General features: G+C 41.0%; 1 protein-coding gene across 1 annotated transcript; it reads left to right on the top strand.

Annotated features, from left to right (window-relative positions):
- The first annotated feature begins 15,918 nt into the window (after nt 1-15,918).
- LOC104277325 (disrupted in schizophrenia 1 protein-like) lies at nt 15,919-43,572 on the top strand. The gene is made up of 5 exons (XM_009873929.1): nt 15,919-15,959; nt 16,239-16,482; nt 22,675-22,719; nt 34,582-34,699; nt 42,753-43,572. Exons 1-5 carry the CDS (start codon nt 15,919-15,921, stop codon nt 42,899-42,901), a joined length of 597 nt encoding a protein of 198 aa, XP_009872231.1. The 3' UTR covers nt 42,902-43,572.
- Nucleotides 43,573-71,044: the final 27,472 nt, after the last annotated feature.

Here is a 71,044-nt window from a genome sequence, read left to right as displayed (position 1 = left end):
GAAAGAGTGCTAGAAAGCCATAAGAGCGGAAAATTTGGGTTGGGATTTTGTGCTTAAATGCTGTCTCCTAAGTCAATACTTAAATAAAAATCACCAGTTATCTTACAAAGTGCTGTGCAAAAAATAGGAATTAGGTTACACTGCTGAAACGTGCAGCAAAAGGCTTTAGTTCCTTAAGCTCAGTCTTACTCTTGGAGACACTGTGATGCTATTCTTGCAGTAGCAGAGGGAAATAAGCCATTTTATTCAAAAAACAAAATGGTCTTTTTTTTCGCTTTTATTTCTACTGATTGTGGGGATTTTTACAATCTATATTTCTTTATACTGAAGGGAACTAAGATTAAATTAATGTTGCAACTCGACTTAATAAGATTTAGCATGAAATAACAATACTTCTATTTTTCAAGTGTCCATCTGCTAGATTTCCATAGAAACGTATTTAGAATACATTGCCCTTGTGAAAATTATTAGAAACTGATAATCTGTGAAAGTTTGCACTCTTAAACAGATGGAGTAAATGTGGCAGAATTGTTAGAAGAGAGTGTCATCTGAAGATTTCTATTTTATATGCTGTGACTGATGTGAGATTTGCCCTAAGGACTGGGTTTTTTTGGCATACCAAATATTTCCTGAGTGGCATTGCATGTTAAAGTATAAATTAAGCGTGAACCATAGCCTGAGCAATTAATGATAGATATGATATTCAATGAAGCAGCATCTCACAAATGGAAAATACATTGTGAGGGAGAAAGAGGCCGAGAGCAAATGAAATGTCAGCAGAAACCAAAGATCTTGGGGCCATTGTTCAACCTTCTGCACACACTCGGAGTATAAGAGCTAGGCCTGTCACAGAGAATTGAACCCTGAGGCGGCAGAAACCCCAGAAGGAGCTGCCTTCATTGCTAATTGAACAATTAGACGTTTAAACATTTCTCAAGACTGTAATGATTTTCTGCAGCAAGGTGTGGTCCTTGCGTTCAACTGCAGCTTTTTAGCGTCCTGCACCCACCCAGAGCCCTGTCTGAAGTTCGACACTGTGCTGTTGAAGAGCAGCCTGTGGTATCCAAACCTACAAGTACAAGCTTGCAAATAATGAGCATTTTAATTACAAAGCCCCTCTGTGCCTGTTTACAGGCTATCGTTTTCTGTAAAGGGTAAGATTTCATCTTGGGCTGTTAATGTGTTGTGTAGAAAGCCTGATGTCAGCTAGAGACCTGCTGAATAAGACTTTCCAGAAGGTTTCCCTATGGGATGCACTGTAGCACAGGCATGCTTGGGGGTGCCAGATGGCCTGCAGTAATTTTGTGTAACCTGTGACCCCCATCAGTTGCACTGAGGACTGTTTCAGTTGCTGGTAGTATCTTAGGAGTGCACAGATAGGACAGAAATACCATGTTTGCCAACCTCCCCCCAAGACTATGTGTTTTCTACTGCGCTTCCAAGAGAGCACATGGCTCCATCGTTGCTGGATAATGATCTGATCTTATTTTGCTTACCAGCAGTTCTGCTGCGGGAGTGTTAAATGCAGGTTAGACAAAATAGTAGATCCTTCTGGTGACTCATTTAGTCCCTTTCTTCTTCCCAGCTGGTCGAAGTCATACACAGCTGTGAGAACATTAGCTCTGAAATTGTGAGCAGCAGACACTTTATATGCAGCGATGCATTCCTTTATATCTCATGGCCCACACGGTGATGGCTTCTAAATCCCTTATCATAACTGCCTCAGGCTGGAAACAATTTTTTTGTGCCAGCCGATGTAAAGATGACATTTCTTGAGCTGAGGGAATTTAATGTGATTGTACTGTTCTCCAGGCCTCAAAAGATTATGCTGTGACTTCCATTCATCACAAAAACAGGGCTTTTCAGTGGCATTTTCCAATTCCCAGATAGGAATCATGAAATTATTTTGGGGGAATAATATTGTTGAAGAATAACTAGTGACAATTACACAAAGGTGTTTTATTAAGCTATTTTCTGTGTTATTCTGCAAGAATGGGGAAACAAATATGTCTGCTAGTAAGATGTTATATTACAGTGCCTGTGCTTTGCCATTGTTGAATGATGCAGTGTCTGGTAACTTTGCAAATATACGTAAAACCTTTCTTCTCTAATTGGCTCTCTTGCTGTTTGCCTTGGCTCTTTCTGTCCCGCAATGTTTGTTTTCATGCTAATGGTGGCTTTTTCCAACTCCTGAATGCATAGTACAGGAAACGTAGTGCGGTATTAGCCTGATCTAAGGTGTGCTTATCTGCACGGCTCCTTGTTTACCAAGATGTGAAGGGTGACGTGTGTGATTAGGACAACTTGCATTCACTGAAGCAGTAGAAGCTGAGCCTGAGGTGTCTTTTACCTGAGTGTATACATCTGTGATTTTTTTCTTTTCTTTTTTTTTTTTTAAAGGATTTCAATCGCTTGACTAGTTCAGAACAAATGTGGCTGCACCCTGGTTGCCTAGACTGCTGGCACACACATGCATTCTGCATCAGAAACTTGTGGTTTTCTAATGCAGGCCGTTTTTAATGCATTTGAACATGTCATCTTCACTGAGCTTCATTCCGTCAGACAAGATGTCCAATGTCCTGAGGCTCTCATGCCGTGAGAGTACAAGTCAGGATTAATTGCCACCACATTGCATTCCCGTTTACATGAAAATGAACAGTCTTAGAACAGCTATTTCCTTGCCTTATTCATTCTGGTAGCTTACATACTCAAATCTCCTTTATAATATACTAAGTTTTAGAAATGTTTTTGGGAGCAGAGCTGGGTATGAATGCTCCACATAGCATGATAGATAATTTTTCAAGGTATCTTAGGCTGTGTGACCACAGTGCAGGTTCTCATTAAATGTTCTTATTGTCTCCACAGTCACTTGCAATATATTTGATGTCTGCAATGTCCTGAAAGTACAGAATCTTGGAAGCTCGTAGTAAATTTAAATAATCTCCCAGTAAATTTGATGGTATTGCTTCATGGGAATTAATTAGCCTAGATTAAATGGGTTTGGATGAGAGTCTTTGCTGTTCCTTTTGTTTCTGGATGTGGAAAATGTAACTAATGCCCACAGAAGGTGGAAATGGAAATCATCACTCTGGAAGTGCAGCGCATTAGAGTTTGCAACCATATCGCTACAGCATAGTGTGCATTTCATCTGCTGGGTGATCTGGTGCCACGTGGAGATCCTTTGACAGACAAGCTCCTGTCTTGTGCCAGGATGCCACTCTTGGTTCCCAACCTGCAACTTGTGTCTTTTAGCACTGGCAGACTGATGAGGATTAGGGCTGGGCTGGCCACTAAACGAATGGCAGATGTTCTCTACCCCTGGAAAAGGGAAAAGGGAAATGAGGCAGAGAGACTTATGGATTGGAAAAGAAAATTAAAACAACTTTAATGAAACAATAATAGAGAAAACAAGGAAATAATAAAAATAAAGAATGATATACAAATACATACAAATCCTATATCAATCCTGACTCCCCCCTGCTCTGACAGGAATCCCCACTGATGCTGCAGAGCAGGCAGCACTGAGGCAACCCCAGGCTCAGCGGCAGAGGGGAGCCCAGGTATAGGAGCTGGATTCAGGAACTCAGGGTCGGGACCAAAGGCAGATGTCATTGCAGAAGAAAGAGAGGCCTAAACCTCTGTGATCCCTTAGTTTTATACTGAATATGACATGGATGTAATGGAATACTCTTGTTGGTCACCTGCCCTGTCCATTTCTCACCTGAGGTGCAACCTTTTACTTCCTTGTGACCCTTTTACTTCCCAACACCCCCAGCATGGCACACAAGAGCCAGCAATGGCCTTAGAAATAAGTTTAAGAGCCTTTCTACCAAACCTGGGTAGTAACTAGAAATATCAGATGTTATCACTGCTAGTAGCAGGCACTGTCTGCAAAAACATGTTGTTGACTTCAGAAATTGCAGCTTCTTAGAAGAGACTGAGCTGAGAAGTAAAAGTCACTGAACAGAATTGGCTCTGTTTAGCTCAAACCAGGACACAGATCTAATATTCATGCTCAGCTACAGATGAAATGCATGTTGCACATTACGTGAACAGTAAAAATGGAGGATGGCAAAGAATGCAATCTGCTTCTTCCACCAAGTTAGAAAATATGTTCAAAACCCCTGACAGCCCAGCCTTCCCCCCTATTGCTTCTGTATGTGACCTCCATGAGATAGAAGATAATTGCCTTGATGGAATCACACCATGTATTTTGGGGCAGTAGCAAGGACCTTCCTGAATCTGCAGTGTTAAAATGAATGCTTGCTGCAATGGGAGGAGGACTGTGTTAGAACTCCTCAGGGACCATCTCCTGGCTGAAGGTGTGGAGGGAATCTTTTGTAGAAAGGGAGGGATGTGATGTGGGGTCTTTTAGGTCCAGCAGTTGTCTGGGGGAAGGGGACATAAAAGATTGAACTTGGTGATCTTGAAGGTCTCTTCAAACCGAAACTGTTCTATGATTCTATAATACAAAATTTACTTTTACTCTTTAAGTCCTAGTAGAGAGTTATTATCGCACCAATGTATATTTAACATGTATTGTGCCCTCAATATTTTTTAATGACTACTTGACTTTCTGTGTGAGGTAAAAAGTAGTGAAGAAGGGCACAAGAATTACAAGCTTAACAATTGTTGTTGTCTGTCTTTCCTTTTTTTGGCATTTCACCTGCACAGGGATTCTGGGTCACAAATATTGATTTATTTTTTTCCTTTTTAATTAGAAAGTGGGGGAACTATGGCACATGGCTAGGCAGTTTTAGGAGAAGCAGGGGAAGGTTCTATTCTTTTTAAATCTAACCTCAGCATTGAAACTAGACCTTTTTAGATTATTTTTTTTTAAAAAAATTAAGGACGTTGGTATCTCTTAAAGCTTTAGAAAAAGCAAAGCACGTGGTCACACAGTCTTTAGTAACTCTCTGTCCATATTAATTCAGGTTTCATCTAGGCTAGGGCTTTTTCAAAGTTACTGAATTACCATCAGTGGTTAGTGTGTAGCATTGGCAAAGACAAGGTGACAGGGGATTTTGCGGCTCATTCATGAAAAAGCCTCCCCCTCATTCCCTCCAGGCTCTTTGTCTTCCATTCATTTTATACTTAGCATAGCAAAAATCATCAGAGGCCAAAGCTGGGTCTCTCCTTCTAAAAACAGGAAGTATTGCCCTTGCTTAAAAAGAAAATGTGCTACAAGTTCACAGCTTCTATAGCTCATTTGTAATTGTGTATTTTGTTAGGATCTTTTCTTACCCTATATGCCTTTTTATAATGCTGCATTGTTCTGGCGCTGGTCAGTCATGCTTGCAAAGCTAGAGTTCAACACTTTGCTGAAACTCATTAATGTCATGGTAGTCCTCTGCTGCAAACTCTTGCCTCGTCAAGAATTAGTAATTCTGCATCACTTTGCAGCTTCAGTGTGTTGAGTTTTCCCTATTTTGCAGCAGCAGCAATGTTTTCCTTATTTTCTTTTTTCAGTCACTTGTGTTCATCTCTTTCTATTTGACTGAATTACATGAATTTTATTAAGAGTTTGGGATTCATATTCATCAATTATTTTTCGTTTGTTTCTTAATCAGTGATACTTGTGAATGCAGAGAGGATCCCTTTTTGTGAATGGTGAATGACTGACATCAGTCATACTCGCTTCCTCTTTCCCGAGAGTAGGTTATGTGGCTTTTTGACCTCCAAGCCTATACAATTTTTCTTGTAGATATGTATGCTAATGAGTATTTGCATTAATGAAGAGAAGGTTGATACAATGATCTTTGGTGATTTGCTTTTAATAGTTGTCCGTTTCCTATGGAAAATGCTTTGTCTGTGAGAGATTTCTGTCTCACAGCTCTGTTGTGCTTCAGAGTGTTCAGCCACTGACCTCATCCTGGGATTTTCAGAGGATATTTGAAGATAAGATCCAAGACTGTCAACATGAGGATGCATTTACAGTGTGCTATAACTGCTGAGGAGTTACCTTTGGATACTCTGTCAAACTGAAGAACAATAGTTTCATCATCTCATCCAGATAACGGAGAGAATGTGCAAGAGGAGGTGCTAGCGTTATTTGCAGATCCTCTGTAAGAGCTTCGTGTCAGGTGAGAGGCACTCTAGAAACAAGGGACTGAGTTTGAGAAGTTGAGAGAAAGAGATCAACTTAAGCAGAGGACTAGTTCCAGTAATTTTGTAGGACTTTTCAGAATCTTTTATTTTTACTGAGGAAAAAAGTGAGTGCATCATAGTTGTAAACTCTTCCAAGTATTTCTTCTTGTCCGTCGGCATCACCTATGCCTTGCCTGGCTCTGCCCTGCTGTTGTCTTCTCTGTGAGCTGATTTTATGCAAACCTCAGCCAGTCTTAGTTGTGGAGCTATGACTATTCAAGGGGAAGAAGGGATGCACAAAGCTATTTGATACCGCTATGTCCATGGCATTAAGCTTTTGCTCTCTTACCAGGTCCCTTGGTGACTGCGTGTAGGTGAATAAACATAGTGAGAAAGGCCGGATCCCACCTGAACCTGGAAAAAAAATTGTTCAGAGGTGAATATGTATTTTCAGCAGCAGTGCAGGGTTCATTGTAGCTAACAGGGTCCAGCCAGGGAGCATCTGTAGACCCTGTCCTCTCTCTCGCTCTGGTTGAGCCAGAACAGGATTTGATTCCTGACCTTATTTGACCCTGCAGCTTTAGCAGGTCGTATCACGCTCTCAGATGTTTCAGAGGAATTCCGTAAGCAAGTGGCTATTGACATCAGTATTTGGCCAACGCTCTCATTTTTCCAGGTGTGTCTTCCTGGTTACAAACGTTGAATTTCAAGGTACATTCTCACATAATGACAATATATCATCTCTCCCAATTTTATCTCTTCTAAAAGGGCATTTCTTTGTTCTGTTATTTTTAACCATTATGTATGCTGAATTCCTGCTCAGTCAGTAGTACACAGGATGATTCACGTTCCCAGATTCACTTGACACTGAAAGTCTAAATCTGTTATCTTTTCAGAGATGGGACTATTTTATAAACTGTTGAATTTATGTCAGAGAATAGAGATGAATAAAAATAAAATAATTGAAAATTCCTTCTCTATGCTCCTTAACACTTGTGGTCAGAAACTGTAATAAACAATAAGAGATCAGGCTCATTATTCTAATTGCTTTGCAGTAAGAATACATTCTTCTCTTGGTATAAATAGCCATTGCTGCTATTGCAGCAGTGCGGTTTTGTGGCAGCTGAGAATGTGGCCTCAATGCAAATGCTGTGCTTTCTTCCTGTGGCATACTTTTGGAAACAAATGTGTTTTCTTGGATTAGAACTGCTTATGACTTTGAAAGCTGCTAAATTGCTTCAGTAGAAGTGGCTAGGAGTTCAGTTCTTTGTGGGATTCAGTCTCATGAAAGCATTTAAGCTTGTGCAGAAGCTCATCTGTTTGAATAGAGCTTAGATGAATACATGGATCCTGAGATGCACACTTACCAAAATCCAGGGCCTAATTGATGCCTCTCCTTTGCATCTGATTTGGGATCAAATATTAAATAGTGCAGAAAAAAATCTCATTCCAGCAATTCTCATCCAGTCAAAAAAAAAAACCCAAACCAGTGCAACTGTTTAGTCACATCATGGGGCTTTGATGTTACTGCAGGAGCCAAAGGCAAGGAGGATGCAGGCTGAGTTATCAGAGTTGGTACCAAACTTGAAGGTGCTCTATTATATTATGAATGAGGTGAATGATAAACTAGGGTTGAGAATGTGGGTTTACGTGGACTGCTTAATAAGAAGAATTCCCTGGTAGCTTTCTCCTCATCTATCAAAGTTAAGTATTTTGCTCTTGGAATAGATTATTTGTAATAGATGTTTCAGTGGAGGTAGGGGCAGAGGACCATTACTCTATTGCTTTTTTAAAAGAGAAATAAATAGCCCTGAAAACAGGTAGTAAATTTTTACATTATAGATCAGGTAATATAGTAAAAATAAACTGTACAGTAAAAGTATGGATAAAATTGAGCAGTAAATTCTTGCTACAAGGTGCCTTCCTTGCTCACTTGTAAATTACTTTATTTCCTGCATTCAACACGTCGCTCCCATTCCTGCATCCACCTTGAATCAAAGGGAGAACCATCAGTTGCAGCAGTCTATCTTTTTGTATTTCCAGTGGAGATAATTGAAGTATAACACAGTGACATTGAATATTGATAGAAAGATGACAGACTGTGATTAAACTTTTGTGCTGGGTAAAATAAATGGCTGTAGAATTGAAGAGAAAATGACAAAAATATTATTTGATATCATGTGGTATCTTGTTTTTTAATAACACTAATCAAATGCCCGTTATTGGTTTTAAGCACTTTCCTTTCAGGAAAGAAAAGCGAACATGAAATATATATATTTCACATAAAATACAAGGTTGTAGTTCTGTCCTTAAGATGCTGATATCAGTTTTTTCCTCTTGGCAAGGGCAAGATGTCATTATTCTTAGCAGATCGTTTTTAGGTTTCGGTCTACATTTGTCCTGGTTTGAGCTAAACAGAGCCAATTCTCTTCAGTGACTTTTACTTCTCAGCTCAGTCTCTTCTAAGAGGCTGCACTTTCTGCAGTCAACAGTGTGTTTTTGCAGAGAGTGTCTGCTACCAGAAGTGATAACACCTGGTGTTTATAGTTACTGCCAGGGACTGGTACGCAGAAAGGCTCAATCCAGGACAAGATTCTAATCCTTCAGTATCCTGGATGCTGTAGGCAATGTTTTACAGAGTGGAAGAATTTGTGGATAATAAGAGTAGCTGATAGGCTTAATTTTAAAAAACATTTGACAGAAAATACTGTCACATATTTATGGGTTTGCGTTTCCTGAGAATCACTGTGAGGGGCCGTGTATGTTTACATGACTGTTATTTCTTGTTTGTTGTTATCAGCCTCTTTCTCTGAAAAATTGTGAATGTTTGAAAAAAATATTTTATGAAGTCGGTTCAAGTCAATATCACCTGAAAGGTCTGAGTCTAAATTTCTTAGGAATCTTAGAATCCATCCGTAATCACAGAATGTTAGGGGTTGGAAGGGACCTCAAAAGACCATCTAGTTCAACCCCCATTGCCAAAGCAGGATCACCTAGAGTAGATCACACAGGAATGCGTCCAGACGGGTGTTTATCCATTTTTTTCTTAATTATACAATTTATAGAATTGGTGATGTAACCTCTTTATGCATATGTACAAAATGCCCCAAACTGATTTAAACTATTAGTTTGTGAATGTAATGACTCTTCATGTGAGAAATATTTTGATGCATTACATATAAATTATATTTTCTTTGGTGGGGAGAGAGAGGAGTTTGTGGGAGAGCATACAACTTAGACTAATATATGACTTTAACATACAGTTATTGCTGTAGAACATAATCCTTTATTAAATCACAGTCTGTGAAACTAAAGAGAAAAATGAAATTCTAGAAGATTAGATACGCTGGTCTGACTTGCACTTGGTTCTGAGCAGTGGTTTGATTCCAACCCCCCATCCTAATGCATGGTTTGTTTTGTTTTCTGCACTAAATGCTCTATACTCAATAATGTACCTCAGCAGCTGATCAAAATCGTTCAGCTACAAATCCAAAGTAGGAAACTGCCTACACTCACAGCTCCCCTGCGTTTACCCAGCTTTGACAATTTGATCTGCGCATTTGAAAACTGCCTCTCATTTTGCAGAACTGTAAAATATATAATAGTTATATGGTACATTGATCTTGCTTCAGCATCACTACCATTATGTTGAAGGAAAGGATTTATACAAGTTCAAAAGGCTTATTTCCGTCACATAAGTGCTTCTTCACATCCATCCATCCATCTTCACATACTATGAAGTCCTTCACACAAGGATGAATCGTAATACACATAAACAATGTATAATTTTGATGTTCTGAGATAGTTAATTCTATAGACCAGCATATACTTATTCTGTGTATGATCTTGCGTAGGATCTTCATCCAAAGTCACTACCTGGAACTACCACAAGTAATAAAATGGCAGTGTTACCTGCTAGGTAGCAGAGTGGCTGGGAGGAGGATGCCATAGCCATCACACTGGGGGCTCGGCTGGTCTGGACATTCTGCTTACCTGTTTCCTCAAATCTGTCTTTTTCTGCACATTTACCTCTGCTCCTGGGATGCTGTAGAAAGCAGAGCCACTGCTATCACCCATTTTTCCAGCTGCGTGAAAATAGCATCAACATCTCTGTACTGCACTGTCATATCCTGTCTGGGTGTGCTGGATGACTTTTGGATAGGACTGTTGTGCAGATGACTTGTCTGTGGCTCATAAGGTTTGAGTATTAGACTAGGCAGCCCAGAGCAAAATTTTTATGTGTTGAAGATGTAGGAGTCTAGAAGTTTGATGGGGATTGTGAGGATGGCTTTTCTTGGGCTCCTGTGAGTCTGGTCTAGAATAACGGTCAAACACCACATTTGAAGAGGGTCAGCTACTTGTTGTTTTCTATTGTTTGTTTTATAAGGGAGAAGGCAGGGTGAGAGAAGGAAATTGCTTGATCCAGAGAAAAGTATTGCAAGCTTCAGACTTTGCCTAGGAGGTCTAGGAAGTCTCCAAGGTAGGTGTTAGAGCAGGTTGTCATCTGACAGGGGAGTGTGGAGTCTCCTGATATTTTGGGAGTGGGTCTTGTTTTTATATGGAGAAGTGCAATACTAGAGCTGAACAGCAAATGAGTGTTGTCAGTGAGCTTTAAAATAAGGGATTGGGAGGAATGTCTCCTGCACTAGGGGACAACCACATGATCGGAACAATAGGAAGTTGATTCGTGACATTTTTGGCTCCTGAGGAGATTGGAGAGAAGAGGCACAATGCAAGGAATTGAGTTGTGAAATTGAGGTTGTATGAAGGATTTTGTAGGATTAGGGAGTCTTACAAGAGGAATATAAAACAATGCTTTTAATTTCAGATGTTTAGAAAAGGTAGCTTTCTAGTGTGCAGGTCAAGGAAAAAAAGTTTTGTTGTTTGAGTGGAGTGTAGGTTTTCTTTGTCCCTTTCCCTGCACCTTCTTTCTTTCCTCTTTTATGTTCATCAGCTGAGAGCTGACATCTGATGAGCTCTTGCTGTACCTTCTCCTTTGTCAGTCTGTGGTTGCACACACCAATCAGATGGGGGAACAGGGTTATGTGCCTCCCTGTCCTTAGAGCCTCATGTGACCCATCGTAGACTTGGTTTGTTCAACAGATTTGTTGGAGGCATCTTAAAATACAACAGCTAAGGTTAAAGATCAAGAGCTAATCAGGCTGGGAACCCTTTTTATTTTTTTTTTTTTATGAAGGAGAGGAGTCAAACATGTTCCTGAGGTAGTAAATACTTGTTAAATCTAAGAAGGGCTATTAATGTATGACTCTGAATTGATATGATAAACCACATCAGAGGGGTGGATTTCTGCTAATGTTAAAGCAATATTGTTGCCTGCCTTGCTTTTATAAATATATTTTCCTTTACTTGCCTCCTTTGTTCACTGCATGGCTATTGCCTTAAGAAAGAGCAACAATCATAACTAAATGTAGAGTAAGAGTAGCTAGTTCCTTCCCTGTGGTGCAAAATATAAATAGAAGCCAGTGACCAAAATAAAGAGTAACTTTCCCCAGTTTATACAATAGATCAACAAAGAGTGGGGATATAGACCAAAGTCTTTTAATTTATGTTGCCTTTTTCTGCAAGCCTCAAAAATTTCCAATAATTTTAATTGTTATAATGAAAATCCCTATTGTTCCTGCTAGACTATTTTTGTTGCATTTCGTTTGCTTTCTTGTCCAAGAAAACTGCCCTTAGGGTCAATGAATACAGTGCTAACATATGTGTGAGCTACTAGGAAAAGGTAAGCCCACACTTCCCTGAATCTGCACCTTAATGTGGCTCACCTATTAGAAAGAAGTTGTTTAGATTATTTCTTCTTAGTGATGGTTAATATCCCTTCATAAGTTAGCTTTTGGTTATGCAGTTTCTAAATAAATGTCTCGCTATGTAGCCTTTTAATGTCAGTCTCACTCTCTTGGTTTTCAAGATGTGGATTCTTACAGGGATTTCGCTTAAAATAAGCAACATCTTCTATCAATATAGTGTTGACCTCAGGGTGTTATGAACCACTTTTAACAATTCACTCAGAAGGGGCATTCATGAAAACAAAAGATGATGAGATTTACAAGTGGTTAAATCTGCCCATATTGATTCTGATTTGCTTTTGAGGAGATTTTGGGGGACTTTGTGTTGTTGTTTTGTGTTTTGGTTGTTGGATTTTTTTTTAAATAGGGTTTAATATAAAATTTTTTGGCTATTTTTACATGGGCATGTTTTCATTTAGAGTATAACATTCAGGAACTGAATGTGCCTTTTCCATGTATGCAGAGCCCTCAATAGGAAGGCTATGTTCTTGTAGTTTCAGTTAGCACTATAAATAGCTTTAGAACAATGTTGTGCTGAGAGACACTTAGAGAGCTCCCATTGATATCTCTGGGAATCTTGTGAAAAGGCACAGGAGTGATGTTCTTTGGACATAAAGGAAGAGAGAGAGAGAATCCTTGCTGGATATGACTGTCAATATGAATTTCATCCAACTTTACATGTGAATTGAAGATATCCTCTAGTTTCCTTGTACCTTCTGGTCTCTAGCATTGTTTTCTGGAAAACTACTTGGGACTTGCTAAAGGCACCTACAATTGCAATTTCAGTTGTCACTTTATGGAGAGAACTCAAGGATAAACCTCTCTGTTCTGCCTTGATTTCCTCCTGTCCATAAACAGCTCTGTTTCTCTGAGAGCCCTTCTGCCATCATCAACTTGATCTAATCCTGTTGCTCTAGCTATCTTGGCCATTTTTCAAGTCAACTCAAAGTCTGCTCCAGTAGATTCTTTCTGCATGATATCCTTGAGATAAGACCTGTCCTAAATATCTGTCCAGTTAAAAAAAATTACTGGAGTTATCTTACACTCCCTTCAACATCCATTTCCCTGGCCGTGACTTGACAAAAACAGTTTTGCCCCACTCTTATCCATGCAAAGTGCTGTTACCACTACAATGCCTGGATTTTGATTTTGGTTTTAATTCTGTGTTTCTGATCATTTCACTCTGTTTACTTTTCTCTGTTGGTCACTTCAGACATAACTACTAGCCTTCAGTGTCAGTGTTGCTCACAGTCTTTCACCCCACCTATTCAGGGTTTTTTTTGGCGTTTTTTTTTTTTTTTAACATCAAAGGATTCACTTCCATCTACAGATGTTAAACCACATTGTTATCAATCATCACTTACCTGTTACGCTTTTATACTAACATCTTATGCCTTTCTTACGTGATTTCTTTATGGAGGGATGGAGATCTTAGATATCCACTGACCTGTTTCACTGGCATCCTGCAAGTTCTTAAAATGCTCATTCATTGTGATACTTCAGTGTGCTTGACAGTGATTAGACTAGTTACTGATATAGCTAGTGAAACTGTTGTAACTAACATGCTGTGTTTAGTCCATTGTTGTCTCAGTGTCTCTTTGAACATCCTCGCCTGTATCCTAGCTCATGAAGCTTGTTTTAAACTTTAAAGACTTTCTGAGGAAAGGTCCATCATTGAAATTTGTTTGGTGGTTGTACAAATCCTGGCACTTTGGACTCATGAGCACTCTGGCACATGGAAGTTCATGGTCAGTAGGTGATTAAGGTATGCTTTGTTGTTGCTGGGTCTGTATAAATGGTTGATGGATAGAGATTTGTTGTGGATTCCAGCAGATTGTTTCTAGCACCTACATTGAACTTGCCATATATGCCACTTTGATAGTAATGTAGATCATAGATCACAGAATGGCATAGGCTGGAAGGGACCTGGCATATAAAACCTACCGGTTGGTACGTCATAAAATATTTTTAAGTCTAGGAGTAATGTAAAATCTGATCCAATCTGTCATTCTGAAAAGTTGCATACCTGAAAAAACTCACTGTGCTCACTACAGACTTCCACGTACTTCTGGTTTCATGGAGACTGCAAATGTACTTTTAGTATGGCTTGAACATGAGTAAACCAAACTCTGAAATTCAATTGAGCTTGATTTTTACACTTAATGTAAAAGCTAAACATTTTTTGCATGCTAGGCACAACCTAATTTTTAATAGTTATTTGATATATGTTTCTGTGTCAGGTATTTGCAGGTTTCAAGTAATTTTTATTCAAAAAGTGTGTTTCAGAAATGCTTCTAGGCACTGAATTTCAAAATACAGACTGATTCAGAGTCCAAGGGATTAGGTATGTTCAGAATATTAGAGTATGTGCATTCACTGATTTCATTTAAAAAATTTAATGTAACACCTTAGTATCTTAGTTCAAGATGTATGAGTGTTACTGATAGAAAGATAAGACAAAGACATCCTTAAATCAAGCTATTAGTGGCATGTTCAGTAATTGCTAATTACTAAAATGGATGTAAAACATAGATGCAGTTAAAAGCATGTTGACCAGTGAGCTGAGTCATGGCCAATAACAGCAGACCAGGCACTGTTATGCTGTACTTTTATATAAGCTATTCATCTTCTCTTCTGTGAATACTGCATACATCACTATCTCTGCCCTAGTTTTGTCTCTAGAGCTCTTCATTAAATTGAATAGCCAAAACAAGCTATCCACTGGAAATTATGATTTAGGTCTCTAGTGTGTTTTTGCAGCCTTTAATAGTAAGCTATATGTAGCTGCAGAAGAACTTTTTCAAAAAGCAAGTAAATAGGCTTATGCATGTTTGCAAGGAAGTGTTTTGACTGTAACCATGATAATGTGACTGACAAGTAGAGAAACAATGGGAGATATTTTATTTTTCTGTCGTGGTAAGTGAAATGCTATCTGGATGGAACACAGAAGTGTAATCCAGTGAAGGCTTTTTCTCTTTCTAATAAGTGATACTCTGAACTCCTTGGGGGAGGCTTGTGGAACTCATGCTGCATTCTGCCTTCAATAAGCATATATATACTGACTCTAAACACAGATCAAATAACTAGGCTTCTGGAGCTTGATTTTCCTCTCAGTCTTAAAATATTGCTCTGTGAATTTTACAGCTTTGCATCTTGTAGAGTTTATAGAGTTAAAAACATACCATTGTTAGATTAATGAATTCATTGTGAGCAGTGCAGCTCCTTTATCCTTTGTTTAAAATGAAAGATAAGCTCGTATTTAATTTAGTCAGAAAAGTTAAAACCAAATAGTTATTTTCCTTCTTTATAGTCACTTATAATTGCTTGCAGTTGTACAGTAAATGATAGAATTTGAAAAGCACTGTGAAAAAAATATTGTGGTTATTAGATATTAGTATTCAAATCTGTCTTGAAGTCTGTATTGCCATGGGAATAGGTGCTTCTGAGTCCCATTCCTGGCTCTGCCACTCAACTGCTGTATTTTAGCAGGCAACCTAATCTTCTGGTTCCTTAGAGACCACATGTATTAAATAGAGATTTGACCAAGCAGTGTGATGTTAATATTCAGTGTCTTGTTCTGAAAAACTATCTATGCCTAGAATTCCCATTTACTTCAGATAAAAATAATTATTAGACAGATCTCAGGAACAGTATTTGTAATGTACATGGACATCTCTGGGAGGTGATCAATAAATAAAAAGTATGAAGAAGTTTGGTATTTTGAATTTCCTAATACTTTTGCTTTTTCTCTGGTGAGATAACAAAGTATAAAAAAAACAAAGCACATTGTGAGACAGCAGTCAAAAGTAAAAAACTGAAGGAAGAGTGTTATGTTTTAATCTGATTCACCAGAGTTGAAGCAAACACATTCCAGTGTAACAAGACATGTAGTGTAGCTATTTTCCAAAAATTAGAGCTGATTTAATGCAGCAAATGGTGTGATTGTTCGTACATGATCTTTTACATTAAATTCAGGAAAACTGTGCGATCGCTTTTGGGATGAGAGGCCTGCATAGCCGATAGCATGACGGAGACTCTGAGTGTGATCACAAGACCCTTGGACAGGTGCCTGGTCAGGAACAGGTCACAGGTAGCCAGTGTACGCTGTACAATTGAAAGCAACATCTTAAGACAACGGGGGGTTTTATGGTATCAGCTTTGCAATAGGGCCGTAATTCTAGTGCTTTGCAGTTTGAAATAGCTTGTGTTGCCTCTGTGGAAGTATTTGAGCTGCTGTTATTTTTTTCAATGTTTCTAATAATAAGCAGTCACCCCAAAAGTTACTTGAAATAGCAACTATTCTCTCTGAACTGCAATTTTATTTTCTTTTGGCTTTTATTTCAGCTGTGGGAGCCAGCTGCTCCAAAGAGTGTGGGAAGCTGACTTGGAGGCCTGTCAGCTGTTGATCCGAGGGTTTCAACTGAAAGAATCCAGTTGCTGTGCCTTTGAAGAGGAGGAGAACCAAATGGATGAGATGGAGATGACTGCTGATGGCCCATCTGATTCCGAAAAAAGAAAAGAAGGTCACTTTTCAAAGGATGCGGAGTGGAGTACTGTCCCCTGCCCCAAACACAGTGAGCTAAAAGAGGTATCTGAAATACTCTACAGCTGCATTTCAAGTGATACTGATGGTTTTCCTTTTGAAAGGAGAGTTCAGTCTGGGTGATGGGTCAGCAGCGCAGGTTAACTATGAACTTCACATCTGGCCTGCAATCTGGGACATAAATAAAATAGCTTATTAGCTTCTCGACCCTTTTTCCTTTTGCCATCAGTCTTTTCAAAATGTGAAAATTATTCAGGCAGTAAATACAGAATGTACATCAGGATTTAAAGGAAAAATGATTAAGTATTTCAGACAAAGTATCAGCTGTTCCTCATCTTGCTGATGAATTTGATTCTGAGTTGCTTTTGCTGTCTTGTTAGCCTGGATCTGAAGTGGGGAGAGAGTAAGTTTTCCTCCTCTAGTGAAATGGTCAAAGGCTTCTTAGCTCAGATGCTGGTAGGCTTCCAGCATCCAACAAATATTAAAAGGAGGGGAAAAAATCATGAGGCTTTAGAGGTTCTAAAAGGGACTTAAAATTTATTTTAAGTTTTCATGTTCTGCTGTAGAATGACATCCTTGCTTGAAAAACATACAGCTACCTAATAATCTTTTAACTGCGCTGACAGGGTAAATAAGCTGTTATCACTCAATGTCACTGAAACAAGCTTCATCACTCACAGCACAATTGTGACAAAAAGACCCTCCAACAGGAGTTGTCAGGTTTATTACCTTGGAATGTGGTTGACAAAAATTAAAAGTGTGCTTAATTGCACTCAATGTTAAGAGCCATTGAACTGTGCGTTAGATTGAAAGCTGATGCCTAGTTTTGCATTTATACTGGCTGAGACTTAGCAGAAAGCAGGCCTTTACTTTACTGTAAAATCTCATGTTAGTAAAATTCTGTTTTTAAATTGGATACTTAAGTTGGTATTTTAAATAGTACTTGCAGCCTTTTTCCTAGGGAAAAATGTTTATGGACTGGCTCCACATAGAGAGCATTTTTACTGGTCAGCTGTCACTTTGATTTTTTTTTTTTCTCCTCTTATTTTATTCCTCATGAGTCTGCTGAAGTAATATGAGGAGTTCTGTTGGTTATGGAAAGCTGTGCTCCCCTTTCAAAAGTGCAGCTGAGAAGGTCCCAAGGCTTTGGTTTTTTGTGACTGTTTCTGTAACACTCTTGAGATTTGTGCTGTAGATGATCACCTATTTCACACCTGCAAGTTCAGATAATTTCCGTGCAAATCAACATTGCTGTCCTATATAATGGCATCTAGGCAGCTGAAGTGAGGTGACTTCTGGTTCTGGAGAGATGTGCAGGGCTCGAGAGGGACAGGTTCCCCATATGTTTAATGGAAGAGGACAAGCATATTTGCAGTGCTTCTGTGAAGATCCTCCTTTTGAACTTGCTTTTTGATTATTTCCTCTTCCTTGCTATCAACCATAGAGGCAACTTAGGGAAACTACCTCCCTAACTTCAGCTCTTCATGTGAGTTCTTAAACTTTGTGGTATAAATGCCTTTGCCTGGGATCTAGCCTATCCTGTCCTGGTATCATGAATAAACTCAATTTTGAGAATGTGCCAAAACCTGATGATGTGAAAATATAAATGTGAAAATGCCCAACAATGAAGGACCTGTGGGGATATTCTTTAATCTATTCCTACAGCTCTCCTAGAAAAGGGAAAAAAAAAAGTTTTGTTAGTATAAGAATGTTCATTGATCTTCCAGCTTTTAGGAGGAGTTGAGCAACACAACTGTGTTTTATCACAGCTTTCCAGACTAACCTTCCTCTGCTTCAGTGCTGCCTGCAGCTTTGACCGTTGAGGCAAAGTTACACATCAGTGATGACTTCAGCTCATTGCAACCACAAAAAAAAACAACAAATAGGCTGTATTCTGGTTCTGTAATTAGGGTTGGACCACTTGCTTTTATGCTTACAGGAACTGGGTTTTTTTCTTCATTGTGGAGTGTAGAAGTTTTACCCAAATGAGTACACGTTACATAGTAAAGCTGGTAGCATCTCAGTAGGAGTGACATGCAGGATCTAAACTTTTAGAGAAGAGCTGTAGCGTAACGTTCCCTAACATCTCCTAGTAGTTTATCACAAAGCAGGGTATAAAACCAAACAGAAAATCTGACACATTGCTTACAAATCATGCTAACTTGCAGGTTTGAACATGCTGAAGTGCAAGAGAGAACATGTCTTGATTTGTAAGTGGACTTAGTTGAAAGATAAGCCACTTCATTAGCATTTAAGTGCTCTGTTATATGATACCGTGTATTTTAATGTTAAAAAAAGTGTGTGCCCAAAGACTTTTAGTTTTCAGCATAGCCATTCACATGACTTTCGTGTAAAAATTTACTGTTGTCCGCCAGTAATGAACCTTTTTATAGCCATTTATTAGCAAGTGGGAATACCTAATAGAAAAGCATATATTTGTCAAAATATTTAGTTTGGTATTATTTAACAAGGCTGTGGTGTCACTATGAGAGGAGTACCTTGATGCAGTTGCCGTGTTTCAGGAATGACTACTGTCTTCAACTCCCCATTGGGGAGTTTCTAGAGAGAGCTGTTAGTCACTGAAATAGATAAAGAGTGGTGGTCTTTTTACTGAGAGGTTACTGAATTACTTGCTTCAAAACAGGATAGCAAAGGGTAGTGATAGCGTATGTGCACACCTGCCTTGGAAAGTCCATTTTATTTCCAAGTGATTGATTTACTTTATGGTGAAATGCTGGAAACAAAGCACTTCAGTTATCTATAGTGTTGTATCTGGCTAAGTATTAAGCACCTTGAGTATTGTGTTCAGTTTTGGTCACCTCAGTGTAGGAGAGTTATCGAGGTGTTGGAGCAAGTGCAGAGGAGGGCAACAAAGCTGGTGAAGGGCCTGGAGAATAGATCTTACGAGGAGCGACAGAGGGAGCTGGGTCTGTTCAGTTTGATGAAGAGGAGGCTGAGGGGGGATCTCATCATGCTCTACAATTACTTGAAAGGACATTGTAGAGAGGTTGGTGCTGGTCTCTTCTCACAGGTAATTAGGGACAGAACGAGGGGGCATGGTTGCAAGTTGCAGCAGGGCAAGTTTAGGCTGGACATTAGGAAGAAATTCTTCATGGAAAGAATGGACAGACACTGGAATAGACTGTCTAGGGAGGTGGTTGAGTCGCCATCCCTGGATGTGTTCAAGTGTCGTTTAGATGTGGTGTTGGGTGATATGGTTTAGGGGTGAACTTGTAGTGTAGGGTTAATGGTTGGACCTGATGATTCCAAGGGTCTTTTCCAACCTGAATTGTTCTATGATTCTATGATTACTGTGGAGTCAATATTAGGTTTGCTGGTGTATACTATAAGTACAGTTTTCTTGCATATAACTATCTTACTGTACAGGTTTCATTAGAAAACAAAGAAACAAATAAGAAACATAACAATAAGAAAAGCAATATAGACAAATAGAAAGAACGCTTCACTTAGACCCTCATATACTGCTTTGCAGAGGGGCCGTTTTTCATTCTTAATTAAATATCCTCCCTAGATGATAAAATATTACATGTTCTGGTATAAAATATGTAAGGTATAAATTCTTTGAAAGTTCAAATATTTTACTGTCATATGTGAGCACAAGTTTATTAACTGTCAACAGTTATTTTATAGTCTTTGTAACTGTATTTTCTAACACAGTACTGATTTTTGATTATTTTTTTTCTCCTAGCCTGTGGCATCCCAAAATAATCCAGTAAATCAGGTTTCCTTTATTTTATAACACTGACTGTTAACCAGGGAAGACAATCGATTCTTCTGGCAGTTCAGCTTCTTGAAACATCACTACTAATTTTTGATCAAAACTAAATAAAATGAGGCCAGGAAAAATTATCCTGTGGAGCACTCTGAGACACTTACAAATTAAGATGTACTCCTCTCAATTACAGATAATTCATCAGATGATAGTATTTTAAAATAAATGCTGAGGCAAAGTTATAGACAGTGTTACTACCTTCAACCGTTTTAAGGTCACCTTGTCGTCTAATGTAGTTGAGATAAATTCTTGAATTTTCATATAAACATGTCCTCTTCAGCTGGTAGCTATCGTGATAAAATTAGGGTGCCCCATTATTGCAGTTCTAATTTGTCTTTTCATGATTACTTGGGCTTGATTTTCTCCTAAGTCTGTGTAGAATTTAATATGGGTTCTGGTTTTCATCCCAGAAATGTTCCATGCTTCTAAGCTGACTGCAAATTATTTTGCCCTGGTGATGTGCGAGTGAAGTGGAAGTTGCTGTGATACATATCCGAATGATTTGTTAAATATACAGTAACATTTAATTTCCTTCAGACATGAACGCTTGCCTGTGTCACTCCTTATAATATCTTGCTTTATGTTTTTCTTGGTGATAATGTATGTATAAGCAAAACCTTTTAATAACACCTGCAACACTAATCATGACTAATAGAGAGGCATGTGTGTGCTGGGACCTCCCTAACACCAAGTTTCTTGATGAACAGGAGTATGTGTGCACCTGCAGGCTTGAGTTCCTGACCTATCCTTTTTTTCTTCTTCTGCTCTCTGGCATGCTGTGCAGTCCTCCCTCTTAATCACTGTGAAGGAAAGAAACACCTACTAGATTTCAAGGAAATTGAGGTCATTAAAGTTACAAGGTAAAAACCGAAATTCAGTAGTGTTACCTTTTTGTAAGTCAGCAGGTTTGGGTAGTTATCCCATCAGAATTCTTTGCGGATTATTTCTCAGTTTTTCACCGTAAAAGAAGCAGAGAGCAAGGCTAAGTGTAAGGGATGCTGTGTTTTCCTCACCTCTCTGTGCTTCGGTTTTGTCATCTGGGACGATATTTTGAGGTCTTTTGTAGAGCACTCTGGGAAGATGTTCAATAATGACAAAGCCTTCATTCACTTTTTTTTAAGATACTCAATGTTCTAAGTGATACTAAGTGGACAGTCATGAAAAAATAATAATATTTAATATGATGTCTGTCATTAAAAAGAAGTCATCACAGGATATGACACAGTATTTTTAAGAGTTTAATGAAACACCAAGAAAGCCTCTGTCAGCAGGCTGTAGCTCGTTACTGTGCACTGAGATGCCTCCTGGACCACAGGCTAAATGTGCAATATGTAAAGGACAAAGCCTTTGGAAAGCTAAAAAACAGTGCATTTATCTGAGTTTTATTAAACGTTTTATTTGTAGAGCTGCAAAAATAATTTGGAAACTTTAAATTTAATCTTCATTTTAAATGTCAGCATTAAGCATCAGTGCAAGTCAGTGTTTGAGTGGTTTTTTTATTAATCCAAGCTGGAAAGGATTTCTGTAGCAACAAGCAGCTGGCTTGAACACAGTGATCAGATCATTGGTGTACAGTCACACACGTTGTGCAGCAAGATGCCTCTTAGCTGCGTGAGGTACTGTTGTATAGTATCTGTTGATAAAAGTGCTCGCTATTTAGCTAGAGATCTCAGCATCTCAGTAAGCTTAATGCTTAAGTGTATTTTGCAGCAAAATTATAATCGGAAAATTAATATTACAGGTAAAAGAAATCCAAGCAACTTACTGAAAGTATTATCTAGTAATAATAATGATTTTATAGGAGAGTAATGTTTTTGAGCTTTATTATTTATATGTATATACATACCTTTGATACTATTGCCCTACTGAAGCAACATCCTTATCTCTGTTTATTTAAATATTATCAGTGCTATTATGAGTGATAAGCATTAATGATTTTCCAATAATAATATTAACAACAAATTTCTTTGCTCCTCCACCAATCAATGAAATGTTGGCTAATTTCTTATAGACTTTACAGATGAAGTAAGCTTTGAAAGAGGAACAGACTATAGTTAGCATGTGTTACCAATGCAAAACATCAGTGGGGTCTCTTGGTTTTCCTGCCCAAAATCACTTACAGTGCTTGTGCCAAGAGAATTTCTGTAGACTCTTGAATGGTGTATAGGCCTGTATGAGCTTGGTAGAGAAGTTTATTTCATTCTATAATTAGCCAAAGGCAGGCTTTAATAAAATGTGCTCAAATTTAGCTTTAAATATTGGGTTGCTGCCACTGCTCCCATTATAAATGCAATTCAAGTGTTTCATGTGTGTGAAGCAAAATGATGTAATTATTCAGCTTATGTAACTGTTTAACATGCTATATTTTTATTACAAGTTCCACTGAAATCTTGCTGTTTATATAGCATGTATCTACTATAGACTAAATAATTTATCTCTAACAGGTCACGGAAGATGTTTCATTTGGAGCAGAGGGTCATTTATCCGAGGTGAGTGTTTTCTAGGCAGTAGAAAGTGGTGATATCATACAGACCTTTCTGAGTCTCAGTTAGAAATAATGACACTTGTGTTTATAGTATTACTTTTGGGTAAAAATTGCTAGAGAGTGTGTGAGCACTTAGAAAAGCAACATAGGCACAACTAGAATAAGCCTGCGTTTTTTTTGCATTGAAGATAATGGAGAAAAATTGATGTGTATTTATAGTTAAATTTTATGCTAGTGCTTTTAATACATACCAACAACAGGCTGAATATGGTGGGGAAAAGAAAGACCAATAATATATAGTACTGTAATGATGCTTAAGACTGGAACAAAATCATGATGTTTTACTTGTTTCCTGTGTACTGCTAAAAACACTTTTGAATTTATTTTTGAAGTATAAAAGCATACTGCAGCAGAATACAGGGTAATAGGAATTTCATCTGTATAAAAACACTGGATGTTTGTAATTTTAAACTATTTTCATAAAGAAAAACATGCCAGATCCTAGTCTATATATTTAGGAAAGTCTAGGATAATTGAGTAATGTCAGGTGCATTACCAATGAGAGTGAGTTACGAGAAAAATCTGCTTACATACAAAAATCTGTCTACATACAGACTAAGTTTGGGTAGCTATGTACGAGGAGAGTTATACTGTTTCTAAGAGATGGACTGATTCAATTTGATCCATTTTTTAGACCAGTATGTCTTGGGTTGCCACTTACGTATTAAGGAAATTGATTATCCAGGCAATGTGTCCAGCCAGCAAATTAATTACATGGGTAAGTAACCCCCAGTTCACCTTCCATAGCAGCATACATGCCACCTGTCAAGTGCAAGTGACAAGTGCTCAGCCAAGCAATTATTAAACAAATAAAAAACAAACAAACAAATAAATAAATGCTGTAGTTTGGGATAACTATTCAGATGAGGCATTTCTTTGGATTCTCACCAGTGAATCCAAAGACTGTGGAGCAGGTGGAATGCTTCAGGAAAGGTAATCTAACTGCAAAACCAAACTCAAATTGTTGACCTTGTGTACAAGGAGACTGACATGAGAGAATGCCTAGGATATACTGCTTGGCTATGTGCAAGTTCAGCATAAATAAAAACAGGACACCTTAAGAGTGAAGGTGATCTTTGCAGAAAATGCAAATAGCCTTTCTTATCAGTGAACTTTGCTATGAATTAAAACAAAACTGTGCAGGTGCTTGTGTCCACAGATGACATGAAATAGGGACAGGTAGTCCCATGGGATAAAGGTAGCAAAAAGCCCTACTGCCAGCAGGGCAAAATCATAGAATTTTCTTCAGGTTGGAAGGGATCTTTAAAGGTCATCTGATTCAACTCCATACAGTGAGCAGTTCTTCAACTAGATCAGATTGCTCAGAAGCCTGGCCAACCTGGCATTGACTGTTTCCAGGGATGAGGCTTCTACCACTTCTCTGGGCAACCTGTTCCAGCACCCTCACTGTAAAAATCTTCTTCCTTGTATATGGTCTAAATCTGTCCTGTTTTAGTCTGAAGCTGTTATCCCTTCTCATACCATAACAACTTACAAAAATACTGAGGACCTGTTGGCAATGATACCTGCCAAGACAGCAGAATACCTGCTGGAAACTAAAAAATGTGTGTGATCGGGACCAAAGCAAGTGAGAGTACAGATGCATGCTTGTGTCCAGCAGGGACCCGCACCAGAAGCTGTGGTACTGTCCAGCCCTTGACTGAAGTTGTTCTTTTGCTTTACAGGAGATGTGCCCAGAGCATGTGAGTGTGACGTGTGCACAGGGTTTACAAATGCACCAGAGCTTAAAACCACAGAGGGCTGCTGCTGTAGAAGTATTCACTTAAAGCTTTTGATATCTTAGAGCCCTTACAAGCAGAGGAACTTGACTCTTTTGAAGTTTTGAAGGGGAAAAGTGCATAAATTTAATAGAAAGCAACAATAAAAATAAAGGAAATCTGCTAGAAAGCCAGTCTCTAGCACACTGCCACAGCTGGATTGATACTGGCTTGTAGACAGCTGTATGAAACTGTCAAGGCTTTGCCCAAATGTTCTTTTGATTATCTGGTCCCCTATTTCACTCATGTCAGCCTCCCTGCTGCCTGCAGGAGAGCACTCTAAGTTAGTCAAGAATGTTGGTTTTTAGTGACTCAGGAGATGAGATGGGAGTGAATGACACTGGGAGCCACCTGTAAATGATACCTGGCTATGCTGACTCCTAGCACAGCAGGATGTGGACACTAGAAAACAGTTTGGTGCTTGTGTTTCTTTTCCAAGTCCTGTCCAACTGTGATTTTTTTATTGGTAATTTAGTCTCATCCTCCTACAGCAGGAACTGGAATTGTCCCAGTTTAATTGAATGAGCGAGTGCAGTTAGTGTGCACTCATTTTAGGAAGTCTGCACTCAGGGAAGATTTTCAAGCTACCAGAGATGATAATGGCAAGACTGCTGTCACTTAGACCATGGCAGGGTGCTGAAAGGCAGTGGAAAGCTCTATTCCTGTGTAGATGCTTTTCCAAGGACACTCCTCCTTAGCTGTAATGGAAGATACGCAAGGGAAAGAATTGCCAACGTTGGACAGTGATTTTGATGAGTCATTTAACTCTCCATGTGGTGTAGAATCCCTGCGGAGGAGGGAAGGGGATCAGTGTAAGCAAAGGGAATGGGGAAAAAATGTGTGATGGTGAGGAGGAGGTAGATCACAGTTGCAAAACAGCTGTCTGGAAAGCTTTGTGCTGAGGAGTGTCTTATAGTGCTGCAGTCTCAGAAATATCCATAAACAGGCTGGTGGAACAAGCTAGCAGTCTGTAAGTGGAAGGTGATAAAGGCAAAAGTAATTGGGGAAACAACCATGATCCCTGTTCTTAGAAAAGGCAGATAACCACCTCCATGAAAGAAAAACTCACCCAGACTAAATCAGAGAAGCAACAGGTGAATTTCCATGGGACGAACTCTGTAGGAGGAGGAGGAATCAGCAAATTATCTTTGATACCTTCCAGAAGACATCATGTTTATAGTACAGCACCATCTTCTTTTTGGTGCAAAAAGAGCAGAGACAGTAACAGTTTACATATCTGTGTTAGCAACTCTTCAGTGGCTGAAAAGAATTTTGCAAAGGACAAAAATGTTCCTGAGGATGAGCCTGCATAGTCATTGTGAAGTGAACCAGCAAAACCGCTGAACACACTAAGCCACTGTAAATGAACATGTGAAATGGCGAAGGGAGCTGTGTTTAAGGTGCAGGTGAAAGAAAACATGTGTGCCTTCTAATAGGAAAGGTGAATTAGAAAATAATGAAATGAGAGCAGAGGGCAGAAATACTTTTTATTTCCCTGTTTTCTTTGCTTTTGGTCTTTCTAAAAATGATAAACTATGTCCACATATGTAGCGCTGATAGTATTCACAACAAGGTAGCAAGAAACAAACACAGTAAAGGATCCTAAGGCAAGTGAGATGTCCTCAAGTCAGGCTAGACTGATGAAATTTCTTCTGAGTGCACAGGAGCCAAGAAAAACAATCTCCAAACCATTAACAAGCTTCTTTGAAAACTCCTAGAGGAAGCTTGAAATCCTAGGGGACCAGTAAAAGGCAGACTTGGTATTTGCCTTTAAAAAGGAGGTGGGCAAAGAGTTTATATGCCAGTCAGTGTGATTTCAATTAGGATTAGAATTCCAAATCCTCCTGATAGATTGAAAGAATGGCTTGAAATCAATAAGGTGGGATATATTAAAAGACAGGTGCAAATTACATCTGAGGAAGAAAGAAAGTTGGATTTATGTATACAGATGGTAAATAGCAGCTAAGATGACAGTACTGCAGAAGGAGAATCTGGGGTTGTAGTGGACTACAGATAGAGTGGGATTCATTACCTTCATCCTGTTGCAAGAAAGGGCAAATGTCATTTGCAGCTTCATTAATGGGAATGTCATTTGTAAGACAGAAATAATTACTGTGCTTAGCTGAGAATGTCAGAGTCTCCAGAGGACTACAGCACTGGTCTGGCCCTTCACTCTATAGAAGTCAGGAACACACCGAAGGAAAGGAACAGAGACACAAAAGGTTTAGAAATCCTGGTCTGGTTGAAAGTCAAAAGTTCAATTGCATACAAAAATAATGATAGAGAGGAAAACTATGAGTTATCCTTGTGTCCTATATATGGGTAAAATGAAATGTAACCATCTTGGTTTCTAGCAACGGAAGTTTGGGGTAGGAAGGCTCGCTCACTGCAAGGGCAGGCTGGCCCCGGAGGAAGCTAGCTGTACCCTGCAACCAGAACTACAAACTCCCTGTCAGCTGCCAAGAGCCATGTAGGCAGACACCAGCTGAGGACAGTCACAGTGGGCTTGGTTGCACTACAAGTCACACAGTGGGCTTTGGTGGTCCTTGGTTGCTTTCTCATCAGCCTTGCCATGATGTTAGAGTAGTGTTGGCCATAAGTAACATGTTATTTTCAGAGTAAAAGATTAGCCCTGTTCTCCATGGCCACTTATGCTTCCTCCACCTGCACTTGGGGCACTCCATGGCCGTGTAGCTCATTATCTGAGGGCATGTGCGCTTAGTCTGCATGTGACTGAAGCATCTGCTCGGGCAGGGCAAACATATGGATAGTTGCATTTGGTATATAGAAATTATTTAAGAGATGCCCTGATCTGACATTCTGGAGTTTCAAGTGCTCAAAATTTCCATTAACTTCTGCAAGGGGTGAGGATAAGCATGTAGCACTTCTGCCAACAGCAAGTTGCTGTTCTGAACCTTATACCAAGTATCTATCTGCAAGGGCACCTTTTTGTAGTTGTCACTTACATTATTTTGAATGATTTTAACCGTTAGAGGAGAAAGAAGATTTAGAACAGGTGAAAGAAACGTGTCTTTGATATTCTGCAGAAGGTCTTCTAAGGCTTTTGTCTTATTAGGTTTGTGATATTTCTAGTTGAAAGGCAACACCTTTTTACGTCTTTTCCTCTGTAAGAAGAATGAATTTTAAGGATATATCTGGGATTTCTGCTTCTCAGCACAACTGCCAAATACTCTAATGGATACTCTAATCCTTAATAGAGTTAGATTAATCTAGCAACTACAGTACTGATTCTTCTATATAAAATTGCTGAATTAGATCCAAGAGAGCACAGAAGGTGTTTGCACTGGAAAAGCTGATCAGACATTTTCCCTAATGCCGTCGAGGAGCTGCTGCTCATAGGTGACTAAAAGGGGATGTAAAAGGGTAAAATGAAATGCAGAAGACTGAAGTGGGAGCCATTCCCTCTGCCCTTAATTCAATATGCTGATACTCCAGCTGTGCATCAACTGCAACACTGTCTTTTCTTCCTGTTTCTTACACCAGACTCTCACGTTTCTGGGAGAGAACAAGAACTTCTGTTTTATGTGTGAAGGTAGAAGGATTTCACCTTAAAAATACCAAAGCACATCCACATTTGTGCTGTTTTAACCTCCTTAAGGATTTAGAGGGGAAACGGAAAAAAAAAGGCTCAACCAGCTATATCCCCTGTTCCCAGAAAAATCCATAAAACAATATTGCATCTCAGCTATTTCCTGACTCCTGCAATCTCTCCTAACTACATCCTAAAAGTGCTGTTAGTGCAAAAATAACCAAAGAAGTCTTAAGATGTCTTAAGACAGGAGCTTATACCATTGACATAACCTACAAGCTTGGATGAGTTGTATTTTATTAATATGTTGAGTCAGAGGCAGAGTCCAGTCTCCTCGCAGAGATGCTGCTGAGTGTAAAGTACCACGTTCCAACCAGGAGCTGTTCTGAATAGGTTGTGTCACTGACAGTGATTTCCCTGCCTACACAGACAAATGTAAAGTAAAAATCTTACCAATGACTTTACAAGGCATGAAAGGCACTGAGAGAAATATTTCCTATCTACTTCTCTGGATTATAGAAACTTTTTTACAAATGAGGGCCTGGGGTCAGAAGCTGTGGAATTGGCTGAATATTTAGACTCATTGTTGTGTATTTCTGAGAGTGGTATATTTTTTTCCTATTTAATTTACAACTTACGTTAAACTAGAGTTCTCTGCATGACCACATCTTTCCAATCCAAAATATTACTTATATATGTTCTGGAAAATCATAATTTGTATGATGACTGTCCTTCCTTTTTCACGTGATGCCTGTATATAAGTAAGAGACAGTGCTTGTCTAAACTATGGAAAAAATTTTCATTTCAACTAAAAAGGCAGCTGTGTCACGGGTCCAAAATATAGTTTATCCATACCCTATTAATGCTGTATTAAAGAGGAATTAAGCTGCAAAATACCTGGTAGGAGTTTAAGATTAATCGAGCTTTATGGAGCTATTTTAGTTACACTGCAGTGTAACCATAGCCATATAATTATGATTAAATGGGTTTCAAGTGTTTAAAGACCTAAACAAGTCTGAACCAACTTTTACGTACTCAGATATCCCTGCCTTCTCATATCGTTGTGACAATTTTGCATTGAGCATGTTTTACTAGTACTCATTGTTCATTTATCTTAATTTCCAAAGTAAACGGGATTTTTGTATCGTTTTTGGACAATTCATTATGTAGTCAAAATGCAATCATTCAGGAAGAATACGCTGTATTTTTCCCTGTGAGGTAGAATGAACGTTTCACTTTAAGTGAGAAGCTAAGTATTCAGTTGACAAAGGAGTTAAAGCCAGTGAGTTTAAAATGATATTCTCTTATTTCTAAGCATGTTTAGGGCAAGGCCAATACACCAATAAAGTCCTTGTCTGGAATTGCAGCATGGAAAAGTCTGGAAAGTTTGAAACCCCAAAATACAGGCCTTTGCTAAAGAATGAGTGGTCACCTGAAGTCCTAGGGTCCTGTGGACTTGTTTGCTGAGTTCCTTCCTTCTGTCCTTCTTGAGTCCTTTCTTTACTTGACTGTAAAGTATTATTTTAAAAGGGAAGAGTAAATTCCAAATGTAATTCTATAATTCTATAAGAAATTCTTTATTGTGAGTGGTGAGACACTGGAGCATGTTACCCAGAGAAGTTGTGGATGCCTCATGCTTGGAAGTGTTCAAGGCTGGATGGGGCTTTGAGCAACCTGGACTAGTGGGAGGTGTCCCTGCCCGTGGCAGGGGAGTTGGAACTAGATGATATTTAAGATCCCTTCCAACCCAAAACATTCTATGATTCTATGAAATCAGCTTTTGCAGCAGTATGCCAACAAGTGTAGTTGTACAGCTGCACTGTGACTGTGGATTTCAGACTGTAGTTACATTTTATCTCACGTTTTGGGGATCTGTTCATGTTAGAGCTAGGCCATAATTGCTACTTGGAGCCTGTTTTGCCAGCCAGGTATCTAAATGCTGTCTCCTGCATCAAACCCCCTGAAGTTCAGTGAGGACGTAATTCTAAAAGTCCCATTTTACACTGTGCATTGTACACGTACTGACACAGTGAATAGGGAAAAAAATTTGCATTGCGGATCTTCACAGCAGGGCTATACAAATCCCGCCAGTGTGCTAATCATTTAGATTAGCTGTCCGGTGGGCTTCTTGTACAGTTTCAAGAAAAAGTATGTGAACCTTTTGGAATTTCATGGTATTCTGCATTAATTTGTCATAAAATGTGATCTAACTGTCATCTAAGTCAAGAGTATTGACAAATATAGTGTGCCTGAAATAATAACACAAAACCAATTTGGATCCTCCATGTCTTTATCGAACACACTCATTAAACATTCAGAATGCTAGTGGTAAAAGTAAGTGAACCCTTGAGTTGACCTCAGAAAAGCTAATTGGAGTCAGGTGTTAGCATACCCAGAGTCTTGTTAAGAAAATGAGTTTGTAGGCATGGACTAGAGCTACCTTGACTAATAAAAACCACTCAGACTTTTAGAGTTTGCTCCACACAAGATGTATGCTTACGTGAGCCATGCCTTGCCAAAAAGAGCTTTCAGAGGATCTACAATCAAGAATTGTTGATTTACATAAAGCTGGAAAGGGTTGCAAAATGATTTCAAAGACCTTGGAAATTCACTGGTCTACAGTTAGGCAAATGATCTACGAATGGAGACGCTCTGGGACTGTAGCTACTCTACCAAGAAGTGGGCGCCCAGTGAAAGTGACCTCAAGACCACAATGAAGACTCATAAGTGAGGTAAAGAAACAACCTCGAGTGACAGCCAAAGAGTTGAAGGCATCATTGGAACTGGCTAACATCTGTGTTCATGAGTCTACGGTACGTAAAACATTGAAGAAGCAGGGTGTCTGTGGCAGCACATCATGAAGGAAGTTGCTCCTTACTTCAAAGAACATTGCTACATGCCTGAAATTTGCGAAAGAACACATTGACACTCCACAGTGGTGCTGGCAAAATGCTTTGTTGACTGCTGAAACAAAGATTGAACTATTTGGAAAGAACACACAGCACTACATCTGGTGTAAAAAGGGCATATCGTCGTGAAAACATCATCCCAGCCATAATCTGTGGTGGAAGAAACATCATGATTTGGGCCTGCTTTGCTGCATCAGGACCTGTCCAGCTTGCAGTCATTGAGGGGAAGATGAATTCCCAATGTATAAAAAAATTCTTTAGGATAATGTGAGAATGTCTGCACATCAGCTGAAACTCTGTAGACGTTGGGTCATGTAACAGGGCAATGACCCAAAACACCAGAGCACATCCACAACAGAATGGCTTCAGAAAAACAAAATTCTCCTTTTGGAGTGGCCAAGTCAGAGCCCAGACCTCAACCCAATAAAGATGCTGTGGAATGTCTTGAAGAGAGCCATACACATGAGACGTCCAAAGAATATGACAGAGCTAAAGCAGTTCTGGCAGGAAGAATGGGCTAAAATCCCTCCTGAAGGAGCAGCTCTGATCCACAGCTACAAGAAGCACTTGGTTGAGGTTATTGCTGCCAAGGGGGTGGTCAACCAGTTATTGATTCCAAGGGTTCACTTACTTTCACCACTAACATTTCGAATGTTGAATGAATGTGTTCAGTAAAGACATGGAGGATCAGAATTGGTTTTGTGTTATTTGTCAATATTATATTATATTATATTTGTCAATACTCTTTGACTTAGATGACAGATTACATTTTATGACAAATTATGCAGAATACCATGAAATTGCAAAAAATTTGCATACTTTTTCTTGAAACTATATTTGCATATATGAGACAGGAAACATAAGGGCAGTTTTGAAGTGGAGGAAATGGATCTTCACTTATAACTGATGATAGTGCTATCTGGGTGACCAATTATCTGGATAAATGTTCCTGCCTTCAACAGTATTCTAAAAAAGACACAGATACCATACTGTAATGCATATCTTTATAGTGCTTTTTATATTTAAATATACTTGATGGCATAGGTATTCAGAGTGTACTATATAACGTACTTTTTTTCACTTGCTGTCTGTAGTAACTGGAATCAGGACTGGAAGTAGTATCCTTCTTGACAGCATGAATGTGATCCAAAATCTCGTATAGTAATAGTTCTTGATAAAAGCAGTGACTAGATGAGACAAAAGTATTCTATATCTTGATCTTATAAGCGCAAAAATCTACTTTTTATGGTTCACTATAAGATACAGGTCTTCAGGATCTGTACAAGACTAATACATTTTGTTGAAGTACACAGTCTGTAGAGTCTGATTTGAAAATTTCACTAAAGGCTTTTCTTTGTCAGAGCAAAACTTAGAAGCTTGTGCATTAATTAAAAGCTCTTTTTCCCAGATTATCAGTTCAGTAACTATAGCAGTGAGTGTTTTTTGCTTCTTTTTTTCTTGTATTTGAGATGATATGCAAAGACCTGATTTTGTTATGTGTACTTAACTGTTGGAGAAAAAACAGTGTTCGGAGGTAGAGCTTCCTCTAGATAGTCATAATTTTAAATGTGGTAGGAATTTTAAATGTTTTAAATAATTTTAAACGTGGAGCACTGGCTTTTTGCAATTTACTGACTCTTCTAGCCTGAGACCCCAGTTCTTTAGACAACTGTCATCTGTTCTTGTATGCGTGTCACAGAATGATTCCCTAAAAGCTTTCTATTGATATAAATTGCCTGGGTCATCCCGCTTGCTGACAGCATATGAAGTCCTCCTGGTGTACTGAATAATGATTTAGCAGCTGGATGGAAGACCTGTTTCTCATCTTCTGTCCCTGGTCCTGAGAAAAAGACATTCCTAGTTGCCATAGGTAGAATGTGTAGCTTCTCCTCCCTGTTCTCATTTTAAAAACTATGGGTCTTTTTTACATCTGTGCGTTCTGTGGAGTGCTGCTGTAGATTCTGATGTTTAGTAATGACCCTGAAGATGGCTGCTCAGGTCTTGTGCACAGAATGAGGGATGCGGCCGGCTGGTTCTCACACTGTGCTTCTATTTGTCTGAGCCATGGGTGTTTGCAACGTAACCTCTCTCAACCAGCTCACTTCTCCAAGATTTGAGCTGCAGTTGGTTGTGTACCCATGCGATCTGCTGGATAGTCTTGTCTGACAGAGGACCTAGGAAAGCAGAAAAGTCAAAGCTCTGTGCTGTAGCAGAGAGTGTGCCAGCCAGCAGAGCTCTTCTCACGTTTGACTCTGAGTGTACGCACGGTGTGATGCAAAGCGTAAGGACAGCACAGAATTGAAGTCCAGTAACTGTGTTTACAAAAACCCAGATTGTTTTGCGATTGACAGAATATGAACAAGCATTAGCATGATTTATTTGGAAGGCATTTGACTTGAGGATTGATTTCTCTTAAACCATCACTAATAGCTGCTATTATAGCAACAAATGAGTGCAAAGGACTCCAAGTGCTTTTTTAAAGGAAAAAAAACTTAATGAAGATTGTATGTGGCCATGTGTGCAGCTGGCTTTATGGACGAGTGCATAGACTAGATCTACAGAAAATCTAGTTTTCTAGATTCCAGCTGGTGAATGACTCCAGCTTTTCCAACGTGGATCTAGCAGAACTTCGTCTTGGCACCATAACCTTTTCCTTACAGACGACCCCTGTCATTCACTGTCAGTAGCACTATGATGCCTTGGGAAGGAAAAGCTTGTCTCAGCTCTACACAAACTGTTTTGGGTTTTTTTTTCTTTTTTTCCCCTCCCTGTCTCATATTTGGTGCTTATTTGAGTTGTTTCTCAGAGAAGGACTCAGTACAAAATGTAGAATATACAAGTTACCCTGTGCAGTATATCTGAAAACAGGCAAATTTATGGGGAGGACTTTGCATCTGGTTTAAAATAGAAAAAGTGTTTTTCTGTTTAGGTTTTAAGTAAAGAAGCATTAGTTTTGGAGATTTTGTCTTGTTTCATGATAACAGGGTAAAAAAGGATAGTTTCCTCTTGTCATCTCTAAGACTTCGATGTGTTTTTCTCTGATCAGTTGAGCAAAGTCCGTAAGTATTCAAGCCAAATTTTTCCTCAAGAAGAAAGTAAGTTTATTTTGTGTTTTATAAGAGGTACCAAAAGTGATGCTGCTTTAAATATTGAAATGGCCTGAAAGTGTAAATATTTACATGAACAACTTGAAATCTAGAAACCTAAATGATGTAGTCAGCATGAGGTTTCCTTCTCCTGCTGTGGTGAGACACCAGGGAAGAGGGAGAGCCGTTTGGTCTCTACACTCCTCTAATCCTCTGTTGAAAGTGAGATCATGACTTTTTTTTCTGTTGGGAAATAGACTGAGACCACAGGCTCATTCCATTTCTTATAAATCACTAATTTATTATATAGTAACAACTTTTGGTCTCTCTAATGAGAATTTGCTTTTGGGCAATGTCTGAGCACTGCAAAATATCATATCCCCTTACTAATATTTTGTTTTCCCCTTAATTTGATGCAAATTTCATGTAGAAAAGTGCAATTAGCAGCAAACATGTTTTCTTTTCTTTTTCAACTTCCTGTAGGAGTTCTTCATATTTTCTGCAGAGTTGGGAGAAAAATGTGAAGCAATAAGTGAAAAATTGGTGCATCTGGAAGATCAACTGCAAACTTCTTCCTGCAGAGTTGATGAAGGAGTTATTCATATCCTTTTTTATATATAGATACATATCAATCTGTGTAAGTACATACGTGAAATACTTGCCTTTCAGATTGACATGGAATACTAGTTTTCAGTGTAAATTAAATACATTAAGAAGGGGAGTATTGTCTTGCTGAAGTGGGCACTTTTGCTGTAGCAAGTTTCCATTGTGATCTAATACAGCATTAATTGATTTAAATAGAAGTTATTATATTGTAAACTTTTGTTTGTAATGCTCATGTGAGTAAATACCTAGAACAGCAAAAGCTGCGTGGATGCAAGCATCTATGCCTCTGCATTTCCAGTCGTGATTTAGGTAATTTAAATGCTACTTCATTGACTCAGACTGTGCATATTGTCACATGTAGTTTAAGGGGTTTTTTCCTTTTTAAAAAAATGGGCAATGGATGCATCATGTGGCAGCCTATGTAATTTAATCTGCCTTTAACACTCCAGAGCAAGTAACCAGATGAGACAATGTCCTATAAAGCACCCTTATCTCTTTCTGTGCTTCATCTGTCATTCAGTATCTGGTTGCTTAATCTTTATGAGGCATTTGTATGGGCCATCTATGGAACATTTTTCAAAATTTGAAAGCAGAGAGTATTGTTTCATTTGTAACTTTCATAGAAAAACTATCATAAAAGATATTTTGTTCTTCTAAGAATGGAAAAAGAGAAAAAAAATCACTGAGGCTAAGGAAGATAGACAACTTAGCTTGGTTAGGTTTTAATGAAGAAGAGGTGGCAGGCAACAGAGTAATCATAGAATGGCCTAAGCTGGAAGGGACCTTAGAGATCATTTTAATCCAGCCTCCCTGCCGCCAGGGACGCCACCTCTCGACTAGATCAGGCAACACATGGGGACCAGACGGGAATCGAACCCGTGACCTTAGCGGTGTGAAGAAAGATGAATAAATTCAGGTTGGAGGTATTAGCAGAGGAGCCCTTACAGACACTTGAATGTGAGCTGAGATGATGATGGTCCTGGGAAGGATTCAGTTCCTCCTCAACTGAGGCAGGCAGTCCTGCAGGTAAGAGTTTAGAGACAGGATAGTAAATGGACTGTGTGGAAATACCACTTCATGTTAAGTAATTGGACATCTATTGCCAGCTCATTGCAAAATTCCTGTTTGAGGAACTTGAGTTCTTTGAAGCTATCAAAATGATAAACTTGAAGGAGGTTTGGGAGGGAAGGTGCAGGGAGGGGGTTGCATCAGAGGGGAAAAATGGAGTCACTAATTTGTTACTAGTTCAAATCTTTGTTTTCTAGGCTTTTCAATGTACAGAAAGATTTTTTTATTATTTGTTATGGGACATTTTGCAATATTCTTGTACTTATATAAACAGCATTCATGCTTGGTTCATTTTTGTTTCCCTAATGCTGTTTATGAGCACTCTTTTCAGAGCCCTGTGATGTGTGTGTGCAGAGCGTCCAATTCATTCCTCCCTTACATAAATTTTCTTTTTTCATTGACCCTAATAGAAGAACATTGAGGGTTGGAGTTATGGGTTCTTTGCAGTGGACTTAAGTTCATATTCAAACCAAACAGTCCAGCGTGATCATAATTACAGTTTGCTAGGTAAGGTGAAACAGCTGAAAAACTGCTTTTTTGATTCCCGAAGAAAAGATACTGTGAGTATGTAAAACAGTAGTGTTTATATTTTCTGTGGAACTTGCTTATTTCTTTGTAGCTGTTGAAACTGCGAGTTAGTTGAAAAAAAATATAAAATTTAATCACTGAAACTTTGAGAAGAGGTGTAGATTAGTCTCATTCTAAGCCACGGTTGTCTGATACAGATCTGATTTTCTCTATCAGTGAAATTCAGCTCACGTTATCTAAATACAGAAATGCACGCTGTGTGATATCCTGGCCCTAGCAAGACCATCAGTCACAAAATAAGAAACCATGTTTAAAACATAGGGACGTACAGAGAAGCAGTTCAGCAATTCAGCTACCCCTCATTAACATTCAGTTGCTATTTCAGAGGTAGTCCGTATCAATGTGCATAAAATGGTACCATCTGGTACATGTAATTACTGTGCTATACTTCAAAAAGGCATGAGGAAAATCGCTGCCACAGTGCTACAGGCCTGTAGGTTGGGGGCTTCTTTAAAATAAAAACTGCTCAGTGCCTACGAAATAAACTTTCAGTCATTGGTGACTTGCCTGTATTGCAGGAACTAGCACTGAGATTGGTGCCTCAGTAGATGATTTTGTGATTAGTAGATGGATCTATTTTTTTTGCACAGTAGCTTATTTGGTTTTAAATAAAACAATTTCTTATCCCAAATATTGGACAATTATGCAGCCTTATTAAAACTCTGTAGGATGCTGAGAGCAGGAGCTTAAAGATTTGGAACTGTAATGAAAACAGGATAGATTTTTCAAACTCCTCTTCTCTGGTTATTTTCACCCCCCCCCCCCAAACTGTATTACATACGAGTGTGTTACAAACTGTATTAGGTCAAAAATCTAACTGGGGGCGGCACAGATGTAAATCAGTCCTGTTGTCTGATTATTAAAAGACTTTTAAAGACTCCACTGAGAAAAATAACTTCCTGATGCTCTCGAGCCATTTGCCAATGTTTGGTGTCTGTCTTAACTTTGATTAATAATTGAGTTTGTATTAGAAGAAAAATCCCAGATGTCACTGTTTTTCATTTTGCATTTTGATGGCATAGCGCACTTAAATCAACCATGCTGCTCGTCGTAATTGCCAGCACAACCTGAACAAAGGACAAATCCAGTGATATTTCTTGGCCCTGAGTATAGTCACAGACCCACTTGAGATTCTCATTTATTATCGAAGTCTTTCACAGCAAATATTAAACTGTACTTTTGCATAAATAGCATTAAACAGAGGCGGAGGGGAGAAGAGCTCCTCTGTAGCACTATGACATATTTGCTAAATTTTGTGTAGCATAACCAAATAAACCCGCAGAACATTCAATTATGGTTAATTGTTGGCAAGTGTGTGAAAACAGTCCACGTCATTAATTGGAAAAACCAAAGCATGAGAGGTAACTCATTCCAGTGTCTACAGAGCTGATGAGAGGTGTTACTTTCCTGTCAGTAAAGGCCTGGAATTCCCAATAAAATTAAATAGAGCCTATATTGCAATTTCACAGTCATTTTTGTTCTTAATTAGCAGTCACATTTTGATGGACAATTTGAATGCATTTAGTAATTCCTCCTGGTGAAAATGCTTTTGTTGGAAGAAAACCTGGCTGGACTATTCTAATAAAAGCAACCTCTATTCCTTGCCCTAAAATTGACATTTGAAACTGATATTCTGAAATAGAATTTTGTGCCTAAACATTATCCAGGCCTTGCAGGTCACTTTGCTAACCCTTCACCTTTACCATATGGCAAGCTCTATGCTGCTTTACACCAGCATAGGTTTTCAGCAGAACCAGGAGTGTAGAGTTTAGCCCTGACTGGACTTCACTGAGGACTCTCACTCTGAGTGAACCTGTAAGGAATTTGAAAATCCCACAAGAGTGAGAGGTGGCAATAGTGGTGTATTTGATTTTACTTTGGATGATGGAAGTGTGATCCCTTCCCAAGTGTGCATCACATTGAGAAAATGTGTTCTACTTAAATTGTTCCTGCTGTGATGCAGGTAGGTCAATGTATTTCCACCCATGTGCTGCAACTTCTTTGCCTTCCCTGTTCTGCTGGAGCAAGTGATTTGGAGACAGCTCATACCCAGACCACTGAAGTGATCCATTTTTTCAAAACGTTGAAGTCATTCTGTTGGGGTTTTTTTGCTTAGTAGGCTTTTTGGGGGAATATTCTGGTTTTTACATGGGATGGGCATTAGTTTGTAGAAACACATGCATGGATGTGAGGGAGGGAGACACTAATGGAGGCTAGAAAATGGGAAATTTCTAATCTAGTTTCAGTACCACAGGCACCCCTGTATTTTGTAAAGACATCTGATGAACTTCCAAAGGTTGTTTTCTCTCTCACTTTGAGATTGCACAGATCGCATATAGGAGCAGTAGGGACCTTTTTGGTGTCTTTCTTTTGCTCCCAAGACTGGAGTTCTAAAAGGCCAAACCCCAGGTCATTCCAGGTAAACATTGAATTGTCTTGCCTCTTTGCTGGTACTTCAGCACATAACAAACATACTCCCAGAATTGTTTAGTTGACCTCTTGAGAACATCTGGTCCAACCCCTTGCTTAAGCAGGTTCACCTAGAGCAGGTTGCCCAGGATCATGTCCAGGCAGGTTTTAAATATCTCCAAGGATGGAGACTTGACAACCTCTCCATGCAACATGTTCCATTGTTTAACCACCCTCACATTAAAAAAAAACCCAACCAAACAAGCATTTTCTTATATTCAAATTCAGTTCCCTATTTTGCAATTTTTCTGTTGCTTCTTCTTCTGTCAGTGGACATGAGTGAGAAGAGTCTGGCTCCCTCTTCTTCATTCCCACGCTTCAGCTGTTTATACACATTGGTAAGATCTCAGCTCTCTGAGCATCTTCTCATATGATGGATATTCCAGTACATTAAACCAGCCCTGTGCTGGACTTGCCTCAGTAAGTCCCTATCATTCTTGTACTGTGGAGCCCAGAAGTGGCCCCTGCCCTCCAGATGGGACTTCACCATTGCTGAGGAGAGTGGAAGGATCAACTCTCTCCACCTGCTGGCAATGCTTTTCTCAATCCAGCCCAGGAGGCTGTTGGCCACCTTTGCCACAAGACAGATTGCTGGCCCGTGTTCAGCTTGCTGTCCTCCATGGCCTCAAGGTCCTTTTCTGCAGAGCTACTTTCCAGCTGGCTGGCCTTCCCCTGTGGGGCCTTAGGATAGGAGACACAACGTGCAGTTATGTGGTGGGACATCTTGCTGAGCTGCTGTCTCCAGCTACTGTAATGTTCAGCTGTGAGAAATAAGCAGGATACTTAACCAGGTGAAACAGAAATAATCAGAAAGTGTTTTGAAGATTTAATTTCCTTTTTTTCCACTTTTTGATGTCCAGAATTGCTATTATCCTTCAAAATCCTATAGTCTCAAACCTCAGCTTTGTGGTAGTTCTTCACTGTACCTTCCAAGGCCTTTTGCTCTTAGATTCTGACCTTTCCTATAGGATAGTCGCTGGTTTGTAGTGTCTACCTTTTGTCTCTTTCCCCTAAACATCTGTACTGGAAGAACTCAAGATACATTGATGAGCCATTTATTTTTTCCAGAAAGTAAGTCTACAGTAATTAGAACTGCTTTTTCTGTCCTTGGAAATCACAGACTATGGTGACACTCACGTTTTCTGAGAAGTCAAACAGGTGAAAAGCTTTAACGAGGACAGCATTAGAGCTGCAGCATTGTTGCAGGATATGCATTGCGACTGTGTGAAACTGTTCCCAAGTGTTTTACTGCTTAGGAGACTTTGGAGAGGTTTTGCCAGTTTTTCACGGGAAGACAGCAGGACCAGAAAATGTTCCTGCTTTAAACCTGTTTTGGCTGCTGCCTTTGATGCTGGCTCAATATTTGCAGCACTGGATAGAAAATTTACGTGTGAATGACGCATTTGCTTGTGGACCCATGCAAAACTAAGAATTTTTCATTTTTAAAATGGGTGATGCTGTTTTTCCAGACACAGCCTCTGTATACGGACATGGATTTTATGCTCAGCCACGTATGCCACATATTTTGCCTAGCCATAAATGCTTGTTTGGCAGTTACTAGTCTACAGCTGGATGTGGTATCTTTCTTGTTGCTCCATCTTTCTGTTGGAAAGTTTATTTCCCTGTCTTCTTATTTTTCCTCCATCCTTCAGGATTTCTCATCCAGTGGCAGGGAAATATTTCAATTTTACTTTTTCCTCTCTACCTGAAAAGAGTTTTGTAATTGCTTGGGATATTATAAATAACAGCATGTAATCAGAGACTGTGCATCAGAAGTAATTAAATTTCAGAAGCTTCATGGTGTTCATAAACTGAAGAATTTCTGTTTTACCAGGTAGGCTTTCAGCAGAGCCTCACAATTAAGTTGCAGAGGGGTGGACAATTCAGGACTGCATATAAGAGGATAATAATGTTTCTTACTTCAGAGAAGATGCAAAGCATAATTAATTTCGCCTTGTACAGTGCTTGGAGATTGTGGGATAGAAGGGGTTTTATGTGTACTGCTATTACTTGTAATCAGAGACAGAATCTCTTTAGATTAATAGAGCTGCCCAGAAATTAGAAGTATGCATGAATACTCGTGGTGAACATATTAAAAGTAACACATGGTAGTAAATGTGTGTAAATACATAAAGATGAAATTTTGAAGAACCAATAACAGAAGCTAAAGCAGCTGAAAGGCTTTTTCAAAGACATAACTGTGACTGTTTGAAATAGCAGTAATTTGTAAGCTTTCCTATGGTCCTCTCTAGTCTCAATTTTTCAAAACTAGCAGCTCAGTTTTTACAACCACATAACCTGAGGGTGTCTTTTTTCCCCTTGACATTGCATTGACATCTGGGTCGAATAAAACAACATTTCATAATGGATGAGCTCTGTAAGGGATAAAGCCTGTCCTTGTGCATTATCCTTCCTGTGCGTTGCATTTTTGAAATTGAGTTGTTTCAGTGTCAGCCTGTTTAATATCCCTTGAAGGGAGTTTCTGGCTCTCTCTGACATAATTTGAAGACTTATTGCTAGAAATTAACTTAGTTCTCTCTCTCTTGACCCTCTTCGGTTAGCCTTTTGGGGTCCTTGCCCTTCAGTCATACCAGTACAGGAGGCCCTAGGGCTTGTTCACATAGATGTGGTCATTGGTTTAGAGCTTCAGCAGGCTCTGACTTGTCTCATGCTTGCTTTGCTTTCCACAGAGTGCAAGCTAAGGAAGGGGAGATAGATAAGGTTGGTTGCCTCATTGAGCTACACCCAGTCCTTGCACTGAATTCAACAACGGGTAGTCACACTGACATAGGATTATCAGCAGAGGGGCTCCTGTCTTGATAGTTCAAACCGTCATTCCCTGGAGAGACCAATCATCAGAACGAAAAGCTGTGCTGCCTAGGAAGCTTGGCCACTTAAATCTTGTGCATGTCTCAGCAGCTGCCTCTATCACTGTGCATGTCCTACCTTCAGCTGCCAGTCTGTCCGCTGCTGCACACCTTGTATTCCCGTTGCCACCACCTGACGCCTTCCCTCTGCCACCATGGAGCTGGGGAAAGAGGGAAGTGGAAGGTCTTTTAAGAGTCTGAGCCATTAGCTGTCATTTGCTTCCCGAGTGCCTTGCAGGAAACCTGAATTAGGCAATGGCAAACAAAGAGCAGAAAAACTCTCCTTTCGTAACCAAATGAAGTATTTTTATTGAGTTATCAGATGCTTTTCAGGTGGCCTTTTTCCTTTCAGTGAAAGGCAGCATAATCTTGCTACTGCTAATCTTTTTGCTTTTCAACTTGTTCAAAGCATTTACTGTGGAGCCTCATGGAGTTTTATATTTGTGTTTTCTGTGCTATAATTATACTGATAATTCAGCTAAGATTAAAGCCTTCTGGAAGTAAGTAGAGCAGAAACACTTTCTCTTCTATAAGCTAGTTTTGTTACTTAACTAGATTCCCATCCCGCCTGGCGTAGCGCACATTGCTGAGCTCACTAATGCCACACAAGCTGTGGTCACTTGGCTTGTGTCTCAGTCTGCTCCTGCATCCCTCTCGCCTTCACCTGGGGTCCCATCCACCCTGGTCTGTGTCTCTAGCTTAAAAATTCACCTTCTATCCCTTAGGGAACTGGCAGCTAATGCTGCTGCCTTCATGGTAGAATTCATTCCTCCCTTTCCTTCCCTCCCCTGAGAACAGTATCCCCCCCATCTCCTCCCTCTTTTAAAGTGCTAAATAATGCTACTTGAGAACTTCAGTTTGCCTGGTTTTTCTTTTGAAAGTGAGTGTGAGGAATGTATTAATATTTAATCCAAACAATTTGGAAGAACTTAAAGCTACAATTAGATAGCCATGGCCATCTGTTGTGAGCAGCAGAACAAGAATTTATTTAATAGCTTGGAAGCAGAAAAGGGACTGCCAATCACCTATAGATGTATGCCTTAATAAAGCTCGCACAGTCTCTGCAGAGGGAGATCCAGGTGGTGAAGGAGACGCTCCAGACCATGGTGGTGCAACTTCAGCCAGCCAGGGAGGCAGCAGAAGAAAAGGCTGGAGTCTTCCTCTGTGACAGCTGGTGTCCAGGAAAACAAGACTTGAGGGAATAATGAGCAGAAAGAGCTGGTAGGATGACATGAATTTGCAAAGGGCTGCTCTTAGTAACTGAATACTGTTTTACCAAGCCTCAGGGATCTCTTCTCTCCCTGCATAACTAATAACTAAATCAATTATGGAGAAACAGAGCCTGGAGGTCTATCATCAGAAGTATTCTACACAGGCTCACACATTTTGGCACAGATTGGGAAACAGCTTTCAGAGCAAAGCAGCCCCTGTAAATGTGTAGATTACAAATTGATACATTTCAAGTGAATCTGCAAAGTTGCCTTTAATGTCAGTGAAATGTTCTCCTTGAAGACTTGTAAACAGTATCTGTCTTCCTTACTCATGGATTTTTTCCCTTCAGTTTAAAAATGTAGTGTCAAAGCTGGAACAGCTAGTATTTCTTGAAAAATGGCTGTAAGAATAATAAGAAGTTTTTTTTCTCTTTGGCTTTGACAGCTTTCTTACACTGAATGTATTTGCACATTCCTGCCAATAATTAAATCAATAGGATGAAATTCAAGCTAACTGAGCTCTTTCAACTGAAATTTGGGCCTCGTTTACTCTGTGGTATTGAGTCCAGTGGAGGTAACTAACAACAGCCCCTATAGCAGTAGTTAAACTCACTTCATTTAGATACTGTAAAAAATTGCTTTGGTATTACAGGGGTTGTAATGCACAAAAAAATTACTATGTTGGTGATTTGCTTTCCTAATGTTTAAGATATTCTATGAACAATAAGTCATTTAAGTCTTCTTGTGAAGTTTATTACAACTATTATATTACTTTGATCTTTCTTATAAACTTCAGAAAGACCTGCAGATTTTTTTTTGCAATAGACATGTATAAAAGCAATACTCAGCTGAAGCCAATATAAATGACCTATATTTAGACCATTGTTCAAAACAGTTAATGTCTTTTGGATACTAATACATCTCTGATGGCACAAAAAAAAAATTAAAAAATCTCTCATGTGTTGCAGAGGGAAAATTTAAAAAAAAAAAAACGCCCAAACTGTGGGGGTTTTAAGCCAACTGGTGAAGACAATGTATTGCAACTCAGTACTGAACTTTTTTATGCTGTTTTTCTGACATATTTAGAATTACTTTTTTCTCCTGCTACTTTAATTACTCATTTTATAACCACATTAGGAAGGTTTTAGCAAATTTTGAAGGTCGTTGGACTACTAGCCCACTAAGATTGCATTCATTTTCTTTGTGTGTTTTTAATACTAGTTGAAACTTTAACTTCTACCTCAACATTAAGTACATAAGGAGAGAGGAAAAACAAAAATGTGCTAGGCAGCTGAGACATAGAACAAGAATATAATTACATCCAGGAGTATATGGTTGTCAAACCAGAGGAGCAGAGCCCAGGTGGTTTCTGTAATCATCAGACCTTCAGGGTGGAATTACAACCCTGTAATTCAGAACACGGTTGACTTTTCTCATTGTGCAATACATGGGCCAGCATCCGTGTTGTGGTAAAGGCTCCTGGATCTTCACCTTGCGTGGACTCGCTGCTCAGTTCCCAAACCCAGTCTCAAATGGAGATAACTTGTTGCTCTGCTGCTACTCTGTTTGACAAGTTGCTTTCTCCAAGCTCTTCTGGACAGTCCCTGTTCACTATCTACCTCCCCATAGAAGATTTGGCACTTTCTGAAACTCCCCTGGACAGATGAGCTAAGTATTTGTCTCAAGCTCATGGCAGCCTGACAAGCACACATGGCAAGCACAGGTCACCAGCCTGCAGCACCCTCACATTCAGCCTGTGCACAGGACCAGCTTCCCTGGGAAAAAACTTGTCTAGGCACACATAGCCTGACTGCCAGAAAACCCATGTGAGTTCAGGTAAACAGAAGAGAAAGCACACTGACAAGATAGATCTCTTACAGCTGTTTCCTTAAGACCTGTAGAAGCTCCTTGTGGGTTAACACCACAGAGGGCTGAGTTTCCAGCAATCAGCATTTATGTAGAACAATGGGAATACTCCCAAAGATGATGGCCAGTACACTTAAGGTTGCATGACCCTCCCCCTCTCCTCCCTGACAATGAGTGGGGCCTGGAGTTTTCTTTTTTGAAGCTGTAGTGCCTGCAATGTAAGTAGTTGGTGGGCCCAGCAAGTGCCTTAGAGCCTGGCTCAGCCACAGCTGAAGTGTGAAGTCTGCCTCCTTGCAGCAGCAAGGGCTCAGCAACAGGGATAGTAACCTACCATCACAGAGGCAGGAGAACAGCACCCTCATTCTCACTAGTAAGGTCTCCTGAAGACATTCCCATGTGTGGCTTTTGTGTTTCACAGCTTCAGAGCATCACTGCATTTTAATAAAAACTGAACTTAAGCAACCACTCTAATAGGACACTGATCTCCTGAGGAGAAGGGAAACAATCAGTCATCATTCATGTCATATTTGTATCTGTTAACATTTGTTTTATATACGGTGTGGACTACTGCTTCTTTAATTTATTATTCCACTAACTTCACTGTTTGTTGTGGGAAGTTAGAGCCAGTAATCGTTCCTTTTCTCAGATGTGCTGAAAAATACGCATACTAAAAGAAAACTCTCAAAACTATGCAATGTATGAGCTGCCTTTTATCTATGGATAAAAAAACTTTCAAATAAAGAGAGGTATGTTTTTAACTAGCACAGTGTCTGTTTGCATTCTATGCCATGTACAAGATTCTATAAATTTCATCCTGGTGGAGGGGGGTGGATGGGAAGGGGAGGAGAGGAAAGGAGAAACCATGTGTGTGACTGTTACTATTCTGTCAACAGCAGTGATTCCTCTGCTTGTGAAATTCTATAATGCCTTCTGGGAACAGTCTAAAGACACATTCAAGGCTAGAGTCTCACAGCAAAATGTAGCTATATTCAGTATGAAATGGTGCAAAAGATCACGGAGTGTACTACACAGACTAGTACAACATGCATGCATGTCCTGGCTTGACTCAAACAGTCTTGGTGTGCAACTGAGTCCTTTGTGCCTGTCCTCTCTCTGTTCCTCATCCTTGAAGAAGCATGGAGGGAAGGAAAGCATGATTCTGCACTGGCAATATCTGAGGTCAAAGTCATGTTTTCACCCTCATTGCCCTGCTGAGAGAGTGCCTGTGGGGTACCACTTTCACACACACATGCTACGACTGTCACCTCTACCACCTGCAAACTCACCCAAAATAATCCCTTTTCCTGCCTGGAATGTGCACTCTTCCTGTTTAAAACCCCAGCCCTCAAAGGTTTGAAGAGAGGCAAAGAGGCTCTGTGTGTAGAAACCTGTGGCTCAACAATGGAATTGTAGACTCATTTAGATTGGAAAACACTCTTAAATTCATCATATCCAACTGTTAACCTGACACTGCCACATCTACCACTAAACCATGTCCCTAAACATGACATCTACACATCTTTATCTCCAGGGATGGTGACTCCACCCGTTCCCTGGACAGTCTGTTTCAAAGCCTGACGATCCTTTCTGTGAAAAAATTTTGCCTAATATCCAATCTAAACCCTCTTCTGGCGCAACTTGAGGCCATTTCCACTTCTCCCAAGTAACAAGCAATAGTACAAGAGACCAACCCTCACCTCACTAGACCTTCCTTTCAGGTAGTTGTAGAGACGGATAAGGTCTCAGCCTCCTTTTCTCCAGGCTGAACAACCCCAGTTCCCTCCCCATAAGACGAGGAAGCATCTCACCTTGAGCAGTTCATTGCACATGCTTTGGAGAAGAAGATAGTTGTGTTCAATACACACTCCACCCCACCAGGTACAAAAATATTCTCAAGGGACTAAAGAAGAAAGCAAGAAGGAGCCAGCACCCTAAAGGGTGTTTAACTTCAGTCTAATATTTCTTTTCGCAATCAATTAGCTAATCCGTTCTTTCTAAAGCATGACAGCTCAGGCTTTTGCTATCATTACTTGTTAAATCAAGATAAGCACATCTTTTCTAGAGCACTGGAGAAAGCGATTCAATAATGGGCCCCAGACAGGCACTCGTGCTGGAGAGAGCTCCAGGGTGAGATTAGAATAATCTTCATGTATCCTCTTAGTTTTCAATCCTATTAAAAAATGAGACTGGGACCAAGAGATTTTTTAGTCTCAGAGATTAACATGCTACAAAGAAGCTCTAAAATATTATGCACACATGAATATTTTTTTTGCACTATTAAGGAAGCTAATACAAGTTTCTAGAGAGAAATTAAAAAAAAAAAAAGGAAAGAAAGAAAGAAGGGCCTGTGAATATCAGAGATCCTCTCTGAACCTGAAAAGCAGCCAAGTCAGAAGCCACAATAAAACATTTCCCTCAAATTTCTAATAAAAGCTTGAATATGAGGCCTGGGAAAAGAGCATCTGGGGTTAAGTAAGTAAGGAAATGTCCAAGTTCTTCACATGCATGGTATTCAGTCACTCCTTGTTTTGTTGTCTGGAAGAGTAGTGTCTTTGGAAGGGGACAGTGAGGCATTGTAAAGACATGCAAAGTCAAAACATCACCAGTCTGTTTGCTCATATAATCACCTGCAAAGTTGAACAAGGGATTTATAATAATAAGCAGCCATACAGGAATACTAAGTGGAGAAAGGAGAGATATTAAAATAATCAGAGTAACAGTAAAGAGACACATGATAGATCTCTCTGGAAAAACAGAAAATTAAGAGACCTTTCCACAGTGACAATCTATTTTTACAAGGGAAAGAAAACCTCAACTATATTACTTTTCTGATAAAAAAGACTATGAAGCACCATAGGAAGCCTCTTTGGGTTATCTTGCCAAGTAGGTTCAGCATTTTAAGTATCAGCTCAACAGCAAAAACTGTGCCCACTCTTAGGCTTCCCTGTAGGAGCAGCCTCAATGCAAGACTCTGGAGCAGCAGCCTGGAGCCGGGCACAGCTCTGCGTTTGGGAGCTCCTCTGGGACTGTACTGGGAGTTCACGTCACAGGGGTAGGGTTAGATACCAAGGCCAAGCTGCTCCACTCCCTTGGGCCTGAGGTGGTGATAGGGATACATCCATCTTACTATTCTGTGCCCTTTCAGAAACTTCATTTTCTTTTTCCTGCTGTTTTTTTTCTTTAAAATGTATTTTCAGACAGTTTCTCATGCATCCTCTATGAGCTGAAATTTGAAAGGACCAGGATTGTTTAATTTCTCCTGGCTCAAAAACAGTAAGGTCAAGCAATGAGACCCGTTTCTTCTCAGCTATTGACTTCAGATGAGTTTGGATGACAACATACTTCTTTACCTTCAGTAATGAGTTCCCAGAGCAACAGCTGACTGGTTAACCAGGATATTTCCCCAACTTAGATGAACAACACTGAGTAGCAAGAACATGGCATTGCCACCCCCACATGGCCCTGACAAGACTTTGAGCACTGCTAACTCCTCTGCCCCCACAAAATAAAAGTGGACAAGGCTTCAGGTACAAGAATTGTTGGGGATCGGGAGAAATGTAACTTCCATGCAGGAGAAGGCCACCAGCAAAACTCAGTATAAATGACATGGCCAACTGAAAACCAAAAGGTGACCTGCTCAAGTCCTTTGGTATTTACACAGAGAAAGATTCCCACTGCCTACTGGCTGATTCATCTAGCACAATCCTCCACAACAAAAAAGACAGGAAATTTCTAGCAGGGAAGTATTTGACCAAGTGTCTCAAAGTTAAAGAAAGCTTGGCATTCCCCTCCTGCCTCTCCCCTCAAAATTGCGGAGAAAGCCCTCCTGGATCACAGATGTAATGCATTTGATTTGTAAAACACCACAGCGCAGGTTCACACAGCCTGCATGATGCATATGATGCTGAAGAATAATCACAGTGCTTTACTTTAAATACAAGCATTTTCCTTAATGGCTTAAAAAAATTATAAAAGAAAAAAAAAGGCACCAAAATAAGAAATGCTCTGATAGCTGCAGAGGTGGAGTTGGAAGACAGGGCAGCTGGGTGTCTGCAAGATGTGAAAGCCTATCTACCTACTCTCTGATCTTGACCTTAGCTCAAAAGGGCAAGTGAAACCAAACGTTAAGGAAGGCCTTATTGTAAATCTTTCCTGGCATGCCAAGACTGAAGCTATTATAAAATAGTTCAGAGTCTGACTAGGAAGGAGCCTAGGGTTTTGAACTGAAGTTTCTCTCTCCCAGGGGTGGTCAAGTGAAATGGGGCAGGGGACACATTTCACAGTGCAGCACCAGGCAGGACAGGCTGACGCTGGCCCTGGACATGGTTCCCAGGGAGCTGAGGCAGCTCTGCAGCACTCGCACTGCACTGCAGCCTGAGTGGCAGCACAGCCACCTGCACCTCTGCAAAAAGAGAGAAACCCAAAAGAAACCCAACCAGCACCGCAGCCATCAGGCACTGCTTGTCTTGGCTCATGATGCTGGCTTTTGATCAACCTGTTGCCGCTTGGTTTCATTAAATGAGAAGGAAAAGGTGGAAAGAGCACCCTGCCTCTCACAGCCATACGTGATTTGTCATTATTAATTTTCTATAATGGGCTGTAGCAAGCCAAGCCAGTCTCTCTCCATTAATTCCAACAGGAAACATTTCTTCTGTCTTCCCATCAAGTGCCCCAAATTCTTTGAGTGAATATGTGCTACAGCTATACCAACCCCCCAACTCTCCTTGAAACTTCTTCCTAGCATCATGAACAGAAAGCAGCAACACAGAGCAACTCTTCTAGCACAGTAAGACTGCCTGGTTATGACACAGGAACAGTAAGGCTTCACCAGCTTTATTTCCTTCTTTCTACTGTGCATGTTTTTTAGTATCTTGAATTAAAAATGTAATATTGATTGGTTCTGCTTAAATGTCAATGCTTAATAATCCTATTAAAGATCTTCTGTAGTGAAAAAAAAAAATGAAGCAGCAATGTTGTCTCCTGAAACAAATAAGTCACCAGGCCTGTTTAATGTCTTCTCTTCTGCAGCCCTAGTTCTCAGGCTTTAGAAAGTTCTTCCCAGAAGATGTATTATTGAGGCCAGAGGGACAATTGTTCAGGGATTTCTTTATTCACTTTCCCTATAAATTGGTAACAGAGCATGCTTATCTTTCACAAAAATATATTAGTAAGCTACAAGTTCTGTCTCTAAAACTGTTAATGGTTACTAGACCATTTTTTATGAGAGGTGGTATTTAGCTCTAGGAGTTGAATCAATAAGAGCAAATAATCCCCACTCCTATGTCCAGACAGTTCTCCACAAAGACTTAAGCAAAGTGGCTGATATCTCATGCTCAGGAGCTCCCAGGGTGATTATCCTTCTCTCCAGTCAATCCGCCCCTACATAAAGGCTGAGATAGACACATGTGATCCACATTCATCCCTTTAACATATGGCTTATGCATTTCCTGAACGGCACACAGCTTTGGAAGAAAGGAACAGACTTCATACTGGAATTCAAGGACTTTTTCCCCACTGATAAGCATCTTTTCGTTTCAGCTCTACTCTCTGATCTCCCTGCACAGCATTCTGCCTCCGCCGTGAGCTCTGGGACACGGCTGGTCATGGCAGTCCTCATCCCTGCACCCCACAGGAGTGTGTGGGCGTGCACACGCCTCTTCACACACACGCTCAGGCCAAGGCAAGAAACCAAGGCCAGATGCTTCACCCTGACTCCTTTGAGTCAAAGTCTGCTCAGAGCCTGATCCTCAGGGGAGGAGGCATACCTGTCAGGGACTATGGATTGCCAGAGGTCAGCTCAGAGAAAGCTGTTTTCAGCCAAGTCTTGCACACATCTGCCTCTTCAGTGGCTGAGGCCAGCCAGGCACAGAGCAGAGTCATTTGTCTCTATCCACACGTTCAAAGTGTCTACAGATCTCCCTATCACTACAAAACCACTGACAAACCACTACCAGATAGGCAAGAAAGGTTGGTTCCGCTGGTTGAAGCAGGTGAAGGAAGGTATGTTTTGGGCAGGTAGGGGCTCACTGTGCTGGTTCCCCCAGAGGAGAAAGAGCTATGTGATCCTGCCAGCACTGGTCTGAGGTACTGACCTCAGACTTTCACTGGGGCTTGTCAGTTGCAATAGTACATTCATACACTTTTTCTCCCAGCTTTGCAAGGCCAAGGCAAAGTCATCTGCCTAGAGATACAAAATCAAACTCAAGAGTCAGGGGTAGTCTGGTTCTCCATCTGTCCCTCCCAAAGCTTGTCTGTGTGATCACAGGCTTCCTGTACCTCACTGTACCAAGTTTTGCTAGAATTAATTTATCAGTCCTGGATGATTATTGGGTAGCTCAGTTACTAGCTGTGGAGGACTTCAGGGAAACAGTAGAGAGGGAATCTCTCATATACCTGATAGGCAAAACTCCAAGCTATCCCTAAATAGTTAGTAGTGCTGCCTAGTGCTACCTTCACTGAAGAGAGGAGAAAGGATGGAGGTCCCTGCCTCTCAGGGCTTTTAACCACATCAGTGATTTTAAGGATTTAAACCTGAGTCCCTTGTAAATTTTACCAAATACACTTAACTATAAAAGCCCTGCATACTGTCCAGGCTGAGCTTTCTAGTCAGTCTGGCTTCACTAATCTAGGATGAAATCCACATGCCCTTCTGCTCTTGCCAAGCTCACTCATCAATTAGCAATCAAGTCTCCTGGCCAGTCTGTGGAAACCCCCTATGCAAGAACACACTGTACACTTGGCACGGGATGTTCATTGAACTATTTTTTTTTTCTGTACATCTCTCCTAACTTTGGACACCAGTTTGATTTGAAAATGCCTACAGTGCTTCAATGAGGTTTGAGGTAATCGAAAAAGAATCATGGTCAGCTGCAGTCAGTCAGGAATTTGTGTAACTCTGGGGTGATGAAGATGAAATTAAGCGCTTAAGACATCCTCCATCCTCAGACTTTCTGTGACTACACAAACCACAAAATTCAACACCCATTAGAGGTCAAGTCTTTCCTCATGACTTGGTGACAAGATTTTAATAATATGCTCTTGAAACTCTCTGTCACAGAATCCAGCTTAATTCTCACCCTAGGTGAAGAAGTTTTCTTCACAGGAGCCTCAGGTACATCAAGTGCCAGTACTTCAAGCCCCAGCTGCTGGCCAGGAGGTTATGGTGTTAGCACCAGGTCTCTCCAAGCAGTGGAGCAACTTCCTCAGTGCCATTTCTGGATAAAAGGAGGACTTGACAACTTCTACTACTGCTCATGTGGAGGAACAGTGTTGCTCTGCATCTAGGGGGAACCCAAACTAAGCTATCACAGTCACCACTCACATGTGTGAGACCAGCAAGCCTTGGCCACTCCCCAAAAGCCTGATGCTGATATTAATCTGCTTTTTCCGCCTGCTGATGCCTTCTGGAGACCGTGCCTCATTCAGTTTCCCTTTGCAGATGTACAATCTCTGTGGCAGGGGACATGGTATAAGAATTTATATCAACGGATGTTGAAGGGAAAGCTTCACTGACACCTCAATACCTACATTCCCAACCCACTCTCTCCCAGACTGAATGCTGAGTCTTGAATCGGAACCCACCTGCCCTTCCAGCCCTGGTAAACAAACAGACATCCTTCAAATGTAAGGGGCAGGGAGGGGAGAAAGCCCAGAAAGCATATTGCTCTGTTGAGAGTCTCAGGTCTGCCAAGTGTTCCCTGCCACTTTTAATCACAATTCAAAGTAATCCTTTAAGAGGCTTTGCTGGAGAGAACATTACAGCATGTGGGATCATGTAGAGTTCTCCAAGGGGAGTCACAAAGTGCTACCAGGTGAAAAACTGAGGCAAGAGGCGTGCCACTGACATGGCTTTCAAATTCTGCTCTTAAAATGTTAGGGAAACCTGAGATTAGACAGATATTCACAGAGGATTCTTGTAACAGCAGCCAGTAAGTGCATTTCGTTTCTGAATTGCATCTTTACAAGCAGCGATGACCAAAACATAAGCACAAGGAATAACTTACTGCCCCTTTTGGGGTAATATCTGAGCTGCTTAAGAAAAGCTTGATCTAAGGTGACAAGATAAAGAGCTCCGAAATCTGAAACACATGCCTACAGCATCTCTACACTGCTTGGGCTTCTCTTGTGTCTCTCTCCCTTTGAAACTGGTGTAAGACAGTCCTCTCTCAGTTCATCTGTTTCGTGCTTATAAAATAACAGGAATTACAACATGTGTCACTGAAGCTTTGCACCAGAAGGTAGCACTGCAGAAGTAAAGTGCGAGCCTGTTTCTTCCAGCTCAGGGACAGATGTGAAGCTTTCAGAGTGTGATAGAAACTTGCTGTTCTTGCAATAAACAGAAAACAGACTCAGGCCAGACACTTCAGAGTTTCTACAAATCACCCACAAATTTGATGTTTTTCATTCAGTGAAGCAGGAGATGCAAAAGAGGTCCCTTTCAAAGGGCAAAATTCATCATGGGTCCCCCTGTGTAAGGCCTTGTAAGACCTCAGAGTCCATCATGAACTTTGAGGTGGCAGCACTGTTATCATTGGATGCATTAAGGAGAATACTACCTTCGATTTTTTTATTTCATTTTCATCCAAAAAATATCATCAAAATTTTACCTCAGCTAAAACAAACTCCCTTTTGTAAAGGGCATGGGAACAATTCTAACGTAATGGTGTTGGAAAGCCCTTTAAAAAAAATAAATACAGTACTCATCTTTAGTCATGATAAGAGAATAAAATATAATTAAGCAGTGCTAAAGATAGTTTGTTAAGAACAAGGTATTTATTTTTCAAAAGAGGATCTGTCTTTAGCCATCTCTAATTAATATTGACAGCCACAAATGGGTACAGCCCCATCTGCTCAATAGCCCTATCATAACAGAAGTGATTGCATATTTGTATGTAATGCCTGCCCATTCTGGTCCACAGGATGAGTCACTAGCACATCACTGTGTCAAGAGCAAGACAGTGTAGAAGGTGGTGTATGTCCCATTCCTTGTGTTATGTGGATTAACAAAAAAAAAGTCCTAATGAAAAAGGAGGTGAGGTAAGAAGTTCAGCCTCCATCTCTTCACACACCTGAAGTGAGCAGCAATATTATCCATGCCAGCCTATTTTGTGTGGAACAGATTTTGAGCTATATGCCAAACCAAAAGACAGTACTTTCTTTCTCCCTCACAGGATCTACAGTCTTGCAAACCTGACATAAAATTGCCTACTTCATCTGGGTTCATCCATGTCTCATCCATGTTCAATGACCGAGAGATAAAAACTTGTGTCTAAGTGTGGAGCTAATCCAGGGAAACAAGGGTCCCCCCATCATTTTCCTGGTCTGCACAGGCAGCTCTTGCTGAAAGGGTTTCCTGCACCGACCACTTATTTCTGTTCTGCACCTCGCTTTAGAGACACCTTTTTCACCCCCTGCATAGCCTCTAGCCCAGTTGATAATAATATTCACTTGCAAGCAGAACTTGCTCCCTCAAAGGCAGCAAAGAAACCCTCCTCCATGCCACCCACTCAGGGGCAGGAGTAAGGAGCTCACTGTTTCCACTACTGGCTCTCATCAGCTTCACACCAAGAGAGGGAGAGATCATCCCACCACTGACCCACCAAAACCAAAAGAAGCGAATGTAGAGGTCAGCAAACATCAGCTCACAGACAGCTGCACCATTTTTTGTGCAGCAATCAGGGCACAGAATATCTAGATTTGAGCAAAATAATCAGGACTGGCTGGCAGACCCCATGATTGCCTCTTTGGAGGGCATGATATCCTCGGTTAGCCCTCAAGGTCGTTTCTTCCTTCCCCATCTCTCAGCCCTTTGGTACTACTCATTCCTACCTGTATACATAAGAGCCTGCTGTCATCATGACATGGACTAATTAACCAAATCTGACACAGTAATTAGCTAGGAAATGTAGGTCTACATTTTCTTATTTAACACATAAATGCTGTGGTTCTTGCACGAGAGAAGCTTCAGAGAGTGGCCAGGCACACCGTGGGCAGCCCCGCTGCTGCTGCACTGCAGCTTGTCCCCTTTGCACTGCTCCATGGGGCTGTGCACCCAGTGACAGTGTGCTCCGTGTCTGGAGATTCAAAGGGGCATGGCAGGACCAAGGGAAAGTCTGTATCTTCCTCAGAAATCACTTCACCAGCATATCCCAGACGTCCTACTGAGTCAGATCACTTTGTACAAGAGCTCTGGCATGTCCAATATCTGCATCAGATGATGCTTAACCAGTTTAAAAGTAGCTCTGTGAGAGCCACAGAGTCTATGAGCCAATTTTGACTCAGTAGCCACGTCACAGGGGGTGGTGCCAAGTAGTTTGTAGACAAGGACTGACAGCTCTATTGAGCCCCACTGAACAGGATGCACATCCCCAGGAGTGCTGGCAAAGCAGCATTTCACATGCGATTTTGAACTGCAGATATCAGTTCACTCTGCAAATGTTACCAAGTTTTAAATACCAAATGCTCTGCATGAACACGGTATTTCTCCTCACTTCCCCTGCCCCCAGACTCCTCATCCTCAGGACCATATCATCCTCCTCTCTATTTCCAGCTTGCAGACTTTTGATGAAGTTCCAGTACTTCTCTTAACTCTCTGGTCAGCAGTGGAGAGGTAATACTGAGGAATAGACACAATCTTCCACCCAGTGCAAATGCACTGTGTGATTAAAATTGAGGGAATGTTTTATTTTCGGAAGGTATTTCTAAACTTTATCAGGACAGAGAATCTCAGAGCAAACCAGGACCAAAAGACCAGTACACACCCTAATACCCATCAGGTCAGATACTCTGAATTGGGAAGTGTGGCTGCTAGGAGGCCATTAAGCACTAGACATGTCCAGCCACAGTTCTGCTAAGCCAAGGGCAGGGCTGGCTGTCTGTATCCCTGTGCTGGGTGTCTGATGCATGAGCCACCGTAGATACATCTGTCTCTCCCCACCTCCCATACACCTAATAAACGGCAATTTACAAAGTGGAACAAAGTCTGGCTGTGCTTTGTATGAGCTCCCAATTTCTGGCCTAACAAAGGACCTTTGGAGAGCCTGGAGAAGGTACTGAGGGCCTGTCCACTTTTGGAGAGGAACGCACAAAGGTTGCTGGAAGAAATCCTGTTATTTGCCTCTATGAGTCACAGAATGGCTTGAGTTGGAAGGGACCTTAAAGATCATCTAGTTCTACCTCCCCTGCCATGGGCAGGGATGCCTCCCATTAGACAAGGTGATGAAGATGCCTCCATCTCATAGCAGATGGCAGCATCACACGCTGAAGCACTTTTAAAAGTGCATTTTCTGCTCCAGGAAGCAGTCATATCAGGTTAGCAGTTCACAAGCACACTGGGAGTTCAGAAATTCGTTTACTGCTGTTCCAACACTTCCCAAATGGCATTTCTGAGCCCTGCTGCCCCTCCATGACTATATTGCTATTTCTCTGCCCCTGGTAGCTGGAAGATGTGTTTTCTTCCCAAACACAGACTTCTACAAACACATAAATTTTCAGAAAGACTCTGCAAGATGGGTTACTCCATAGCACAACTCATCTGCCTTGCCTAGTTTTGTACATCTTAAAAAATGCAAATTTAATAGAGCCAAGGTTCAATAAGTTATGGCTGCAGAATCCACAGGAACATGACCTCCACAGGCTGGCTTCAGTCCACATTAGTGATGCAAGCTCTATAACACAATAATCCAGACAAATATTGAACTGATGTTATCAGCTGATGTTATCTCACTGCTGTTCTCCAGTTAAGCACGAAGTGTTCAATATCTCAGGTGTTAGATATTCCTATCACAAGCCTCTCCAGCATCCTCAGCTTCAGGAGTTATGGAGGATGCTCAACAGCTAAGTGGAAGTGTCAGTTACTTTAACCTATGCCCTGAATCCTTGAGGTTGAGGATTTTAAAATTTATCTTCCAGTCCCATTTAACAATGTATAAGGTGTTCTAACTTGGACACAACCTCCTTTGAGTACAGGTTGCAGGTGATTATTTAAGTAGTCACATTCCTCAATGGCCTCTGTAGTTTTTAAAGGCTTGGAAGAGCACATGAAATAGCATTTCCTCTGTCCCAGCAGAGACATTAGCAAGATAAGTCAGATAAAATGTTTTTTAAAATTACCGTCAGAGATATCTGAGCAATTGCCAAGGCTAAGAGGGAGAGCTAGGATTCAAATGGTGAAACGCCAGCTGCACCATCCCCTGTAGGGACTGAGACCCTGAAATTGCAGTGTTAAGCTGGAGAAGAAGAAATGTGAGAAGTCAAATAGATGAAGCTGGAGTGAGTTTATTTTCAAAAATGAGCAATGTAAACCGTGATCTGTGATTTTAAGATTGCTTGCATTTGCATAACCAACACCACAGTAAGAAAATATGAACACACAAGTAAATTCCTGGATTATATTTAGATAAACCCTGATTATGCTGTCCCTTAAGGCAAGTTTAAAGGATGGTGAGGTTTTCCTGCCTCCTAAAAGTGCAACTGAGACTACACTCCCAAAAAGACAGCGGAAAATTGCCATGACCAATGAAAACCGAAACTGTGGGAGGGCAGCAACACCTTACTAGGAATGTCCTACTAGGGTTAAGAAAAAAAGCCACAAAACATGTAGTAGCACATCACAAACCAATGTCTGATAATTCTGTGTTTCTCTAGCTCAACATGTCCAAGTCTCATGGGTTACAAATTCAGGGATTAATATAATCCCTACAAATGTAATTACAGGTCTTTATGGCTCTGAGCAAGCTCTGCATACTGGCTATGTGCAGAATTACAAGTACTTCTCTAATCTCATTTTCTGATCGTTTTTTTTCTTCCCCAAAAGTGCATCACCAAGTCCTCCTTCATCCAGGCTGAAGTTTGATGCTTTTGTTCTGTCAGGATTGAAGACTATATGCTGCCCAACACAGAAGCTTATTTTTCTTACTTCTTCCTCCACATCCCATTTAGTCCACATGGCCACAAGAAAACACTCAGGGCAGAGGCCGGGCAATGAAGTCTGTTACACCAGTCAGATTTAACTGGGCTTGCCCCAGTCTTAGCACAACTCGGTAAAGGCTAAGCACCATCTATGGATATGACTGGCAAGACGTAGACATTGGGGCTGCTATCATAACAGAAGTGGCTGTAGCTGGCCCACGCCAGCAGGCTGTACAGGGCAGAAGGACAGATCCTACCCTCCCACCTCAAATGCCTTGTGGGAGGGCTAGCTCAAGGTACCGCAAACACGAGAACATGGGCACAGAAGAGTAAGCATCCCCCTCCTCTTCTGCAGTCAGGGAGGAAAGGGACTAATCTTCTCCCTGGAGTGTGTCGTCATCTGAAACACCTTCTGGTGGCCAGTTCAAGAACCAGACAAACCTGAGCTACACCTGTCTCTGGCCCTACATGCATCTAGTTTAGACAGCTAAAAATGCCTGTGAGGCGTTCAGGTGCTGCATCTAACCAAGGACCTTCCTTACAGGACCTGCAACTTGCTCCTAGGACGAGCACATGAGACTCCACTATCCCTGTATTTTCCTCACCAAATCTGTTTCCAGTGCCTCCACTTGATCCTTGGCCTGGTATTTGGGTGTTCCCAGCACTAAAGATGAGACTGTCACACCACTGTGGAAGGGAGAACACTGTTTAAATTTGCAGCTCACCGTAGCTTCAGTGCCTAGTTACTCTGGGAAGACAGAAGAGAAAGGCAACCTCCAAGGGCAATTCAGCATCTCTTTTACGCACCGTCTCTGCGGGAAGCCGATGGAGGCCACGCAGGTAACAAGCTACCAAGCACCAGTTCGCCCCAGAGGCTGCTTCAGGAGCAGGCAATTAAAGAACCAGAGAAGCTTCCAGCCTGTCACCCTTATCACTCTCCCAGACGTGTGCATCAGGGTTTAAATGCTAGTGAAGGATGCCCTTTCTGACAGCCCCAGGTCTCAGTGCTCCCAGAGCAGATGGAGAGCTTGACCAGCTCCCTCTCGCACAGCCAACACGCTCCATCCCCGTGCTGTGGGGACACCTTCGAGGGGGATGGGCAGAGCTCACCTATTATGTTAATGGCCCCTGTGATGGAGACAGACAAGAACTATGCCCATTAATAGCAACTATAATGAGGGAGAGAAACAATCCTTTTTCCAGTTGAGGTCGATAACAAGGCTCCCATGGGTACCTATGGGAAGTCGATTAGGACTGTTACAGGAAATTAAGATGTATGCAGAAGAGCACAGAAGGAACCTGGAAAGAACTTTTGAAATTGTACCCTGATGAGAAATGATTCACTAATTTTCCCAGACAGACTTTAAGAGAAGAGGCAAAGTTGCACATATGGAAGAAGTGCCCTGCATTCACCAGAAATGGATAAACCACAAATGTTACTTGCTCAGTTCTAAAGCTTTTCTCCATACACCAGTGGGTATAATTACTGATAGTGTTCTCACCTTCCCCTCCAGGTAGCGGACACCTCACTTGCAACGAGCTTCACCTGAAATAAATATGTAGAGAGACAGTAACTACTGGCCCTGTTCCCTACCAGCTTATCTGATATGTTTCTTTGGCATGGACTCATGGCTTGGATATGGGGATAGCAGAACTGTCCTGGCACACAGACCAGGGCTGCAGGACTGTTGCACAGATACCAGTAACTCTAAAACCTCAGCTCATAACATGGGTCTCAAGGAATGCTGGGCAGGAACAAAACTTTTTCTGAATCAATAGCATTTTCTGCAAGCAGAAAGGGTTTAGTTTTAGCAAGCACACTCTGCCAGCTGGGGAGTTCCCAGTCTCTGCAGACCTCTCCAATCTGAAATAAGGGCTTCATTTCTCACTTGATAAATCATATCTCCATCAAACCTTGGTGGCCACTGAAGAAAATTCAGTGCCAGCATGGATTCTCCACTGCTTTTAGTCCACTCAGCCTTAGAGGCAGCATCCCCAGCTCAGAGCCTTCTCACCCTACCTTTGCATGCAGATGACTGGCTGCTTTGTCCCGATTTTCTTCCTGGTGTGAATACATGGATTTGGGATGGAAACCAAAGAGTCTGCCTTACTTGACTGAGCAGGCAGGTCCCAAACAGCTGACGCTGCATTGTCAGTGAGGACCACACCTGGGTCCTGCTTCACTAGTTACCAGTCCTCCAAACTATTGAAGTAAACCTAACAGAAAACACTTGTGTTTCTAGTTCAGGACTAATCGCCATTCCTTGTCTTCCAACACCTGAAAAATGTTTGCTTTTCCTGTTTTGGCAGGGCTTTGCTGTTTCAAAAAAGCAAGTGTTGGATGCCAGTTTTGCAGGTAGCTAAGTTGGGACAAACATTTAGCTCTATTTAATCCAGGATAGTGTGGTATTTCCCATTATGACGATGAGCTTAACATTTTCTGCCTGACAACACAGTGAAGCAGGTAGCATTTACAGACTCAGGAGACCCAGAGAGTGCACTGATGCTCTGGGCTGCTACCATCTCCCAAATTGACAACATTGACATTGACAACATTGCATTGACAACAACAGAAACCCACAAAAAAAACCTCGGTAATGTTTCAAGTGAAAAAGCAGGAACTCCTTTGTCCCACATGACAGATTCCTAGCCTCCACAGCCCTGGCTGCTAGATGCAACTGCATAACTAGGAGCCAGAGTAAAGACTCTGCTTGTCTTTTATTTGTGGAAGTGGGACTGCATGGACAAAAATAGAACAAGAAAAATGCACCCACTCCCACCTCCAAATATCAGTAAAAACCTGTGATTAGATTTTCCTCAGCTACATCTCACTAGTGTCTCAGATCATGTCCTGTAAATGACCAATACATATGTTTCTCCTATATTGTGCTCTTTGGTTCAGCTTCAAGGAGCCAAAGAGGCTGTGCAGATTTATCGAGAGGAGTACTCAGGCTTCCCACCAGTTTCTGCAGAAGCTGCAGGTGCTGTGACCAGTGAGGATCAAGATCCTTCAGGTCAGGTGCTTGCATATATACTTTGAGTCAAGTTTGTTCATATATCCACTTTTAAGAACTATTTCACAGACGACACTCAACGAATTGGTGATGGCAAAATCCTGCAAGTGCCTGCAACCTTTTAATCTGACTTTGAATCTCTTTAGATTGAATTTCCAGGTATTGTTGCGCTTGCACATGGCACCTGGAAAAGAACTTCAATTACAGGCTTTTGTTATGTCTCAGAAATCATCTCCTATATTTTTTCTTTTATTGTAGTTACAGTGAAAAGAGATCCTTTGCAGCTTTTCTGAAACACTGACATCAAAGCCCATCTCAGATTAGCAAAGTACGTGCTTGCTGTACAGCTTTAAGGACTCCAGCAAGCTTCTGCTTTATTTAGCTGCTATATTCAGCTCTCAGACATTGAGTAGTCTGTCTTGCTCCTATAGATATCAGAGGCAGATAGAGGAGGAAGAGCAGAAAGGATGCAGGGAATGCCAAACTCTTTACTATACAGAATAGTAGTAGATTTCAGGTGAAAGTTCCCATCCATCCCAACCATATACAGCCAATGCAGCTGGTGAGGAGAGGAAAATGAAAAAAAAAGTGCATTTGCAGCATGCAAGTCAGAGGCAATACTGTCTTTCCTCCTTCCTCCATTGGCTCAGTCACAAATAGAGCATCTGCAACAAATCAATTTCCCTTGGTGCACTGCAGCCCCCTTGGCTACACACAGACCATGCGCTCTGCATCTGTTACCTTTCCTCACAAGCCTGTGGCATGCTTTCAGCCATCACAGCAACTACAACTGCACACTTTCAAAGACTTTTACAACTGGGTACAAGATGGGGCTTCAAACTCGAAGACAAGACAAGACCAATATGATGGTTTTCATATATTATCCAGATGCGAAATTGAAACTGGCTCTTCTTACAAGAAAAGCTAGGTGCAAAACTTCAAAGGACCCACACCTCTTCAAAAGCCCTATCTCCATAAGAAGGTTGAATGGTTAAGTTGCTACTGTGGGACCATTTCAAACCCAAGGTAGGATGTAAATAATTTCAACGTACTATGTGTTTTTGCTGCAATAGAACAGCAGCTGTCAGTAACAAAAGAACAGTGGTTTTGAAATTGCACACTAGAAACCCACCAAAAGCACTGTTGTGTAAAGTGGGAGGTTGGTTTTTTTCATTCCTTTGGAAAAAAAAAAGAAATTATCTTAAAGCATGAATTTCAGAGAGGGTGTCAACCTTTGAAGATCTGTTCAAATGCAAGGTGCAAGCTCAGATGAACTTGATGTAAACAGGATGAGGATGCAAACGTATAAACACAGAACTGCCAAAGATTGATGTGAGTTACAGCAAGTCAACCTGAGATGAATTTTCATCCCTTAATTCCTATTTCTCAAAATTTCCTGCTGCAGACAGGACCTTCCTCCTTTATTAACATCTCCTGTTTGATTTGCTTTGTCATCAGCTCAGAGGAACAGCCAAGTACACCCTGCAAGCATGCTGCAGATAGGAATTAACCTATTCAAGCATCACATGCCGGAGGAATGAGATCTACTTTCCAGGAGAGGGGACATTGTTCTGCATCATCGCTGTTCCATCATCACTGGGAGGTAGCTGCAGAGTCCCAAATGCACAAAAGCAGCCAGTGAAGGAGAGTGAAAGAGGAGTAAAAACTAAAAACAGGCTACTCACTTGGCAAAAGGCTGTGGTGGCATGCAGCAGCTCTCTGGAGACCAGGGCTGTGAGCCCAAACTCATAGGCAGAAAGCGCTGCCCTCTAATACCTGGCCTCACCCAAGCCAACTGCTGCTCTTTGGGCATTACACCAGCTGGCTTTGATAACCTGTCCGTTAGGAACACCTTGTTGAGCTGGATGTGGACCCAGAGCTCAGCATACCACCACCAGGCTCCTGGGGCAGGTCATGGGCAATGCCTTTTCCCTCTGCTTCTGTCTATGAGCTTTCACCACCAGGTATTACTGCTCTGGAGCATTACAATTTGCTCAGGGTTGTGGTTGCAGGACCCCAGGATATCTTAAGCTTTTTGCATTTACTTTGGCCTGAAATAAATGAAGAAACCTGGACAGGAAAGCCTAAACATTAAGCAAAGTGTCTGGGATATCTGTCATGGGTTTTCCTCTAACAAACTCACGAATCAGAGTGCTCTTTTAGCACGTGCAGAGTCTCAGCTCCCACGGGTAAAAGCCCCTCCACTACCAGAACATTTCCTCCATGCACTTGCCCTTCCTGGATATTTCTGCAGCACAACCTTTCATAACCTGGGGCTTCCTTCTCGCCCAGTACTTCACAGTGCAGCATAGGTAGAAAACGTTGCTGGGTAAGGAAAGAGGATTCATCCTCCTTTGCCAGGGCCAGCAGGCCAAGAGGTGACCCTGTTCAGATGTTCATGGTCTTGCAGCTGCAGAGCAGCTTGTTGTGAGCAATTAAGAGCAAATAAGCAACAAAAACACAAGACTAAAAAGTACACTACTGTTTGTAGTGCCATTTTCAAAGTAGCAGATAGTATTTTGAATTTCACTGGTAATGCACTTTTGAATCGGTCTAGCTTTAATGGCTTTCATCTGTCACCCAATGCCTCAACTTAGATCAGCAAAGACTCCAATTTCTCTTTTTAACAACATTTACTGTGTTCCACATTCATCTATGCTGTGCATTAGGAATTGCTATCTCGGGGAAAGCTAGCAAGGCTAAGCTCCAAGTGGGGAAAAGAAAATAAATCCAGCAATAAAACCACATTTCCTTGGGGTACTCTGTGAGTAACAGGGCTTTCTGTTAAGGAGGATCCCCAGCAGCTATACATCAAGGCAGAGTATTTTATTTTTTTTCAGATATATAGGGTGACAACACCTGCTTGAACAAACATGCACACTTTAATGCCTACAAAGATTGTTCCCTACCTGGCTAGAGCAATCCTGCCAGGGTCAGAGCACTTCCTGCCCAGCCTGTGCTGCAGCAGGCTGTCCCCATAGTGGCACGGGAGCATCGAGCAGCAAAAGAACATGTTGAGAAGCTAAGGAGAAGACTGGACAGAGGCAACGACATGCTCCAACTGCCAAGTCACCCCTGCTCCTCCCTGTTACTCATTGCACTTCTGGAAAGCTTTCTGCTTTGCTGGTACTTGCTGCTCTCACCCAGAGGCAAGAGCCAAGTTCCTATCATCATTGAGGGAGTTGATGGCTTTCTCTTCCGACAAGAGCACCTAGGTACAGGCTCCTATAAATCACTTCAATGAACGCATATGAAGGAATTGGTGTTGACAGAATAAGAGCCATTGGCCAAAATAAAGCTAAGCTCAGACTGAGGCTGAGCTGCCTTTCAAGTCTGGTTAACCACAAGTATGAATGACCAAGTCTTCCTTCCCTGTGCTGTGCACCCTCTGCCCCTGCCTGGGGCCTGCAGGAGCAGGGGGTGCACATAGATGAGACATCTTCTTTGAATAGTTCTAGACTTGAGCAGGAGCCAGAAAATACCAGAAACAGATGTTTTTAAGGGGAAATGTTTTTTCCTAGAGATTTCCCAAGTGCCCTGAAACACTGCTTACCTGAAACACTGTCTGAAATAATGGCATATCACTATTAGCGCCGGGCAGGAAATATTTTTCCTATCCTACAAAAAAAAACCTTCCTTTTTTATCTCTCCTGTGGAAATCATTCTTTGTTAGTCTTATTCAAGGAAAGAAAAGCAAAACAACACAACAAAAATCCTCAGCAGAAAACCACCTGTGCTTCCCACCATAAGTAGTAGACAAGCAATTGTGCATTTCCTTGGAGTACAGGATCGTCAGGTTCAAATTCTTGATCTCCCCAAATCAGAGAGAATTTAGCGTTGCATTTTCTACATTCCTGATAATCTCATGTCTCCAGGCTGTTGATTCTTCACTAACAATATTTTCAGGAGTTTTAGAGAACCTGCAATACCCTCTTCAGGATGGCAACCTGCCTGGAGCCCAACACGCTATTAAGTTGGGATGTGGCAGTTCACAGAGCACCTCCTGTAAGTAACTTTGAGCCATGGAAGCTGCCAAAACAAAACCCAAAGAGCATTCCATGGTGCTGACAAGACAATTCCAGATTACTTGTAAACCACGACCCAGGTAACAAAGTCTCAGAGACCAGACTTAATGGAAAATACCTTGTATTTCATGAGGAAATAACTTATCAAAGACAGGTAAGAAAGTACCCCAGCCTGTTATTCCCACTGTATTTCTGTCTAAATGTATTCGTCTTCCTTATGAAACTCAGGAAGGAGTTTCACACCACACAGATTCAGAGATTCTTCCAGCTCACACCTGGCTTCGTAAACTGAAATAAGTGATCTCCGCAGGCAGAATGAAACTGGTTTGGCAGCTTTGCATAGGGAAATGGTTGTATTGACAGATGGGAGATTTTGAAACAGCAGAAAGCTAATGTGTACAGCTACTATCATAACCAAGGGGTTTTGGAAAGTCTTTGAAAACTGCTGACCCAGAAGAGTGCTGGAATTTATTTGTCATACAGCTTTGTAGTTTTACAAGAAATCTGATAAGGCAGAGCTTTACTTCCCTGTATGCTTTTTCCTGCTCTCCTTTACTCACATGAGGGCAAAGCCAGGAACATCCTGGAGCAAGAACTTCAGTAGGTTGTCCAACATAACACATGAGTACGGGCACTTTTGCCTTAGACCTTTGTCTTGTATTTTTTGCCTTATATTTTGAAGAATAGCACTGAGGACAGCAGCGCGTATTTCAAAGCGTATAATGCTCCAGTATAAACAGGTTAACATCTACAGGCACAGAAAGAAATGTCTTAGTGTTATGGATTGCCAGATCCCAAAAACAGATTGAAGTTCTTGGTTTAAGAAAGAAAACCATCTATTCTCAGTGTCTTTAACCAGCCTGTGAAGCATAAATGCCTTTTACACAGAAGTTGTCATACAAGCAATTATAAGAGGCAACAGATTTGACCCATAGATCACAAACAATAGACTCGTTTGTCTTGATCTAGATTGAATCAGATTACTGCCAATATACCACAGCAAGAACTCCAACTGCAGGCTATCCTTTCCATCACAAATGCACACACAGAAAGGTTATTTTATACAACTTGCATAGTCAACTAAGACTGCATCAGAAAGGAAACCAAATATTAGTTCATCCATATATTTGTTAATGAATGCATAAATCCATTTGTTTCAGATTTCTGTCACCGCTACTTAAAAAACCAAGCTACTTATATTGTATGATTTTTGATGGGGGAATATCTAGTCACAGATCTCATTTTTGACTTTCAATACTAATATGGCTGTAGCTAAAGGCAGTTCCTGTTAAAACTACAATAATTCTTGATAAAATCTGCAAAATCCTAGTTTGCATATGCTCTGCTGAGAAAAAAAACATTTTTAAATGGGCAAGTTGAGGGTTGTTTTCACTGCTATCACAAAAGAGATTAGAAAAACAGATTGTATTTTTATTATCTGTTCATTGGGCCATTTATTAGAGCTCATAAAAATGTGAGTGCCCATGATAGCATGACTGGGCCTTGACTTCTTTGCCTCTGCCTATTCATACTACATGGAAGCCTTAGTGTCCATTTCAAACTGAGGAGAAAAAAAAAAAATCCTGTTTACCATTTCCATGGTTGTGGCACTCCCAAGCCAGAAAGTCTGGTACATGAGACTCTTCAGACTCAGGCTTCACCACCATGGGCTCTCTTGTTGCCTACTATAGTTGCTGGAAGCCAGGAAAGCTAATACACCTCCCTGCCCACCATGGCCTACCATCCTGTAGCACAAGTTTCTGTCACAAGCCAATTGGTAACAGCAGTCTCTCGAGTGGTTTTTATTTTTAAGATTGATCTGTCTTTTTTCCACTTACTCCCCCTCTTGGTAGACTAATCCTTTTGTTCAAGGCTCGTAGAGCATGGTCTTGTTAAAGGCTGCAGCAGATGGCAAAGATGCATTATGGGAATAACAGCAGAGACAGGGGGATGCACATGAGATCAACATGAAGGAGTGCTGAATAGCAGCGTTGCTGAACTGTGGCATCATTTATCATTGCAGAAGGCAAGACATAAGGTTATCTCAAGGGATTAAATGCTTGAAATCTCACTAGGTCCTTCCAACCATTGCCCTGCAGTTTTGGCTGTTGAACAGTCCCCTTCCCTGTACCTCAGCCTGGCAAGTTTGGCATTGAGGAGGGGAAGGCACTTGATTGCCCATGTAGCTCTTCATACAGTGAAGAAAGCAGTGTCACACAGCACTAAGAGCTGAGGGAGTAAGTGCTCTTAAAGCTAGGGAAAAATGGCAGGAAGCAAAACTGTCTACATAAAGCCACAGGGTAAAAATCAGAGGCAGAGCAGGAATAAGGAGTTACCCTGGCCTTCAAGCACTGCTAATTCCTCTGGATGATGCTTACCCGCACTTGCAGAAAGACTGAACGAAAGCAGTTCTCCTTTCAATGCCAATCAGCTCCTTTACCAGATACTCCTAAATCTAACTTTATCCCCCTGATTGCTACAATTCTACCACATTAAAGCGATTCTCTGAAGTAACCTTGATTTATTCACAATACTGTTATTTAGCAGCCAGAGCATCAGAGCGATACAGTTATGTTTTGATTTCAATTCAATTACCAACAGAGCAGAAGCCACAGCACAAAGTCGAGATCTGCACATCATGGCTAAGGCAGGGGTCACACATCAGCAGTTCGATGCCTCCTCTTCCCCAAATAAAAGCCTTTCTGGAAACCCTCCTCTGCCACACAGCCCCAGGCCAATGCATGGGGGCTCACACAATTTCCACAGGCAAACCCCCAGGTATGAGGGTGCAGTTTCACTTCACGAGAAACAGGTTGAGACCCCTCCTCAAAATGTGGACAAAATGTTTGTGGAAACAGCACCAGCTGGATAGGTCATAGGAACCAGGGTTTAAGGAAAAGGAAATACCATGTGCCAGGAGGAGGCAGGCTCTTCACATTGAACAGATCTAAAAGCTAAGATTATAAAACAGTTCAAAAGGAATAGTTCTCTTTTCAGAGGAGAAAAAGGAAGTCACCTCAGGCCACAGCAAGAACAAGAACAACTCTTCCCACAGACCCATTTTAGCATGGCTGGGACCAGTCCCTTGGAGCAAAGGGGACAGCTGCCCAGACCTCAGCATGGTCAAGAAGAGCGTGACCAGGAAAGATGACCCAGAATTAACTCTACTGCAAAATCCAAATATCAGAGTATCAGAGCTTCAAGATGCACAGATATATTTACCTCCTCTGAAAGCAACATTTTTCAAGTGACTCTGCCAATCAGACAGGGGATGCTCAGATATAGTTAAAAAATACCCAAATACTTTCAGCAGTCAGCTTTTACTATATTCTGCTCTGATAAGCATAGCTGAGATGCTGCACAAGGGCTTAGAAGCTAGAAATCGACACTCACCAGCAATTTTTAGCAGCCCAGAGAAGCTCCTTCCAGAAAACTCTTTCTGTTACTCTCAGCACCTACAGCAGAAACAGCTTTGCCATTGGTTACCCCAAGGACACTTAGACCCACCCCACCACCCAGCAGGACTGACCTCCTTGACCTGGGCTGTGTAGCCAAAGGACCTTTGCCCAGGCACCTCATCACTAGCCACAGCTGATAAGCACTCACCACGAACTGAGGCTCCAGTGCTTGCAAGCCATGAGATTAATTACTGACAAATCAAATTATCTCCTGCAGGTGGCCTGAATGAGCAGAAATGCCCCCATCCTCATGAACATGGAGCACAGGGAATATTTAAAAAAAAAAAAAAAAGGGAAAAAACCCCAAAACCTTCAAGAAGGAGGACGACAGTAGCAGCCCAGGTTAATAGCCCAGTTTACCACTCTACTAAAAATCTTGGTGCTTGTCTTAATCCCATTTTTTTTAATGCCTCTGAGTAATTGAGAATTCAGTTCTGCACGTTCTAGATGCTGCTTTTTACCCAGAAATGAAGGTGCTCGCTGTTTTGATAAGGTCTGTATTTCATCTGTAAGGACAAGCTGCTTTTAAGTAAAGCCTGCTAATGTGACAAGGCTGTAGCACCAAGAATCTCTCCTTGGGGAAGTGTCTGAGTTTCTTTATGGCCTTCCTAGAAGCTGTACCAGCCTTGATGGCTACTCCAGTGCTACTTCTGCAGTGCCAGGAAGCTGCAATGGGCTCCAGAGAGCAATTGCTCACTCCTCCTTTCTTTTCCTGTGCCCAGGAAAAGCTTTTTTTATGTAACACTGAAGACTGCAGCTATAGCTAGAGTAATATCTCAGGTTTTGTCACTCTCAATTCAAAAGTAACACTGTTGAAGTAAAAACACCCTGCCCTGCCACCTCTTGGAGGCAAAAATGAGGCCAAAGCCATTAATTTCTGTTCTAGGATCCCTGGGAGTTCTCAGGAGCTCAGCATCCTCCTCCTGGGGGCTGTTCCCAGCCACTTCCCTGCTGGTCTACAGTTTCTGATTTACAGGAGGAGTTGAAATCTCAAAGAGCAAGCACAATTTCTTTATTTCACATCTAGGTTTCTGTGTGTCGCATGCTCCCTGTAACAATGCAGTGATTTTTAATGAGTTAAAGTGTATTTTATTGTTAGAGCAGGGCTTTACAAACCAGTTGATTTTTTTTAAAGCAAATTCAACTACAGAGTCACAGACATGCTCCTTACCAAATTTTGGGAGTTCTGAATTGCCATCTGGAGGAGTTGCCCAGCTGCGAGGGAGGCCAGGGGATCAAATTCAGATTGGAGGCCTCACTTGGGAAGACTAAAGTTAGGTGAGAGGAATCCCAACCAAGACGCTGAAACAGCTGCTGGGAGTATTCGTGGAACAACCACCATATGAAATATAACACGAGTTTTTTTAATGGGGTACACTGCTGGTTTTAGAAATTAAGCCTTCCACAGCCCTGTTCCTATTTTGAAATTCTTTTAACCATGGGAGAACAGGGGTGTATGTTAGTTTATCATCTCCAAGGAAAATAGGTGCCTAAATCCCAGTGATTTTGGTAGGAGCTAAGATCTTCCAGCTCTGGGGCTTTGTAACCCATTTAGCTTCCTTCTGCAGTGACTGGTTTGTCTGAATACATAACTAAATGTAAGATTTAAGTCTTTGCCTAAGGAGCAAATCAGCAGACTCTGTGATTTCTTTCAAGAAGGATTCACTGAAATTTGGTGGGGAAAAAAAAAATCTTCTCTTATGAGATGTGGATGTGCAGGTGGATGGAAGACATTGCTCTCTGCGTCCTCACCCCTGACCGAGAGGACCAGTCCGGGTGGTGGGAGGCAGCAGGGGCTGGGTGCTGGGCAGCCCTCCTTCAGCACCCTGCAGCTAACCGGGCTGTGGCCCTCACTGCCTCATCCCGTTTGTCAGCTGACACTGCCAAACTTAGCAGAAACCTTGGATATTTTTTTCCTCTACCATATCCTTTGCCATCCAGCCACACTTATCACTATTGCAGGATAGCAACCATAAGTAAATTAATGGATTGTACTATCTGGGAGCTCAGAAATTAGCTGCTGTTAGCAGTCATGCTACATGTCCTGTTATTGCATCGATATCTAACTGGTTTGTATCCCATTTTTGTGTTTTGGGTTTTTTTTCTGTTTTATTCCCCCTTGTGCACGCAGCCAAACAGGGCAATAGCAGATAATTGATCAAATAGTTTTATTCAAATTATTTCTGTGTTCAGTGAAAATGGGCTGTGCACAGCCCCTAAACACTAGATCTGTGGCTGATACTACTATATTCATATCTGAGATGTACCTAGGCTATTGTGTCTACATTTGCTTACTTCAGACACTGTAAGGTTTACATATGAGTCATCCTAGAAAATATTGTCATTTCCTAGATAGCATTTATTGTAAATGTTAATATGACAGTTTACTTCTGTGCTTGATACCCACTGGAGTAGGGTGAAGGGTTTTCAAATTGTTGTTTAGACATTAGAATCATAGAAACATCAAGGTTGGAAAGGACCTTAAGATCATCAAGTCCAACCTACAGCCCTACACCACCCTAACACTAAACCATCTCCTGAAGTGCCACATCCAGGTGGTGGTGACGCCACCACCTCCCTCGGCAACCCATTCCAGTGCTTCACCACCCTTTCAGTGAAGAAGTTTTTCCTAATACCCAATCTAAACTTCCCCTGGTGCAACCTGAATCCGTTCCCTCTTGTCCTATCGCTATTCACAAGAGAGAAGAGGCCAACACCTGTCTCACTCCGGCTGCCTTTCAGGTAGTTGTAGAGAGTGATAAGGTCTCTCCTCAGCCTCCTCTTCTCCAGGCTGAAGAGCCCCAGCTCCCTAAGCCTCTCTTCATAGGACTTATCCTCTAGTCCCCTATTCATTCTGGTTGCCCT

This window comes from Apaloderma vittatum, unplaced genomic scaffold (genome assembly GCF_000703405.1).
Source record: "Apaloderma vittatum isolate BGI_N311 unplaced genomic scaffold, ASM70340v1 scaffold17307, whole genome shotgun sequence".
Taxonomy (NCBI): domain Eukaryota; kingdom Metazoa; phylum Chordata; class Aves; order Trogoniformes; family Trogonidae; genus Apaloderma; species Apaloderma vittatum.
Note: the sequence above shows the minus strand (reverse complement) of the source record. Positions and strands in the feature narration are given on the sequence as shown.

Excerpts from the sequence above, each read along its gene's own strand:
- LOC104277325 (XM_009873929.1), top strand. The coding sequence starts at position 15,919 with ATGACGGAGACTCTGAGTGTGATCACAAGACCCTTGGACAG. Across the intron at positions 16,483-22,674 it reads AACACAGTGAGCTAAAAGAG|GTCACGGAAGATGTTTCATT; the intron begins GTATCTGAAATA and ends TATCTCTAACAG. Across the intron at positions 34,700-42,752 it reads AGTTGATGAAGGAGTTATTC|AGTCTCTGCAGAGGGAGATC; the intron begins ATATCCTTTTTT and ends TAAAGCTCGCAC.